Source organism: Heterocephalus glaber, unplaced genomic scaffold (genome assembly GCF_053883595.1).
Source record: "Heterocephalus glaber isolate CG9 unplaced genomic scaffold, H.glaber_assembly_v1.0 deba00001460, whole genome shotgun sequence".
NCBI classification, from domain to species: Eukaryota; Metazoa; Chordata; class Mammalia; order Rodentia; family Bathyergidae; genus Heterocephalus; species Heterocephalus glaber.
In genome coordinates, this window is record NW_028258307.1 from 426,835 (window position 1) to 498,923 (window position 72,089).

The 72,089-nt window shown below is 39.9% G+C and overlaps 1 protein-coding gene and 1 pseudogene across 1 annotated transcript; both read left to right on the forward strand.

Moving 5' to 3' along the window:
• Positions 1–11,949: 11,949 nt before the first annotated feature.
• On the forward strand, positions 11,950–13,028 carry LOC101711899 (uncharacterized). Its single transcript, XM_013073386.3, has one exon. It carries the CDS (start codon positions 12,012–12,014, stop codon positions 13,026–13,028), a length of 1,017 nt encoding a protein of 338 aa, XP_012928840.3. The 5' UTR covers positions 11,950–12,011.
• Positions 13,029–44,235: 31,207 nt separating this feature from the next.
• Positions 44,236–46,216, forward strand: LOC110349999 (hepatoma-derived growth factor pseudogene; annotated as a pseudogene).
• Positions 46,217–72,089: the final 25,873 nt, after the last annotated feature.

A 72,089-nucleotide genomic window follows, 5' to 3' on the forward strand; every position in this document is an offset into this window, starting at 1 on the left:
GAATTCACTGAATATACAGATCTCTTTTGTGACAAGATCATGAAAACAATATCAATTCTGTAAGCTCATGAACATGAGAGATGGCATTAGTCACTCTTCTTCTTCCAAAATATTTAAGGCCAACACTTCAGAGAAATAAAAGTTTTATTGTAATACACAATTTCTGAGGTTGCAGTTTATTATTGACCAACTCCAATGCAGAAAAGCATAAGAGAATGGCCTGAGAAGCTACACGGGTAGTGGAAGGTGGGGTTCAAAAGAGAAAAAGAGGTGAGAAGAGAGGGTCAGGTGGAGACGAGAGCTTTCCCAGTCATGTCCACATGACCTCCACATTCCAACCAGGTCCTGTCCCCAAACTCCTATTCAACAAAGAACGTGTCAATGACCTAATCTCATAATGTCTACTTTGATGCTGTTATCACTTTTTTCCATATTCAACTCTCTTTCCATATATGAATAGTAGGTGACTTTTCAATCTGAGATATATTAGAGTTCTTTCTATCTTATAATATCTTTTTCATCCCTATATCATGTTGCATAATTCTAAATGTAGAAATAACTTAATATTTGTTGGAACTTATATTTTGATAGTTTTTGGAAAATACTGTGTCAGAGAGAAAATCCCTGTGTTCACGACAGAACCAGATAAAAGTCTCTGAAAGTATTTCAGCAAAGCTTGACTTCTCCAGAGGGGGAAATAGCTAGCATAGACATTGCCAGGCAGCATGCCAGGCAGTCACTCCACATGGCTTTATTTCTGGACTCACTGTTGTCACTCTGACATGCTCTATTAGTAGAAACATGGTCTCACACGTTCACCTGATTCCATAGTTCTTAAGGAGTTGTAGTGCTGACCAGAACAGAAGCCGCGACCCAGAAGAATCATTGTTACAAAGTTTTACTTCAGGTGGACTAGCATATGGCCATATTGTCCCAAGTTATTCCTGTAAGAATTGGGAAAATAACTATGTGCACATTTTACAAAAAGAATTTTGGCATAATAAATTCTTATAGATGGAGTTATTAAAAATATCCCCCTTCATAAAAAAGTTTACTTTTTACACAAAATTTGCCCTTCTTTGTGACACACTGTTATACTTTTCTTCAAACTGAACAATCATTGACTTTTATCATCTTGGTCTGAGGTTTATAATACTAGTAGTTTGATTTTGTAGGCAAGTGAGGATGACTTAGTAAGGGCTGTCTCTATCAGGCTTTGCACATCCCTCTTACCCAGGGAATGATGCAGCATCCCACTAGAGCCACTGCCCCAAACTCAGTGATAACAGGACTCAGGATGGAGGTAGTTATTCCCTTCCATGATCTAAAGCATTGATCCATTCCATTAAAGAAAGTATCACCTATTCCTGGGTTTGCTACTAACTCATTAGTGAATCTTGTTACACCCTCCAGCACCTTGATAATATTACCATCTGGAGCAGTATTATTTGCAATGAAAGTACAGCATTGGCTGCCTGTCACTAAACAGGCTCCTCCTTCTTTTCCAAAATCATTTCTAAAGCCAGACTATTTTCCCAGGCCATTTTGCTGCTGGGGCCTAATTGTTCTGCTATTCCTTTAATAGAGTCTCTAATACAGTTTATAGACCTCAGTTAGTTATAGTATTTCTCATTTGGCCCATTGTGTTGATGGTGGACCAATAAGGGGTACTGAATCCAGTCCTGCTGCTATTTTATTTCTAACCTGAAATTCTTTGGGCACTCCCTTAAGGAATGCCCTGCAGTCAATGTCCATATGAGAATCAGATGATCCCCCTTGTGATAAGTTTTCTCCCTGGTGCAGAATAGATTTGGGGGTGGATTAGGGTTTCTAAGGGTAAGGGGGAAAGGGGTGACCAATTGCACCAAAGCACAAGTCCCACTCCAGGTGGCCACTAAGTTCTTGAGTAACAGAACCCTGAATATGACCAGAGCACTGCCTGAGCCACAGCCCATGCTGCCTGATTGCCCAGATCCTCAGAGGACCTAACATCAGTACACCTCCATGAACTATCCTGGAATTCTCACTGCTAACACCTTATACATGAGGGTAATTAGTTATCCAGGACTTGGGTCCTATGTTTATTATAGGCTTGTGTCTGTGATCTCTCCTCATTTTCAGCAGAAGTGACAAAATCTGGCAGGAATCATTGCCCCTGGCCACCTGGTCTTGAAAGATGGCTGTCATAGATTCCACCATGACTGAGGTCCCTCCTATGGGAAATCAGACTAACTGAGCCTCTGGCTGAACTGCTCTGCTTGTGTAACAATCCTTTTTATACTTGAGGTTGTGAAGAGGATAGTCAATCCATTACAGACAAACATATGTTTTGTTGAATAAAGTCTAAATTGCCAAAGGTGGTTGAAAGTCTTTAACTTCTACCACCGTGACATTAGCAGGGGCTGCACCATAGAGGTGCCATTAAGCTAGTCTGTAGGGAAATAGCCATGATCGAGGAAGGAGAGGGTGTGTTGGGAGTGTTTTTACCAGCTTGAAAGCAAAGGAACGGAGCAGGTCATATCCTGAGGTTTCAGTACTCAATGAATAAGTTCTCATAATTCCAGGTTCTTGATTCATGATTTCAGGATCATGAGGAACCAGGAGTAGGAGATTACACTCCAGGGGCTGGCAGTGGCAAGAAGAATTTCCTCCTATTATCTGTATTTTTAAAGGCTCGCCATGAATTTGAAGATGGTAGGTTATCAGTCCAAACATTATACTCAGTGGTCCACCACGTCATTCCTATCATTACAGAGACCTTTTAAAACACTATACTTATATCCTTTTTAATAGAAGATGTTTATCAGTTCCAGACCATTGCTTTTGATTGTGCAAGGCTCTACCGGAAGGGAAAAAACATGCATGAATTGTGCTATTCTGAGGAGAGGGAACCACAGTTACATTGATAGTGAAGATACCTTGGGAAACCTCAGCTAAATGTAAAAGCCCCATTATAATACTTTAAAGTATACCTTGGTATCTGTGGAATTCGGAATTGGCCTCCATTTTCCCTCAGTTTCAGATGAAAGTAACATTTAAACTGTAGTGTAATGAGTCCAAAATTTATCAGCCTGTGTACAGTGCTGTGAGTTGTAAGTTACAGCTGAGAGTATACTTCCCAAGTTGGTTGGAGGTTTTCTTCTCTCCACTTCTCAATCAGGGTATAATCAGTTGGCCAGTGGGATGTGCTACACAGGAAGTCAAGAGGTGAAGTCTGTACAAGCAAACCTTGTGTCTGAGAGAAAGCAGAGTAGGGAGGCTGAGTGCAGTTTCTATGGAATTGGTCTTTTCTTTCAAAGATGAGGCTGTCAGTACCCTGGCCTAGGAAGGGAGGCCATAGAGCATCTCACAGGGAGACAGACTAATATCAATTCTTGAAGCAGCTCTGATTCTGAAGAATGCAGTGGGAAGCCACTTTTCCAGGGTAGGCTAGTTTCTAGTATTACAGTAGCTAAATAACTTTTTAGGGATTGATTCATCCTGTGTTCTTTTGCAGAGCATGTAGGATGTCATGGTATATACAATTTTCAGAAGTTTTCAGGTCCCTCTGTGTACTCTAAGGATGTTAACAGTAAAATGGCTCCCATTGTCTGAATCTATATTTTCCATTTGCAGAAATAAGGGAATAATTTTAAAGTGAGAATAAGATGAGGTGGAATACAGGGGCTTCTGATTGGAGGGCTGACTGTTTTGCAATCTCATCTGCTAGCATGGTTCCCAGGCTCCCATTGAACTCCCCCTCTGGGGTCATGGTACCTGTACTACAGCTATGTCTTCAAGCAACATGAAACTTTCTTAAACCTGCATGATTAATTCTGTATAGGGGAGGTCTAGTCCTTTGCTATTAATCAGGCATCATTCAACCCTCATGTTTCAGATATGGAGCACACCAAAAGCACATTTGGAGTCAATATAAATAGTTGTTGCCCCTCTCTTTAAGAACTTTGTTTCCTGTTTATAACAGAGTACCTGTTATGTCTCTTTCTTTTGAGGAACCACATATGAAAAGCTTTATATAGTAGCAAATGAAGTTTCTCTAAGGTTGGTGAAACATTGTCTGATCATCTCTGAGATCCATACATCATGATCCACAGCACTTTGGATGTTATCCTTGAAGAAGAATTCAGCAGGCTTCAGGAAGCCAGGAGAGGAAAGGCTGATATCATCTCTCACCAAAAAGTGTCTTTATGCTTTAATATCTGGTAGTCAGTTAGCATTCTTCCCACATTATTGTGAAGAATTGCTCAGATTTGATATTCTTTGCTGACCATAAAGGCCCCATCAAAGTAAGTTTTCTGTTTTCTTAGTCAGCATGGTGACTGTGGAAATGGACTGGATACACTCTGACAAACCCCAGGTTAGTGAGTCCAGTAACTTGGACACGTAAGCCACTGGTTGCCTTTTACCTTCATGTTCCTGAGTTAGGATGCTGATGGTCCATCCCTTTTATGACAAGACAAATAGAGGGATGGATTTTTGATCAAGGGCAACACAAGGACTGTGTCACTGATGGGAGTTTACTTAAGGTTTTCTACCTGTTGGGTTTTCTTTGAATTCTGAAGATGAAGGCCAGGTTCCTACTGTAATAGAGTAAGATTTAAGCCTTTGATTTTTCAGGGCATATGAATTTATCCATAGAGAGAAATTCTCAGATAGTCCCTGAAACTCTATCTTATATTTTAGAGCAGGTTGGAGGCATGCTGATAATCACCTGCACTCACTCAGGATGTAGCTTCCATCTCCCCTCACTAATGAAGTGTCCCAGTCATTCAACTTCATTTTCAAGAATTTGTAATTTAGTTCTAGTTACTGTGACAGCCTGCCAGGCTAGGATATTAAGTAGGCTGATAGTGGCATCTGTCACTTCCCCTTTGAGAACCCTGGAAACCAATACGTCATCCACATATTGAATCAACTTAATCTGGGGAGGGAGAGTGAATTTTTCAAGAAATTGTCCTAAGGTTTTTCCAAACAAGGTAGATGTGTCAGAGAATCCCTGTGGGAAGACAGTATACTGATATTTTTATTTCTTCCCCTACAGGGATCCTGAAATTAAAAAGCCAATATGTCTCTACTATCTTCAGCCAAGGGGAAAACCCAAAAGGCATCTTTAATATCTCTAACACTGAGTCACTTGTGGTGATAGAGAATTTTGCTAAGGAGAGGACAGGGGTTTCAGCGCATAGAATGCCTGTTCTGGATCATCTAGTTTACTGTTCCCAAGTCCTGTGCTAGTTGATAAGAGCTGTCGTGTGTCTTTGTTGTTGTTTGTGCAGTGTTGGAGTTTTAAAAGATGACTTACAAGATTCCAGGAGCCTGTGTTTTATGCGTCCCTCTCTGATGGGGTTGAGTTGAAGACCCCCTTCTAGGGATATTGGGTTGTATTTTGTCCTGATTGATTCTCTCCTGTTCTTTAATTCAGTTGGCATCAGGGAATTGTTTAATCCACTTGGATTCCCATCTATATTCCAGACTTCAGGAAAATGTTGTATTCAGACTGGGGAATCAAGTGGTTAAGGGAGACATTGATGTTCTTTTTCATAATGTTTAGGCCTGTCTCTAACTTAGACATTAAATCTCTGCCTAGGATATTTGTTCCTGCCTCAGGGACAAAGAGGCATTTTCCATGAGCTGTTCAATTTTGAAATTTGACCTATATTGCTTCAAAATTAGAAGCCATAAATCCTTCTCATTTTATTCCTCATATTTAAGGGCTCTCTGATAACAGTGTGATCGAGGAGGTTGATCATAAAATGAGGTTTGGAGCACTCCAAAGTCTACTGAGAATCTAATAAATCTCCATTTTAGATACTACATCTGGATTTATCAGAGTCTCTTGGTAGGACCCATCAACATGAAAGATCCCCTGACCCCCCTGTTCTTTGTTATCATCATGTTTATCACTTCCCTTCCCTCTTCCATTCTGTGCAGTCTTTAAAAGCGACCCCTTTTCCCTCCTTTGCAAGAGTTGTTTCCCCTTTTCCTTTTGATGTCCTTGGCACTGGGCCCCTTCAGATGGTCTTACTTCACTTTTGACCTACTGGATTCACTGGGTCCATTTCCATCTGTTCTATGGTAGAAAACACTATCTTGGCATTTTTTTAAATCACATTTTACATGTATTTTTGTGCTTCTCCTTTAACTTCAATAGTTATTTATCTATCCAAGACTAAATATACTGGAGTTCTTTGAGATATCTGGCCAGATGTGTGTAACAAAATGGAGCTTTGCCTTGAGTTAGGGGGTCCTCAAGATTTAGTCCAGACCATTTTCTCCTTTTGTATTTTCCTCTGTTATGAAAGTTAGTTCCTCACTATTTTCCCAGGTGGATGTTAAAAACTCTAGTTATTGTTTAGGATCAGGGAACTGACTCCCTTATTCCTTTTGCAATCCAGATTCTGAGGTTTCTCATGTGCTCCCATTGGGTCACATTACTATCCCACCAGGGTTCCTGATTAGGAAAGTAAACATCTGCAGATAGGATGTCAGGGGAAGCCACAGGTTCTCAGTCCCAAAGGCCATCTCTACTCTCCTGACCATATTCTCTCACAAGGAAATAGAATTCCTAGTACAGAAAGTAGTTAATGCAGGTGTATGATTGTGGGTCCAATCACTGTTGTAATTGTTGAGCCACCATTGGGGATCTTCTGGTATGGGCTTTAGTTCCCTCCTAAAGTCCTTACTTTAGAACTGGATACAGCAGCAGTGAGGAATCTTACCCACACACCAGAGGAACCTCCATGAGGTGGAAAATAACTATGGTTTCTCTTCACCTAGAGAAGGAAAGGGCCAGTTTGAACATCCTTTTCTCCTTGCTCCAGCTTCTCTTTCAGTCCAGACACAGATGGGTAATGAGACAGGTGGGGGCTGAGGTTGCTGACAGTGGCTCAGATTGTGGTGCAGACAATGAGAGCTGAGTGGCTATGCCATCTTAGGGCTCACATGTGAAACAGGAGTGAATGAAGCTGCAAACAGTGACTTAGAACTTGGCAGATAGAATGATATGCTACCAGCTGTGTCATCCTTCGGGTGTGAATATGAAGAAGGGGAAGAAAGCAGCTGATGCTGTGGTGGCCTGCTATACCTCATTTAGAGCTTACTCCGTCCTGCTTGACTTGCCTGCTCTGGTGGGCTTGGCCCCTGGTTATAAGGCAGAATTAAGCAGGTGCAGGGGGATCACATTACTTACTCTTTTTCCTCTCCCTTTTCTCAGTTTTTGTGGGATACATGCTCACTGAGCCCCACATCCAACCTCAGACATAATCAACCTCTTTTCAGGACACACAGGTTTTATCATTAATGTGATCATTCTATCAAAAGTTGAGTGACCCAATCTACATTGGACCTTAACAAGAAGAGGTTGTGAGCAGGTTCTTGGGTCTATTTGAAACCAGAGCTTTTCATTTCTTGTTTATTTGTATTATTAGTTCTCTAACTGTTGTTCCAGTATGGGACCACTTCCCCCAAGGGACTACTTGGAGGAAATTTACTTTTAGTTCCTTTTTCTTTAAAGCTGTTTTAAGTTCATTATTGTACATCCTGCATTTTCTAAGTATAAGATGTTCCCTAGAAGATTAAGCTCCCCAAATCTGGAGATTTCATGCTCTCTAGCCCAAACACCTTGTCTGTCTCAAATGATTTTCTCGGGGAACTGCAGATGGATCAGGGTCCTCCATTAGTTTTGTGTGTGAGACATGTCTTACTCACACACAACCTGCCCTCAAAATGACTCAACTACCAAGAAATAATTTGTACCCATTCTTGAATTTTTACCTTGACCTGTGCACAGGGCAGCCTGTTCAGCTGCAGCAGTTTTTTTTCTGAGCCCATCCCTGCCTTTCTCAGAACTTTCCTACCCTGGGGGTGCTGGCAGAAATGAGGCACTGATCATCTAGGATCTTGAAATCCACTACAACTAGGCAGGGCACATCTCCTTCCAAGGGGAGGGTGCAGACCATTTCCAGGTACATTGAGGGCTCTATATTGGTTGCCAAGTTGTGAGACAAAAATTTTCCAATGTGGCTAATGGACTTTGAAACTATCTCAGTAAGGCTTTCCATGTTCAGAAGGGTGTGTTGCTAGGCTACACAAAGCCAGCCATGCACCAAGCAGTCAAGTACCCCAACTTTTATTTCTTCATTCACTGTCATCACTGTGGCATGCTCTAAAAGTGGGAGCATGACCGCTCCTTCTATCCCAATTGGCATGTTGTTAAGAAGTCATCATTGCTGGGCAGAACAGATCCTGTTACCAAGAAATATGTCTGTTACAGTATTTTATTGCAGGTATACTGGAGGATGCTGAGACCCCCAATCACCTGACCAAGGGTACAGTGGCAAGATTAAAGAAAGAAAAGACAATATATTAATCCATAAATGGGGGCCCAGGACAGTCAAAGCTCTTATCTGCCCAAGACAACTTTTCCTTGAGCTTCCCACTATTTATTGAAAACACAGCTTCCAGAAGGGATAAGGGGTGGTGCAGGGAACACTAAAGTGGAGACCACTGAAATGAGCAGGCTCCTGGCAACCAGGGAGCAAGATATTCTAGTAGGATCAGATCATTGATTCATGGGAATTTTGGGTTTTACCCTGGATTAATTTTGCCCCTGTAGGAGTTTTCTGTATGAGTCATGCTGCCCTCAGCTGCACTATTGTCTTGCCATCCAAGACATCAGTGTCCTGTATCATTGAGACCTTTGCCATAACCAGTGGTGTGGAGAGCTGTTCCTTTCCCACACACCAACTGCTGGCTCTTCAGGCAGCCACTGTGGTCTAATAGGCAGACTCACTTTGAATATGGAAAGCCAACGTATGAAGTTGCAGCTTGCTCAAGGTGGACTCCATCACAGATGGACTGGCCTGTGCCTCCTTTGTCTCAAGTTGCCCTTCTAAGGAATGAGGAAACAAACATGGTTATATTTTACTAAAATAGGATTTCTCAAAAATAGAGATTCATATAAAATGGATGTATGGTCAATATGCCCTTTGCAGAAAGGACTACCTTGCCCCACATTTTGTAAAGAATCATTACCTGGGCCAGGTGTGTTTGTACCCACCAGTGATTGCAGCACACTGGAGGCTGAGGAGGGCTGATTGGGAGGGTTCAGAGCCAGCTTGGGATGCATAGTGATTTGAATGACAGCCTCAGCTTCATAGTAAGATTGTGTCTTAAAAAAAATAATAATAATTTTCTGAATTATTTTTGGTTAATTTTTTGTGATGAGAAAAATTAAGATATTTTAATATTTGGATCTGTTGTTTTGTTTTGGTTTTGGTTTTGGTTTTGGTACCAGGGATCAAACTCAGCTCCTTGTGCTTGAAGGGCAGGTGGCAGAACCACTGAGTTAAATCCCCAGCCCCTGGATACTGTTGTTTTGATAAATTGGTTTTTCAATACAAAAGATTTCTGTTGTTGATTTTATGGTTCTCTAATGAAAGAATCAAAGCATTTTCACATATGAATAATCTGACATCATTTGATATTGGACATCTTACATTATTCCTATTTCTATTACTTTCAATTTCCTAATTAGTTGATAAATATTCCACTAAAATACTGAACAGCAGTTTTGGGGAAAAGCAAATTTTTTGCTACTGATTATAACATAAATGTTTTTTTGTTTTCCCGTTCAGTTTAATTTTCCGAGTTTACTGAATTTAACTGTTATTAATATAGACATTTGGTCTTCTTTATGTAGTTACTACATGTGTTTTGATCCTTAAAAGATATTTACTATTAGAAAGGCTTTTTGTGCATCAAATGACATCATTTTCAGATTTTCATTACTGAATCTGTTCATGTGGTGAATTATGAATTTTTATTTGTCACATGTTGCACCATTCTTGCATACTATGAATGATTGGGTGTCTATGGCATATCTGTGTTCTCGAATTTAGATTCTAAGAAAAATTTAAAATAATTTGACATGTATATTTGCAAAAATATTGCCCTATAATTTTCTATTCTTCAGTTCTTGTGTCCTCTGTTGTTAGTTTGATACTAGCTCTAGAAAATGAATGAAGAAGCCTTCCTTTCTTTCCCATTTTGGGCAAATCTTTAGCAACATTATTGTCCATAATTCTGGTGCAGTCTGCTATATTTCAGCAGGTAGTTCATGTTATTGGCCTTTGAGGAGAGACAATTGTCTAATACTTCAAGCTCATTGTTTGTCTTGGATTTGCTTGTATTTTCCATATCAGGTAGGTCCAGTTTTGGTAGATCATATGTGTTGAGACATGCATGAATTTTTATCAAGAATTACAGTGTTTTATGTCTGTTTTAAAAATATATCATTGTGATCCTTGGTGTTTCAAGGATTTCTGTTCTAACATTTACTTGTTCATCTAAGCTTGAATAAATCAAGCTCAAGAATTCTTTATGTATGTCATTGTTTCACAGTCTAACTTTTCTAAATAAATTACATTAAATGATTCTTTTATTGCTATTTGTATCTCTAATTAATTTCAGCTCACCAGCTTATTACATATTTTCTATTTGGGGGATCTGCCTTTTCTTTGTTTTTGTTATATCAAGGCATTGGACATATACAACTATATTGTTTGTTGAGATCTCTTGAATGTTTAATCCAGTCAGTTATATCTATGGATTTCTGCTTACAACTTCCTTCATGATGTCCTACATTTTGAAATTTTTTTATTTCATTCCATTTGATTCCAGGAATATTTAAATTTCCTCATTGATATCTTCTATAATCCAGTGATCAATCAATACATTATATTTCAATCTTCATAAGTTTTTGTAAGATTTTGGATTTGTCTCTTTGGTGAAATCTAACTTTATTACACTGAAATACCTGCCATTTCAAGAGTAACAGATATTGAGGCTTGGTGCATTTCATCATTTCCATTTTCCTAAAATACTATTAATTCTTTGTTATTTTAAACACCACAGAAAGAAACGGTGCTCAAAAAATACTAGACAGGATAAGGACTCAACTCATTGGAAGAAATGACACACCCACCATCAAGGTAATGGTAAGTTTATATACAATAACACTTATTATCTAAATGAAAGAAGTTTTATTGGGATAAATTAAAAATTGAGCTTAATTGCCTCACTGCAATTTAGATGAGATTAAGCCCCTCTGAGGTAGAGGCTCTGAGAATTTTGCACTTAGCTAAATTAAAATAGTTGAGAACCACTTTGTAAACTCAGAAAAAAGTAAAAATATTGTAGATACACTTGCAAATGTATCCAAGATCCAAAATGAAATGAAAATGTCATGGGATTTGATAGTACAAATAAAAAATAATTTACATAACTGATAGAAATGTCACATGCTTATGTAAGGAAAAATAAAAACCCATGTCTCTAGATTTCAGTATTTATTTGGGAATTCTCATATAGAGAAAATACCATAGAAATATACCTGGGTATATTATGAACAACAAGTGATTTTCTTCCTAAAGATAAGTTTTTGTCAAAAAGTCCTTTCAGGGCCATCTATTTACCTCAGTGGTCCCCTGCCTGCCTTGCAAGAGCAAGGTCTTGAGTTTTATCCCTGGTACAAAAAAATCCTCTCAATTGGTGTAAAGGAAGACTTTAAACACTTCTTGGCCCTGACTCCTCACTTCTTAATTCTCACTGCAAATAAACATTGCATAAATATAGTGTAAGAATAACCTCATAGTCAATACACATACGTGGACACAGAAAACAAAATTTGATCATAGCATATTCATATGAATATCTAATGAGAAAGACATTAAAAGCTGGTCACACCTTAGAAAGTGTAGTATGATTCACAGTGGAGAGTAGTGACATTATTTTTGTCTATTTGAGAAAGTATTTTCTCCAAGTTCTCGTCTTATGAATCATAAGTTATACACACTAGATAACAAATGTTCTTAGGAAGTTTATGTGGCAAAGACATTAATCAAACTTTAAAACTTATACTACAGGATTGGGAAAATATCCAGGAAAAAACCTGTGAAAATCATCTGTGTTGCAAAACCTACAACCATGAATCCCTGCATAGAAGAAACAAAATGACTGAATCTGGAATACATTCAAGCAAATGTCATCAAGGTGGTAAAAGCTTTACAGGTTATGCTGAGCTTAGAGGTCACACCAAAACTAACATAGTAGAGAAGCCATATGAAGGTTGCACGTGCAGAAAAACTTTCAGTCCATCTTCTAAGTTTAATCAGCAGGAGAGAACACAGACACATGTGAAACAGTATGAATGCCAGCAGTGTGGGAAAATTTTTAATAATTCATATAAACTCAGAAGACATAATCGAACACACACAGGAGAGAAACCATATGAGTGCCATCTATGTGAGAAAGCCTTCACTGATTCATATATCCTTAAAAATCATAAGCGAATACACACAGGAGAGAAACCATATAGATGTGATTTGTGTGAGAAAGCTTTCACACAGTCAAATCACTTGAGTCAACATAAGAAAACACACACAGGAGAGAAAACATTTGAATGTCATCTGTGTGGGAAAGACTTCACTCAATCATATATCCTTAAACGGCATAAAAGAACCCACACAGGAGAGAAACCATTTGAATGTCATCTGTGTGGGAAAGCCTTCACTTTATCATGTACCCTTAATCGGCATAAAAGAACCCATACAGGAGAGAAACCATATGAATGTCATCTGTGTGGGAAAGCCTTCACTCAATCATCTTCCCTTGCCCAGCATAAAAGATCACACACAGGAGAGAAACCATATGAATGCCATCTGTGTGGGAAAGCCTTCACTAGATCATCTTCCCTTACCAAGCATAAAAGAATACACACAGGAGAAAAACCATTTGAATGTCATCTGTGTGGGAAAGCCTTCTCTGATTCATCTACCCTTCTACAGCATAAAACAACACACACAGGAGAGAAACCATATGAATGCCTTCTGTGCAGGAAAGCCTTTACTCAGTCCAGTCACCTTAATGAACATGAGAGAATGCACACTGAAGAAAAACCATATAAATGTCAACTGTGTGAGAAAGCCTTCACTCAATCATCTAGCCTTAGAAACCATGAGAAATCATGAACATTCTATTTTTTTTTTTTTGGAAAACCTTCAGTAAGTTATGTTACTTAGTCTTCCAGAGAGAACTCACACAAGAGAGAGAATATGTGAGAATCATATGTGTGGGAAAAACTTCAATCAATTGTATAGACTTAATACTCATTAGAGAATACAGTAGACAAACCAATCATACATCTTCTAATTAGAAAAGTCTTCATGTATTCATCTAACCTTAGTGAGCATCAGAGAAATCTCACAGCACACAAACCATACTGAGAATATATGTCTGGGGAACAGTCATCTACTCATAACAATGATAAGACAGTTCACATACCAAAGAAAATACAAAAATGTCATCTGAGTGGAAAAGCCTTAGGCCAATCTTATACCTGATGGAAAAATCTTACAATGGAGATAAACTCACCATACACATAAGAATCTCACCTGCATGAAAAAAGATTCTACCATCATTCTGACCTTTGTTGTTGTGACAGACTGCTCACAAAGTACTACAATGAATGCCTGCAGCACACAGTCTCCCCTGTTGTGCAAAAATATAAATGAATAAGAAATCTATTTAAGTGTTACCTGAAAAATGTGAAACTGAACATACAACCTCAGTTAATGGTATGGAAAATTGTTCAGTGGATGTGCTCCTCCACCAACATAACTAAGCACTTGGGGAAAGTAATTATATATGTCATGCCATGATGCAACATCTCAGCTATTTGTCTGACAAGGCTTCAGATATTTCACTCTCGAATCTAACAGTTATAGAATACTTCAATCATATATATCAGCTTAAGGCACAGTAGAAAATATGACCGGAAAATTTCTATCTGTAATGAATGCTGCAAAGGTTCCATTCATAATTTCTCTTTAAACAATAAGGAAAAACTTCACTTGCAAGAACTTCTAGATCTCCAGTCTTCACTAAGGACCATTATTCTAAGTACAATGCTTAGTTGACACAAGAATATGTGTGAATAGATAACAACTTAATAGCTGATAGGTGGTTAAACATTTTTGAGGACTATCAAATCATTAACCTGAGGAAATGATTTCTTGCAAAATAATGATCATCTCTGTACTCAAACAGCAGCATGTATGGAAATGTGAGCATGCACACTGGACCAGATGCTCCATGTCATGTATAAAGCAAAGTTCAAAATGAACACATGCTCACAATCACATGAATGTCCTCGCCAAGAAAAGTTACCCACTTTATAAGCCATTGGAAGAAATATTAGAGAGCTTTTACTTAGAAACTCTATGAAAATATACATCCACTCTGAAATACAAAAAAACTACAAGGCAGATATTTCAGAACACTGACATTATTATTTATGAACAATGTTGCATATTAATATAGGATAGTGTGATTACCTACAAATATCAAATATGGATGTGTGGGAGAAAGCAATTAACTTTCCAAAGCACAAATTAAATACAACTTATGTGCAGAATAAAAAACTGTGATTTTAATTATTTAACTAATAAAACATTAGGAAGAAATCTGGGAGTTCCTTTGTAATATTTAATGCAGTTTTGAATGAATGGATTTAGGCCCAAAAACCTTGTCATGGCCATAGATATTAGGGTCACTTACTAGTCTTAATTTTTAGAGAATTTCTTCCACCCAGGTGGCTTCACCACTCCATGGCTTCCTACCAATTTCAGCAGGTCACATACATGGCACGGGATGATATGACAGAGAGCTTGACTTTCCTCTCCATTTTCCTCAGGTTACCAAGGCACAAGATCCAGGGGCAATTACTGAAACAACTGATTGGAGCATTTTGCTGTCCTGTGACCCTAGATTTTCCTATGAGTACACTGTGGGGATAGATGCAGGATCTCTCACTTGTTATCTAAAAATACCTGAAATTTCTCCCAAAAGGTACAGAGTTGAATTAGTTTGCTCAAAGTCACATGCACAACCATTTTAATCATATAAAATGAGCCAATTCTTTGATTATTGATATTCAATATCTCACAAGAGCAAGCTGAATATAAATAACTGACAAACCTTGTTAGAGTGAATATTCAGTATAATATTTTGAAAAAATGGAAAATAAGGTCTTTAATGAATCACTTTTGTGTTTTATAAAACTTCATGCTTAAGAGATTTCTGTAACCAATCTTATAACAAATAATTAATATGGAAGATTCTTTAAATGCATTGTGTGCCTCCTATATTTGAAGAATGCTTATTTTCATCACATTTGAATGTACAAATGGGAAAGACAGTTTTAAGCCGTCTGTGAATAAAAGAATTGAATTCTGTGAAGGGACATCTAGTTATGAAATTTTATAATACAGAGAAGCATTTAAAATATATATGGGTATATATTGGCCAGGATTCTGGTTGAGGCAACAAATAATACAAGAACAGTATGAGAGAATTTAAATTTTTTCTAATGATTTCAAATAATTCCCTTGAAGATCAACTGGGCTCAAGGAAGAAATTTCAAATGTGCTCACTTCATGGCAGTCGGGGACAGAAGTGGGGAATAACTCCAAGGATGAATTCTCTACTGAGCTGTGTCCATATTGCTCCACACACACAAGTATGAATCAGCAAATGCAATACAGTGTGCTGTGTGTTTAATTCAGTAACTCCTCTGATCTGGCACACTGAAACACTGCAGTTCTTGCTAAACTATTACAGGAGGCCAGAACGAAAACACAGTAAGTTAATCTAGACCCTGAAAAGTTATTTTATGCTGTATGGGAAAATCTTTCAGGAGAAGCTCAGCAAAGCCTCCACCTCAGTCCTCAGGACAGGAAGCAGAAGCAATTTCTAAGTATAAATGCTGTCCTAAGTCATCCATAGTTCAAGAGAAAGCCGCCTTCAGAGGGGTCTTGTAGAAATCACATTCCTGTTTTCCCTGGGTCACCATGGGCAATTTACTGGCCCAGCTCCAAGCTTGTGCATGAGAATGGTTAGAAAAGTCAAGTTCACCTGCCCCCTGCTGTCCGCCATGGGGAAGTGCAGGAGAGGGCTCCTGATGTGAGGGAGCTGAGGCTGCACAGTGACAGGTGAGAGGTCAGAGAAGAGAGGATAGAGTGGTCCATGTGTTCATAGAGTTGGGGATCTTGGTGTGAAATATTCAGCTGTATTCACCCTAAAATAAAGAGGTCCACTTCAGTGCATTCGTCTATGTGACTGTCTTGATCTTTGTCTATCTATTGATAGAGATAGCTATCACCTGTGATAGTAAAGTGTGCATACTAAGGTTAGTTTAATTCAGTTTAACTCAGTCTCCTGAGTGAGTAGCAGGGAAAACAGTCCCCCTTGGGATCTGTAGGGTGGGCCGTGCTGCATTGGCAACAGCAATATGGTACTGAATGCTCTTCTGATCCATATTGCCAATCACATTGGCCCTCCATCCCTCTTATGACATCAGTGGTGATGAATATGACACAGACCTGACATTCTCACACATTGTGGGAGGGAGGATTTTATCTTCTGTCCTAGAGGATGGTAAGTCCTAGGCAGGCCCATTCAACCCAATGCAGCTAAATGGCTTCATAGAAGGAGGGCAGAATAAAATCCTGATATTTTCCCCTTCAGATCAGGTACCTGCTTGCTCCATTGTTCCTCTTCTGTGAAATAAGAAATAAATGAATGGATGGAACAAACAATAACTTCAAAAACAAAAATCATATAAACATGGAGCGGCACTTCTCTAGACAACATGTAGTTCAGTGGTGGAAATTCTGTAAATGCTTCATGATCAGAGAGAAACTTAAAACCTGCCCTGTCTGTCCATCCCACCACAGACAATGCCCCCACCAGAGACTGTCCTGATTCTTCTGAGAGCCAGAATGGTCCCGGCCTGGCCAGGGGACCCTGTGTGGGGAGCATTGTGGTCTGCTGCTGTCCCTTTGTGTCTGTCCTGTGGAGCTCCATTCATGTTTCACCTGGCCCAGGGGCCCTAGGAAGGAAATTCTTAAGTCCTCTGCTGCCCAACTCGAACCTCGTCCCTGTCCCATATCTGCCCCAGCCATAGGATCTGAGGGGAAACAGCAGAGGACATTTTTTTATCCTTGGTTGTGTTTTAGTGTGTTGAAATTATTCATGTTTGGTATTTCTGGTAGATTGATATTAGACCCCATATTTTCTTTAACACATTTGTTATATCAAAAAGATTTCCTGTCCTTTCATTTACATTTGCTATGCAAATAAAATCCAGCTAGTAGCAAGTATTCAAATTTTATTTCCTACCACATGCAGTGCAGTCTTTATTCTTCCATCAGTGCCCACATTCTGTGTGTCACCTTATCAGAATGACAGGGACATGTGTGCCCTTCACTCAGTCTTCTGTGTATAGGCTCAGAGCAGTGATGGAGAAACATTTAGAGACCCAGTGCCCACACTGCAACCCGAAACCCACTTATGGATCACAAAGTGCCAACACTGCAATTGAACCTGAATCCTGAGGTTTAGTGTAGAAAAAGCAACTCACACATTAACATTTTTTCATAAAAGAAAGAGACACAACACACATTCCATAGTTTCTCCATATGGCTCTAGAATTTTCTCTTAAGGAATCTCTTATGGTACAAGAACATACAGTGGATTGCTCATGTGTATTTCTATTCATTTCAGATATTATGTAGGACTTGATGAATTAGTCAAACTTTACCTCTGGTAAGTTCATACTTTTGCCTATAAATTTAAAAAATAGCAGACCATGACAATATTATATATTTTACTCTTCAAATTTGCAATTCATTTGTTTAGGAACAACTTTATTCATAGGAAATGAATACCAGGAATCCAAAGGAGAGACTATGGAAATGATTTATGAGAAGAATGATGTGATTCCAGGTTTGTGTGATAGAATCCAGTTCTCCTCTGAGTTAGACACCTATCACCCTCCTGGACAAAACACGAGACACCCTCAGCCTCAGGGGAGAAACCTCACAGGAGAGAAGTTCTCATTGACTCAAGAGTTCTGAGGATGCAGCTCAGTGGACGCTGCCTTCCAGTCAGGAAGCCCACAGTGGTAGGGTTGGTGGACAGAGCTGATCCCTCCATGGGGGCAGCCTGGAAGCAGAGGACAGGGAAATTCTCCACACTCACTGCACAGCCCACAGACACACTTTCTCAGTTCACTCCTCAGTCTCTGTTCTGGGGTCATTGCTCAGCTCCCTTCTGAGAACTGGGGCTTTGCAGGCCTCCTCACTTTACTCCAGATCTTTCAGCTGGAGCTGAGCATCCCCTGCCTGGCTCTGCACCTCCATAGCTGGAGTGTTAGGGTGCGCTCTCTCTTCTCCTTTTGCCAGTGGTGCCCTCAGCCTGCTCAGCCCCTGAACTCTGCATCCAGAACCCACAACCTCCACCCCCTACACCAGCCTCACCTCTTCACTCCCAGGCTCCTGCCTGGCCTGCTTCAGCCCCAAACCCTCTCACTCTGCCTGGGACTGTAGCTTCTTGGACAAAACTGTTCTTCATGTCTGGACTCTGAACTGCCTGGGCTGGAATTCCTTTGCTTAGAATCCCTCTGTTCTGGCCCAATGTGGCACCCCCTGGACCACTGGGTCCAGCAGCCCTAGATAGTCTCCCCACAGTGGCCCTGCTGGGCTTCTGCAAACTCCCTCTTCTTTCCCTGCTCCAGTCACTCTGCCAATCTGGTCCCCAACTGCAACCCCAGCCTTGGGTCCCTCTGCATCTGCTCCTGTCCCTCTGAGCCCCACTTGTTCCCGCCTGTGCTCCTTGTTTCCCTTCCCCAGGCTTCAGTTCCCTTCATCTCTCCTTGCCTCCCTTCACCAGCCATGGGACACATCTGGTCCTCCTTGGCTTCTTGGTGTTTCCTGAAAGGCTCCTGTCTTCCTGCCTCCTCAGTTGTGTCTCCCTCTGATCGGGAGCCTCTAAGTCCCTACAATCTTATCCACCAGCTCGCAGGTCCCTTCATTCTCACTTCCTTTCCTCTGTTCACCTGGGAGTCCCCACACTCCGCTTGTTTCCCTCCATGGATCCTTAGATCCTTCCCTGCCTCTTTGTTTCCCTTCATGCCTCCCATGATCCACCTCTGTCTCCTGAATCCTTTCTGCACAGCCTCCTTTCCCTCCATTTCTCTTGGGCTCCTTCATCCATTGAAGTGTCCCCTATTAGCAGCAGTTCTCTCTGAACCTCTTTGTTCCCTTCTATGCTTCCTCTGGTCCCTCTGTGTCTCTCTGGGAGAATTTGTGGTACCTCAGGTCAATTCTTTGTTTCTCCTTGAGTCTCTTCATCCTACTGAGAGTCCTACCCTCCTACCTGGGGTCCCTATGCTCCCTGCTAGGTTCTCCAGGGCCTCTTCACATCCCTCTTGGCTGCCTCCTGTCCATCCAAGATTTCCTAATACCTTTGCACTGGGTCTCACATAGCTCCATGTCTTCATTGCACCTGGCATTTATCTGCTTGTCCTACACACCAGATGCAATTCTCTGACCACCTTTGCCTCCCTATGCACACATATGGGTCACTGTGTGACTCCTTGGGACCCCTGAACCTCAGTTTTCAATCCAGTTCCCTCCTCCAAGATCCCACCTTCAGGCCTAGGGACAGTGTACACAGCAGTACCTGGCTGCATGCATTCCCTCCTCGTACCGCTGGGCAAAGCTTGTTCCCATTTCCCTCTCAAATCTAGTCTTTGACACTGTGCTTTTCTCCACATTCTGAAGAGTATGAAAACTTATTAAAGAAAAGGAATCATTTCTTCTCTGAGAAATGAGAAAAGGAATTGGGGGTTTCAATTTAGATGTTTTCATTTATAGATGAAGAGAAAAATCACCCACGCATAAACAGCCCAGTCTCTTTTCTGTGTCTATATCTTCTCAGCATTTGCCCATTGCTGTTTATAATTTTGGTTTTCCTTCACACTGAAGAAGAATTCAGAGTATGAATAAGATGGTGTTATGCGGTGAGTGGCCCACATTTTCCTCAGTGTCTCTTGAATCTTTCCATCCCTGTATTTGTTCTGGGGTCATACATGTATTTTAAATGAAATCTAATGCTTTAAACATTTTTAGGCTAGCTGAAGTGACCTTCTTTCTTAGCAGATTTTGCCTTATTCTTTTTTCCAGAAAAAGTTCAAAAATGTCATCATGACATGAGCTTGAAATATCTCTAGGCATTTTCTTTGACACTCATGACAGGCACTGGTGTCACTGCAAACAGCAGAGCACATGGGATGTCACGTGACCCAGTTGCACAGGCCCTGGCCTCCTTCTCCCCACAGGAGTGCAGGGAGTGCAAAGGCAGGAATCCTCTCACACCCACCCAGAGCAGAGCTCCAGCACACCATGCAGCGCAGCTCATCACTGGACCTTTGGGTGAGTTCCATGTACTGTTTGTCCAGGAGAATCTCAATACACCTCTTCATCCTCCTGGCACTGGGAGTAAACCTAGTTCTTAACCGGAGTCACCTCTCCAAGATGAGTAGTATTTTCTAAAGTAATTTTTACTGTCCTGCTATGAAAAATGGCAGCAAGAGATGCATTTTCAGATCCTCATTTTCACCATTTCTGGTCTGTTTCACTTATGTGGTGAATCTTTCTGTACTGATGGAGAAGTTTTTAATTTTGTTCTCTTAATGCTAATTTCATATTCCATGTACAAAAGAATTCCACATCAATGATTTCCTTTTGTGAATCATGGTGAATCATTTCACAAGCAATGATTTGATAGTTTTGTCAGATCCTCTTTATTCATCTGATTGTGGTTGGAAATCTCCTTGTAGCTGACAGTTTCACTGTTGTTAAAGACAAGAAGATCTGCCCCTTGCTGGGTCATAACCATGGCTACACACAGTTGCCCAGATGGCTCCTTTTAATTTCACCCGTGCAGAGACAATGTAACTGTGTCGGTTTCTGTCAGCTGAGATGCTGGCTATAATGTAATTCAAACTGATAGGTCTCCCACCACCTCAGCAGCTATTATGTATAGTAGCTGCCCTCTTCCTATGGTGCCTTGCCCCCTCCCCTGTGTGACGTCACGCCAAGATGGTTGCTCCCACCAAAGAACAAACCCTTCTTCCCAGCATGACCCTGTTCCCGCCTAGAAAGTAACCTAATACTCGCTCACCTCCTACCACCTAGTGACATCATGGGCTCCTCCATTCCCCAGTCACTGCCTCACTCAACCCCACCTCTGCCCCTACAAACCCCACCCCAGTCTCTATAAAAGACTCTCCCTGCCCCAGCCATATTGCTTTGGCTCTCCTTTGTTCAGAGACAGCCCGGCAGATCTATTCCCCTAATAAAGGCTTGTTGTGGCCTGGTCTGGTCTTGGTCTTTGGCCCTTTTACCTGACACAAACATCTGGTTTTTTTAATATATTTCTCGTGGAACTGCAAATGTAGATAGTGGAGCATGAGTACTGGGCAAGTGCCATGCTGGAGATCACATATGTGAGCAAATGCCCAAAACTGTTACTGTGTTTTTTCTGATAAAACAATTTGACTTATTTTTGAAATCTGCACTAACACCACAACTGTATATCCATGTGGTTTGCTGGAAAACTCACAATCATAGGCTGCCTGGAATTTATTGGTCATAGCATTTTCAGAATTCTAAGACATAGATAATCCATGAATGAAGTATTTTACCAATATACTTGCATAGAAATTTTGAAAAGCATCCTTATCATCCATATATTTGAAAACAGTAGAAAACCTCATCAACTTGTCTTCTACTTCAGTCTCAGCCATTCTTGTACTGTCTTCTTTATGACATCATCAGAGTATTTAGCCTACAGCTTGGGTGCTCTGCAGACAGACATGGGCTCTCTGGATTTACCACTCACATAAAACCTTATGCAATGCCCTCACATAGTGTTGATCATCATTCAAAACAGTGTTCATAAGCTGAAAAAATTTGGCAGGCATTTCCCAAAGTGACTCCATAAACAGTGTTGGTTGATTTTCCTGAAGAATGTTACTGGTTACTCCAAACCCTTAATCATGGATATGAGTTTTCAGCTCCTGAATCATATGAGGTAACTGAGGAGACACAGCGTGCAGTAAGACATACATATCTGCCATGCCATGTTTTTCACTGGTCAAATGATATTATGGCAGCCTGAATGTAAAAACAGTAAGTGGTCTGCTGCCATTTGTTGCTGGCATTCAAGAATTACTCTAGTACATCAACTTGGATGGAAATATTCTTGACATTGAATGTACCCAACCCCTAGTCTCCTTAGAACCCTTTCCATGCACTGTGAGCAATTTGATTCTTGCAATAAATTTGAAGTTTTTTTATATAATTCTCTGTTATATGAATCAGAAAGGGAGACTCAAGAATTCCTTGACAAAACTTTAAAGGAAATTTTTTTTATACTGTTCAACATGGACAAAGAGTTAATAACTCCATTGAGTACCTTCTGGTTTGGGTCTTCTGCATCATGATCACTGGTGATTGCTCAGAGCAGCATTTGGATAAGGGTGTTCTGAAGGCGCTCAGCCATCAATTTCCTCTACAAATACAATGCTCTCCTATTTCCATGAATTGTGCATCCATATCTAAACTATCATAGCCATAGCAGAAGTCAGCTTCAGTCAATTTATTGTTTTCATAAAGTGTTCGATAGTTGTACAAGCTGTCTGTACAGTGTGTATTCTTGCTATATTCTTCTCAATGCCTGCAATACATAGGAAATACTTATTCTTCAGATGCTACAAATCTCTTGTGCAAATACTGATACAGAGGTGCTGTACAATAAAATTCCTTGACACTCAGGGTACCTCCCTGGGGCTCTACAAAAGTTCTTGGGGCCCAGAATGTAGCTCAGCAGCACAGAGCCTGCCTGGGAAGTGCAAGGTCCTGAGTTCCATCCCCTGTAACCAACAAACATAAAAGAGGCATGGGATCCACTGGTTTCTCCTTGGGACCCTTCATGCATGTGGAGCCCCACACACCAATCTCAGGTCCTTCTTACTCTCCTCATATCCATCCCCACCTCTACATGGCCTACGCCTTCTCTGTGTCTCCCCAGTACACTGCCCCAGGGATCCAGTCCTTTAGTTCTTTTTAGGTCACTCAATCCATGTGAGAGTACTGCACTCCAGGCTCGATTCCATCCACCCCTCTTTAGCAACTTTGCACAGGAAAGGAAGGAAAGCCGGGGGTCTGGGTCAAGGTTCTGAGGGAGAGGAGAAGGGCTGCCTGGGGCTGGGAAAGGCCTGAACTGAGGAGTGGACAGAATCAGACAGGATCCCAGAGCTTCAGGGCCTGCATCATGGCACAGTGGATGGGGTGGGAATCTACACTGTTCTCCAGTTCCAAGCAGGGATCCATGTGTCTTCTTAGCCCTGCCTGTTCTTCAGGCAAGAAGAGCAGCAGAGGAAGGCTCTCTCATGCAGGATTATCCCAAGAGGGCCCAAGAGGCAGTGCTAAACAACAGGATTTCATAGCCTCTGGTGTCTTTCCTGGGGGAGGCTTTTCCCTGCTTCACTGCTGCAGTTTTCTTCCAGGCTAACACTTGGCACATGCTGATCGCTACAGTGCTCTGATCAGGTCACTTCCCTCCTTGAGATGCTGACAAAGCAAAGTCACAGAATTTCTCCCTACAATTTCTCCAAACTGTGTCTAAATCCATAACTTGTGACGTGTGTCCATTTCTCAAGCCCCAGGCAAGAAGTCTACTGGAAACCCACAGCTCTGCCCGAGCCTATGACACAGAGAAAGGGGCAAGACTCAAACTCAGCTTCCAGGAGGCAGGAGGAGACCTGTGCTGGTCCCATCCTCACTTGGCTGAATCCCTGAAGAAGAGGAAGCTCAGCCACCTCCATGCATTTCAGGGGAGCACTGGGGACCTGAGGGGGGAAATTTCCAGACTCTGCAGGCTGCTCCAAGTAGAAGTGGAATTTTAACAAAGGTGTCACCCAAATGGCCCAGAATCTCCTGACCCCAGGTGGCTAGAATTGACCTCCAACATCCACACGAGAGGTCACACCTGGACTCAGTCCATTCCTCTGTGCTCTACATTTTCTCAGACTGCACTGTTTCATTTCTGATCCATTTTGGATTCAGCCCCAGATATATTCCATCATCTGCCCCTCATACAGCAACATCATGGTTTATTACATTCATTGCTGCTTACTTAATTACCTTTCATTCCTCTGAAATAATCATTTGAATTGTCATTTTTGCATTTCTCTTTCAATATTAACTCACCTTTACTACACACTACTCCAACTCTAGGTCCTTTCAAAAAGGAAATTACCTTAGACCAATGAAATGTAACAGAATTTAAAGGATGTACAAAAGAAAATTTGAGATTCAGGAAACCCTCATAACCGAAGAAGGTCAGAGAGATCCTAAAAGGATTGTAATCCTGCATCATGTATAAAATGGAGACATAGAATACAATTTGATTGGACAAATAGAAGTTAAAGAACCTATGAAGTGGGTGCAGCTGAATTAATTAATGCTTTCCACCTGCAGTTGCTCATTAGGTATTTGGGCTCCTGAAACTGATTACAACTCAGTCCCTGTGATCAACTCTATATTGACATGGACTGTGGAACTCAGCTCACATGCTCCAAATCCGTGCCCTCCCTCAAATTTCATTTACCTGTGCATGTGTTCCTGAAAGTATGATTCTCTACAACAACTTTGAAATGTACAATCTTTCCTGGAACATAGAAAACAATTGAGATTCTTGGTTAAAATATAGCAGGCAGATTGTGCCTTGCTAATGTAAGTTTCTACTGGTCTTTTCTCTTTGTTCTGCATCATGTGAGGTTATAGCTTTATATGTGTCTGGAGGATGCAGTCAAAGTGAGCCCCATGTGCCCAGAAAGGAAGCCCTGATGAGGTGCAGAGTGTGTGCAATCAGGGTGCATCCCCTGGCTTGTGGCCCTGATTGGGTTTGCTCAGTGGTCTCCTCTATATAAAGGGAACTCAGGCAGAGGAAGCAAAGCATTTTCCCAGGAAGGAGGAGCTGCAGTGCTCACCACTTTGGGAGAAGAGCAACTTGCTGCCTGCCTGTGAAAGCTTCTGAGAAGCTAGAGGGCTTCACTGTCTGCAATCTTGGCTCCTGGTGAGCTCACCAAACAATTAGATGTGAGCCCTGCTTAAAACAGGTCCTGCCCAATGTTAGATGAATTGCTATCTTCTGGTGCTTAAGTTTTATTGTAAATTTATTTTATCAGCAGTTCTTACCCATCCCATTCCCTATCTTTTTAAATTTTAAAAGTCTTTATGAGTCCATGTTTACAGATCATCATGTTTGGTTCCCTGTGTGGAGTTGGCCATGCATAGCACAGCTGGGTGCCTTTTTCATCCCCTACCCCTTCCTTCCCTTGCCCTTCCTCCTTCTCTGGAGAGTTTCTCTCTACTTCCCAGCTTCTCCTCTTTCTTTTGCTCTTTTTGTATAGTTACATCTTTAAGTTCATGTGTCTGAGTTATTTTCTTTAGCATAATGGTCTCAAGTTGCATCCATTTTCCTATAAAGGACTCTAATTTATTTTTGATGGTTTTGTCCCTCTTCTATCACTGTCTCAAATGTATATCAAGGATCTGCTTCCTCCATGATTGTGGATACATTTTCTCCCATAGAGTAATTAATGTTCATAAGGTTTCATAATACTTAAATTTTTATGACTAAATTTCAAGCTCTTAATTGGGATGTCCAATTTCAAGGTTTCCTTATGCACACATATCCGGAAGCTGCTGTACTAAATAGCACATCCAGAGCATATTTTCTTTATCATAAAATGTCCTGAGTTTCTGTGATCTACACCTTCTGTTACTTTTCTAATTTGCGCTTGCAATAATGTCTTTCCTTCTTTCCATTCATTATTTTTTATGTGTATTATTGTGGTTCTTAATTATTACTTTACCATTTTGGTATATGTGCTCCTATAACATATTTAGGGGATTTATTAAAATTAATATGATAAAGGGATATACTTTTCCTCAGAAGATTGTGTGAGTTTTACTTCATTAAAGTATTAATATATGTAATGCAAAGTGATATTTCTGTTTTGAAATTTATTTAAACATATTTTTCAGGTTATTTTTTTATAAAATATATTATTTGAAAGTTTTTGTCCTGTATCACAGAAATCATTTACTAGGGTTGTTTTATGATGTGTTTCTGTATTGCTTATCAACATTCTTATGAATATGAGTCTTTCCTCCCAACTTGTAACCACTTCTGTTATACAGAGGATAATTAAACATTGCAAAATGGATTTTTTTTCTAGGTAAGGGAATTTTACATATAAATTTCTGTAATGTAAGCATAGTATTGCTTTCACTCATCATGAGTTGCTTTGCATAATTTGGAATTGGAAATTCATCCCATGTTTGTGTTGACTTGTTATCTTTTTTTTTATCTCACTTTTCTTTTTTATTCTACCCCCCATTGTTTATTGGTACATTTTAGGTATAAAATACAGTTACATTCATCATTGGGATCTTGTACCATTACATGAGTATCTTGGTTCTTATTTTTCCCTTTCCCCTGACCTCCCTTCACCCCCTCCACCCTTCCCTATTTGCAATGACTTTGCTTCCATTTTTTTCCTTTTCTCATAGTTTTTCTTTTCCATTGTTTCCTTTCCCTCACCCCTCCCACTTCCCCTGCTCCTTTAGAGCATTTCTTCCTATTACACAATATCAATAATACATTTTAAAAATTATAATATCAACATCTAGGAGACAATACCACAGATTTTACAGAATTTAAAAGGATATTACAAAAATCTTTCTTGAAATAAATTTGACAACTTCTAAGAAGTACCTTGGAAGACAAATTAATGAAACTGTCTCTGGAGGAAATACAAAATTTGAATAGCACCTTTTAAAGAAAGTATATTCCTAGCTTGAAAGCCTACCTTATGCAAACAACAGGCTCATATACATTTTACTGAAAAATTATATCAAATATTTAAACCAGAAAAAAGGAACACTTCTCCCCACATTTTTGCAAATCAACATTGTGCTAATCCTAAAACTGGATAAAGATAATAGAAGAAAAATGTATGAACATAGATAGAATTTTTTTAAGAAAACAAACTATTTGAAGTCAGATCTGGTAGTATGTAGAAAGTGGTTTTATTATAGGGATGGCAGTGTTGGTTCAGCATTGGAATATCTACCCCCAATAGTCATTGTTTTAGCAGAGGAAAGGAAAAAGCCATATGATCCTATCAGTAGTTGGAGAAAAAGTATCGGACTAAATTCTACACCTGTTCATAGTAAAAGCTGTCAAGAAACTAGAAGTAGAAAATAACGTTCTCAACAGATCAAAGACATGTATTCCATACTTCCAGCAAAAATGCCTTATATGAATTGAGAAGATACAATGCTTTCTCCCTAAGGTGGGGAACAAGGGCAGATCTGCCTACTCTTCATCTGTCCATTAAATCTTGAAACATAGGCCTAAACCAAAACAGTCTGGCAATAAAATGACACAATTAGGATAGGATTGGCAAGGTAGAAGCAAAATTTTTATATGTAGATGAAATGATCATGTACAGAGAAAATACTAAGAAATCTCTAGGAGCTCCTAGAACTTGTATTTGAATTTAGCAGGATTAGAAAACCCAAGGTATATGTAAAACTTCAGTTCTATATGTACTTGCTATAAATGAAGAATTCAATATTGAAATTTAAAAGTTATGTAGAAAAGAAATTAAAGTTATGTAGGAGTATAAAGTCCTAGAAAAGTAAAAAGAAAAAGAAACGAAAAGTGTTGTAAGACATTTAGTACCTAATTTTAAGACTTCCTCTAAAGCTATAGTAATCAAGGCAGTGTTGGTGTAATGAAACACATATAGCTCATTGGAATAAAATAGAGAAGCTACAAATAGAACCACACATATATGGTCCAATGAGTTTTGAAAGATTATTAAACATTAACTTTTTATAGAATATAAACTCAATTCAAGAGCCGAGGAAAAAACAGTGTTTTCAGCAAATGACATTAGAACATCTGGTATCCATACATACAAAATTAACTTTAACCCTTTATTTCCATACATAAAAATAATTCAAAAGGATCTATGAACCTAAATATGAAAGACTGAAACTAGAAAACTTTAGGGAGAGATTATAAGGAATAATGTTTATGAATTTAGGGTAGGCACCAACTTCCTAGAATACAAAAAACATGATATATAAAAGAAAGAAATTGATAAATGAGATTCCATCAAAATTTAGAACTTTAGACATCATTAAAATGAAAAGTAGTCCCTAAACACACCATTTTTGCAATGCATATAACTTATGACCAGAATATTTAAAGGACTCTTACAACTCATTCATAGACAACCCAATTAAAAAGTAGATACAAGAAGATGATAAATAGCCAGTACACCACAAGGAAAGGTGTGTATGTTAGAATCAGAAAAATACTAATCAGTACAATAACAAGATTTAATTATACACTCATTAGGGAGATGCAGTTAAAAGTTTAAAATCTTTGTCATGAGTTTTTCTTTTTGTTGGATTCTCCCCTTTGCCTTTAATTTGTCACACTCAACAGATTCATTCTTCTGGGCTTAGTGGTGTTGGGATCCTCACTGTCTTTTCCTAGGATGTTGTCTAAAATTTTTGGAGTACTACTTTGGTATTCATAAAGTTCCTACGGTGCTCTTTATCCTGAAAGTATCTTATTTCTCCATCAATTTTGAAAGATAGTTTTGCAGGGTACATCAATCTGGGTTGGAGGCTGTTTTCCTTTAGGGCTTGAAATACATCACTCCGAGCTCTTCTTGCCTTGAGGGTTTGCATTGACAAGTCTGGTGTGATTCTGATGGGCTTTCCTTTGTATATGATTTGTTTCTTTTCTCTGACTGCTTGTAGAATTTTATTCTTCTGTTGGATTTCTGGAATCCTAACTATTATATGCCTAGGTGCAGATTGTTTTTGATCAAGGCTAGTTGGATTCCTATATGCCTCACTTATCTGTATGTTATGTTCTTTTCCCCTGCTTGAGAATTTTTCTGCCATTACTTCTGTGAACATTTTTAATGTCATCTGCACTCTCTCCTGTTTCTTCATTGATTCCAATCAATCTTATATTATTCTTCTTTGCATCATCTAGCAGCTGCTGGATTGCTTTCTCATGGTCCCTTACAATTTTGAAGTAATTTTTCTTTTCCTGGCCACTAATTGCAATCTTATCTTCTATATCTGAAATTCTGTCCTCACATTGGCTCATTCTTCTGTGTAAACTTTCAATGGAGTTTTTGATCTCCTGGAAATCTGTTTGTATCTGTTTTATGGATTCCATTTGTTTCCTATGTTGGGATTCCATCCTGTTCCTCAGCTCCTCTCTAGATTTATTAATCATGTCTTGCACTAGGAGCACAATCTCTGCTCTTATCTGAGAAATTATTTCTGATTTCATTTTTTCCAGATCCTCTTTTGTTGCCAGTTCATGGCGTCCAAGTAGTTCAGTATCAGAGTGTTCCATCTCTTTTCCCTTTAGGGTGGCTGCAGGGATCTGGAAGTTTGGTTTTGAGACTGTTTACAAGTCTTCTCATTTCAACTCTGGAGGGTGAGGGAGTGCTGTTGGCACCTGCATGGCTCACCTCCTCTGGGCTGGGAGCAAAGAGATGGATGGCAGCCCAGAAGCCCCTTCCTATGGGCTGGACATGGTGGGACAGATGGTGTCCTGGAAACCACTTCCTCTGGGCCCAGAGCATCGAGACAGATGGCATCCCAGAATCCCCTTCCTATGGGCTGGGAGCAGTGGGACACATAGCTGCTCAGAAGCCCCTTCCTCTGGGCTTGGATAATACTCCATTTTACTTTTTTAAAAACCTACATTTTTTTCCAGTCTCCAGCTGATGGGCACTTGGGCTAGTCCAAGTTTTAGCTATTAAAAATTGGACTTTAATTAACATAGGTGCACATATAGAACTGTGATATGATTCTTTTAATTTTGGGGGAAGATACCCAGCAATGGAATACCTGGGTCAAAAGGGCCATCCAATCCTAGCTCTCTGAGGTACCTCCATCCAGATTTCCACAGTGGTTGCACTAGTGTGCATTCCCAATAATGGAGAAGGGTTCTTTTCTCCACAGAACCCCACCAGCCTTTTTTATTGGTTGATTACTTGATAGAAGCTATACTTCCTGTGCTGTGGTGGAATCTCAGGGTTGTTTTGATTTGCATCTCTCAAATGACCAGTGATGTTGAACATTTTTTCATATGTTTTCATTTGCTGCTTTTACTTCTTTGTCTGAGAAATGTCTGTTCATTTCAGATGCTCTGTTTTTGGATTGGGTCTTAAAGTTTGGGTGGTCTGATTATTTTAAGTTCTTTATATACTCTAAATAGTAGATCTTTGTGTGCAGAACTACTGGTAAAAATTTTCCCTCCTTGTGCATTGACTCTTCCTAGTGTGCTGGATCCTTTGTTGTTCAGAAGCTTTTTAATAAGAAGAGATCCCACTTGTTGATTGTATGTGCTAGCTACAGCAATTGGACAAGAGAAAGAGAAAGAAATAAAAAGAATAAAAAGAGGACATGAAGAAGTTAAATTGTCATTATTTGCAGATGACATGATGCTCTATATAGAAGAACCCAAGAATTCCAGCAAAAGTATTCTAGACTTAATAACCAAATTTAGTGCAGGAGCTGGACACAAGGTCAACACACAGGAATCAATAGCTTTCCTATACACAAACAACAGACTCACTGAAAGAGAAATGAGGCAAACAATTCCTTTCACAATAGCATCCTAAACACTGAAATACATAGGAATCAACCTAAGAAAAGAAATCAAAGACCTCTACTCTGAAAAATATAGCACTATGAAAAAAGAGATTGAAGATGATATCAGAAAATGGAAGGAAATAGATTTTGTTCTGTTGAATTATTTTTAATTTTTTAAATATTGATTTCTATTTTGTAACCATTTTCATATGCTATTTCATAGTTTTATTAACTTTATTCATTTTAAAATTTGGAAATGGAATTTTAGAAATTTGATTCAGAGTAATGGCTTTCTAATCAATCTTCTAAACATTTCACAACTTCACATTTTTGACTTCAGCTTCTCAATAGTTATGACTGTGTTTTTCTTTATGCTCATTTAGTTGACTTCTCTTGAGCCAATGGATCATTTGAAGACAAAATTCATGTATTTGTCATGTGATAAAAGAGGTCTTCCTGGCTCAGTAACAACTATAAAAGTCGAAGAGGTGCAGGTTTTGGAAGCCATGTTTGGGTATTCCTAGGAAGGAGAAATCCTGCTGGGCTGCCTCGCATTCACTCTGAGGAATACTTTGAATTTTAAATTTGCCAATCATGGTTGTGGCAGTACTTTATATAGGTATTTCTACAGCTTTCAGGAGTAGAACCTTCCTTTCTACTCACCATCTTCTGTGTCACATATATGTAAGGATTCTCAGATTCCAAATAGCCTTATACATGTCCCCAGTAGCGGACTCTCACATCACTGTTCATCTTCCAATTTTTGCTACATGAAGTATGATAAGTTAACTTTTAATTGTAAAGTGAAAATCAAGAAAGTTAGGTGGTATCAATTCCAAGGCATTTCACCTTTAAAACAGAAGAGAATTCATGAGCTTCAATGATTAGAGCATTGAATTTTGAGAGATGGAAAGTCCTGGTAAAGAATCCATTGTCCCTAATAAATATAAAAGAATTCCTTAGTCTCTGGACAAGGGAGACTGTGGAATGACTATAGATCAATTGCAGAGAAGTAACCCATGGGAATCAAGGCAGAGATATTTCAAGACGCTGTATTAAACTGAGTTACTTCATCACTTAAAAAATTTGTTTCTAATCATTTGGGTGACAATGACTATGCTCTTAAATTTCATATTTGAAATACATGAATAACCACCCCTGTACCCAAAAGGTGTTCATAGGATTGACTTTGGGTTGACTTCTTTGAATAGGTAAAGTGGAATGGAGTCATTAACATGGTGCTAGTCCAGTGTCCTTTTGAGAAAAGGAGAGGAGAGCACTCCCATGTGCTCAGGGAAGGCCACATAGAAACAGAAGGAGAAACCAGCATGCAGGAGCCAGTCAGCCAGTTTATAGACAAACAAGGCCTATAGAACTTTTCATCTCAGAATTGTAAAAAATAGTTTTCATTTCTATCCACTCACTCAAACACTTTGACAGGACAGTCCTGCTGGCATTTGAATAATTGTATATTAGAACAATATTGTTAAAACTATATCCAATTATCTTTGGTAGCACAAAAGAAAATTGTATGAGTTTTAAAAGACAAGTTTAAACTTTGTAATATTTATGGAAAAAGGAAGAAATCTCATAGAAAAAGACATAATGAAATTGCTCAACACATGGACAGGATCTATCACTAGCAATCATGTAGTTTGACAAAGATCAGGATCATGATCCTGTGCTAGCAGATGTGGGCACCAAGACAAGGGTTCCTTGGAGGATCCTCCATTGCTGATGTTTAGGAAAATATGTAAAAAATTTCCAAGAAAATACAAAAATGCAAATCTCTATGAGTGTTTGAATTGGTTATCGTGTATTCAAATGGCCAGTAAAATGAGGAGAGAAGGTTTCATGCTTAGGAAATGGGGAGAATATCCAGTTATTTGCCAAGTGGTACAAATTTCATGTGCTTAATAATATCTTTTTTCCATTAAATTTATTGGTGCTTTTTAGGTACAAAATACAGTTGCATTCATCATTGGGATCTTGTACCTGTACATGATGTATCTTGGTCCTTATTTTTCCCCATTTCCTGTCCCCCCTTTACCCGTTCCACCCTTCCCTATTTACAAAGACTTTTTCCATTTTTTTCCTTTTCTCATAATATTTCCATTCCCTTCTATCATTTCCCCAACCCCTCCCAATTCCCGTAACCTCTTTGGACCATTTCTCCCTATTTCTCATTATCAATTAATCATTTTAATCATTATTTATACTTTGAGTTTCTCACACTACAGAAACTATTTGGTAATTACACATGTTTGTCCTATTTATTTCATTTAGGAGTCTGTCCTCAATATGCATTGATTTAGCTATAAATATCTCTAGTTTCTCATTCTTTATGGCCAAGCAGTACTTCTTTTTATAAAAATATCACATCTTCTTTATCCAATTTCCAGTTAATTGGCACTTGGGCTGTTTCCAAGCTTTCGTTATTACAAACTGTGCTGCTATAAACATAGGTGCTATAACCATATATCACTGTGGTATGATTCTTTCAATTCTTTGGGGAAGATTCCCAGCAGAGGAATAGCTTGGTCAAATGGGACCTATAGTCCTAGATTTTTGAGGTATCTCCATACTGAATTCCACAGTGGTTGCACCAGTCTGCACTCCCACCAACAATGGAGAAGGGTTCCTATCTCCCCACAACCCTGTCAGCATTTGTTATTGGTTGATTTCTTGATAGCAGCCACACTTTCTGGGGTGAAGTGGAATCTCAGTTTTGTTTTCAAATGCATCTGTCGAATGATGAGTGATGTTGAACATTTTCTCATACGTTTAATTGTTGCTTTTACCTCTTTATTTTGCTGCTTTTACTTCTTTGTCTGAAAAGTGTCTCTTCATTTCAGATGCCCATTTTTGAATTGGGTCTTCAAATTATGGTTTTTTAAACCACATTATATATTTAGATAGTATTACTTTGCCTGAGGTACAGCTGCTAAAGAAATTTTTCCCACATTGTAGGTTGTCTCTTAGCTCTGTTGGTGGTTTCTCTTACAACACAGAAGCTTTTTAATAAGATGAGATTCTAGTTGTTGATTGTTTGTGTTAGTTCCCATGCTACTGAGGTTTTTTTCATAGACTTTTCCTATACCAATGTCTTCAAGAGTTCTACTTAACTTATGTTCCAGCAAGTTTAGTGTGTCTCTTTTAATATTTACATCTTTAATCCCCTTTGATCTTAGTTTAGTGCATGGTGATAGATAATGGTCAAGTTTTAATCTTTGGCAGGTTGAAATCCAGTTTTTCCAACACCATTTATTAAATAGGCTATCTTTCCTCAAATGATGGTGGTTGGCTCCTTTGTCAAAGATGAAGTGGCTGAGTAGGACTGGAGTTGTTTCTGCATCTTCTCACCTATTCCACTGATTCTCGGGTCTGTTTCTTTGTCAGCACCATGCTGTTTTTATCACAATAGCTTTGTAGTATGGTTTCAAGTTGGGGATTGTGATACGCCCTGCTATATCTCTGTTGCCTAGAATTGCTTTTGCTATTTTAGGTCTCTTCTGGTTCCAAATGAGTTTTTGGATTGTTTTCTCTACTTCTGTGAAATATATTGTTGGAATTTTAAAAGGGATTGCATTGAATCTGCATAACAATGTTGAAAGTATGGCCATTTTCACTACATTCATTCTTCCTACCCAGGAACAAGGGATATCTTTCCTTTCTCTTATATCCTCTTTGATCTCTTTTTTCAGAGTGCTGTAGTTTTCACTGTAGAGTTCTTCTGCTTTCGTTAGACTGATTACAAGATATTTCTTTTTTTTTTTTGCATGCTCTTGTGAAAGGAATTATTTCCCTAATTTCTCTCTCAGTGAGTCTGTTATTTGTGTACAAGAAGGCTATTGTTTTTTGAATGTTGACCTTCATCCAGGTACTCTCCTCAAGCTGTCTCAAATTCTTTTGGCAGTTTTTTGGCTCTTCTGTGTAGAGTATCACATCATCAGCAAATAATGACTGACTTCTTTCTTTCCTATGTTTATTGTTTTTATTTCTTTCTCTTGTGTAATTGCTGTGGTTAATGTTTCCGGAACAATATTGAATAGGAATGGTAATAGTGGACATTCTTGTCTTGTTCCTGATATTAGTGTGAATGTTTTCAGTTTTTGACCATTTACTATGTTTTTGGCTGTTGGTTTTTCATATATATCCTTAATCAGGGTGACATAAAGACTTTCTATTCCAATTTTTGGTAGGGTTATTATCATAAATGGGGATTGGATTTTGATGAATGCTTTTTCTCCATCTATTGAGATGATCATATGGTTTTTCCTTGACTCTCTTAATATCATGTATTACATTTATTGATTTATGTATGTTGAACCATCCTTGTTTCCCTGGGAAAAATCTGGCTTGGTCAGGTTGTAGGATCTACTTGATGACCCTCTGTATTCCATTTGCCAGTGTCTTGCTGAGGATTTTTGCATCTATGTTCAGTAGGGAGATTGGCCTGTAGTTCTCTTTTTGGGCTGGGTCTTTCCCTCGTTTTGGAATCAAAGTAACACTTGCTTCCAGGAATGAATATGGAAGTATTGCTTTCCTTTCAATGTCCTTGAAGAGTTTAAAGAGTAATGGTGTTAGTTCTTCTCCACATGTCTTGTAGAATTCAGCACTGAAACCATCAGGACATGGGCTTTTCTTTGTTGGTAAATTTTTAATTAAATTTTCAATTTCAATGATTGTAATTGGAGTGTTTAGAATTTTTATATCTTCTTCATTTAACTTTGGCCATTTAACTACTGCTCCTGGTCGAGAGGAAAGGGTTTCCTGGCCACCATCCCTCCCGCTGCCCTCAACCCAAGAACAGGGCTTTTGGGCGGCCTTGTGTCCAGCTGCTCCCCGTCCAGAGGAAGGGGATTCTGAGCCACCATCCCTACTGCCACTCCTGGCCCCTGTCCCATCTCTCCCAGCTCAGAGGAGGTGATCCTCATGGGTGCCACAGCATGAACCCACCCCCGCCAGTTGAAATGAGAAAACACATAAATAACTCTCAGAGCCGGAATTCCAGATCACCTACAGAAACCCCAAGAGGAAATGAGATGGAGCACTCTGAAACTCAACCACCTGGAGCCACTGAACTGGCAACAAAAGGGGATCTGGAAAAAATGAAATCAGAAATAATTTCTCAGATAACAAGAGAGATTGTGCTCCTAGTGCAAGACATGATTAATAAATCTAGAGAAGAGCACAGGAATATGATGGAATCCCAACATAGGAAACAAATGGAATCCATAAAACAGATGCAAATAGATTTCCAGGACATAAAAAACTCCATTGAAAGCCTACACAGCAGAATGACCCAATGTGAGGACAGAATTTCAGATATAAAAATAAGATTGCAATTAGTGACCAGGAAAAGAAAAATTGCTTCAAAATTATAAGGGAACATGAGAAATCAATCCAGCAGCTGCTAGACAATGCAAGGAAGAATAACATAAGACTGATTGGAGTCAGTGAAGAAACAGGAGAGAGTGCAGATGACATAAAAAAAAACTCTTCACAGAAGTAATGGCAGAAAACTTCCCAATCAGGGGAAAAGAACTTGACACACAGATAAGTGAGGCATATAGCACTCCAAATAGCCTTGATCAAAAAAATCTACACATAGGCATATAATTGTTAAGATTCCAGAAACTCAACAGAAGAACAAAGTTCTACAAGCAGTTAGACAAAAGAAACAAATCACATACAAAGGCAAGCCCATAAAAATCACAGCAGACTTCTCAACACAAACCATCAAGGCAAGAAGAGCTTGGAGTGACATATTCCAAGCTCTAGAAGAAAACAGCCTCCAACCCAGATTGATGTACCCTGCAAAACTATCTTTCAAAATGCAAGGAGAAATAAGATACTTTCATGACAAAGAGCACCTTAGGAACTTCGTGAATACCAAACCAGCACTCCAAAAGATTTTGCATAATATCATAGGAGCAGACATTGAGGATCACAACCCCACGAAGGAAAGCAGAATGAACTCATCTGGCATGACAAGAAATTAAATGTAAAGGGGGAGAACCCAACAAAAGGAAAAGGTCATGACAATTATAACTCAATACATTTCAGTTATAACCATCAACGTTAATGGTCTCAATCCACCAAGCAAAAGAAATAGACTGGCAGAATGGGTCAAGAAGCAAAATCCAACAATATGCTGCATACAAGAAACACATGTAATTCAAAATCAAACTTATAGACTGAAAGTTAAAGGGTGGAAAACAATACTCCATGTGATGGGAAACCAAAAAAAAGCAGGAGTAGCTATCTTCTTTGCAGATCAAGTAGATTTCAAACCAACACTGTTGAAGAGAGATGAAGAACGACACTACATCCTTGTAAAGGGAACAATCCAACAGGAAGAGATGACAATCATAAATATCTATGCACCAAACAGTAGTGTACCCAACTATATAAAACAACTACTAACAGACATGAAAAGTCATATATACGCTAATAAAATTGTAGTGGGTGATCTCAACACCCCACTGTCACAAATAGATAGATCAACTAGACAAAAAAATAAGTAATGAAATACTAGAACTCAATCAAACTCTGTGGAACAGATTAGAAGATGCAGAAACAATTCCAGACACACACAGCCATCTCATCTTCGAGAAAGGAGCCAAACACCCTCACTGGAGGAAAGATAGCCTCTTTAATAAATGGTGCTGAATAAATTGGGTTGCAACTTGCAAAAAACTAAAACTACACCTATATCTCTCACCATGCACAAAACCAAAATCAAAATGGATTAAAGATCTAAATATTAAAATAGAAACTCTGAACCACTTGGAAGAGAGGTTAAGTAGAACTCTTGAAGACATCAGTCTAGGAAAAGATTTTATGAACAAAACCTCATGTGTCCATGAACTAGCATAAGGAATCAACAAGTGGGATCTCTTCTTATTAAAAAGCTTCTGCACAGCAAGAAAAACCACCAGCAATGTGAAGAGACAACCCACAATGTGGAAAAAAATTTTCACCTTCTTTTCCTCAGACAAAGGTCTACTATCTTGAAACTATAAAGAAATGAAAAAGATCAGACCTCCCAAATTTAAAGACCCAATCCAAAAATGGGCATCTGAAATGAGCAGATATTTCTCAGACAAAGAAGTAGAAATAGCAGATAAATATATGAAAAAATGTTCAACATCACTGGTCATTCGAGAGATGCAAATGAAAACAACCCTGAGATTCCACTTCACTCCAGAAAGAATGGCTGCTATCATGAAATCAACCAATAACAAATGCTGGCAGGGCTGTGGGGAAAGAGAAACCCTTCTACACTGCTGGTGGAAGTGTAGACTGGTGCAACCACTGTGGAAATCAGCATGGAGATACCTCAAAGAACTAAGACTGGAAATCCCATTTGACCCCACTATTCCACTGCTGGGGATCTTCCCCAAAGAATTAAAAGAATCATACCACAGTGATATATGTGTGCCCATGTTCATAGCAGCACAGGCAGTGATAGCTAAAACTTGGAAACAGCCCAAATGCCCATCAACTGGAGACTGGATAAAGAAAATGTGGGGTTTTTTATAAAATGGAGTACTACTCAGCCATAAAAAATGAGAAATTAGAGACATAGCTAAGTGGATGCACATTGAGGCGATACTCTTAAGTGAAATAAATAGGACACATGTGTATAAATACTGAATAGCTTCTCTGGTGTGAGAAACTAAAAGTGTAAGTAAGGACTAAAATGTATGGTAGGTAATGTGAAATAGGAAGAAAAGGGGCAAAGGGGAAGGAAGTGGGAGGGCTACGGGAAAGGATAGAAGGGAATGGGGTTAATATGAGAAAATGGAAAAATAGGAACAAAATCTTTGTAAATAGGAAGGACTGGAGGGGTTGAAGGGAGGGCTGGGCAAGGGTGAAACATAAGAACCAAGAGAGATTATGTAAGGGTGCAAATTTCCAATGATGAATGTCATTATATTGTATACCTACAATGAACCAATGATTAGAATGAATAATTGATAATGCAAAATAGGAAGAAAAGGTCCAAAGGGGTGGGGTAGTGGGAAGGGCATGGGAAAGGAAAGAAGGGAAAGGGAAAATGCTGAGAAATGGAAAAAATGGAAATAAAGTCTTTGTAAATAAGGAAGGGTGGAGGGGGTGAAGGGAGGGCTAGGAATGGGGAAAAATTAAGAACCAAGATGAATTATGTAAAGGTACAGTTCCCAATGAGAAATGTAATTGTGTTGCATACCTAAAATGTACCAATAAAAGAATTTAACAAAAAAAAAATAAAGCTTGGTTCAGTTCTAGAATTTCATTGTTGATTTTTTTGTCTTCATGATCTATTTCTGACACTAGTGTATTGAGTTCCCCCACTGCAATTGTATTAGGGGTTATTTGGTTTTTCATATCCCTTAATATTTGTTTTATATAAATGGAGACATTAGTATTTAGTGCATATATATTTATGATTGTTGTCTCTTCCTCTTGAATTGTTCCCTTTACAAGGATGTAGTGACCATTTTTGTCACTTTTAATTAATTTTGGTTTGAAATTTACTTTGTCTGTGGTAAGATAGACCTCTGCTTTTTTCCAGGTTCCTATTCCATGGAGAACTGTTTTCCATCATTTTACTTTCAGTCTATGAGTTTCTTCTTGAACTAGGTGCTTTTCTTATATACAGCATATTTGGATTTTGCTTCTTAAACCATTCCACCAGTCTGTTTCTTTTGATTGGTGAAGTGAGGCCACCAACATTGATGGTTATAACTGATATGTATTGACTTATCATTGTCGTGTTATTTTCCTGTTGTTGGTTCTTTTTTATTTTCCCCCTCACCCTTTGATTTCCTGCCTTGCCTGATGGATTTGCTCTGTTGGGCCTCATGGAGCTGTGACCTTCATTGTCTTTTTCTAGGATATTTTTTAGAATTGTTTGGAGTGCTGGTTTGCTATTCATGAATTTTCTCAGGTATCTTTGTCATGGAACTATCTTATGCTTCCATCAAATTTGAAAGATAGTTTTGCCGGATACGTCAGTCTTGGTTGGAGGTTGTTTACTTTTAGGGCTTGGAATACCTCACTCCAGGCTCTCCTTGATTTGGGGGTTTGTTTTGAAAAGTGTGTTGTGATTCTACTGGGCTTTCCTTTGCATGTGATTTGTTTCTTTGCTTAATTGTTCGTACTATTTAGTTCTTCTGTTGGGTTTCTGGGATCTTGATCATTCTGTGTCTATGTGTAGGGGTTTTTTATCATGGTTAGTTGGAATCCTCTATGCCTCACTTATTTGTATGTCAAGTTGTTTTGCTCATTTTGGGAAGTTTTCTGTCATTAATTCTGTAAACAATATTTTTTATGTAATTTGTACTTTCTCCTGCTTTTTCCTGGAATTCTATTAGTTTTATATTATTCTTCATTGCATCATCCAGGAACTGTTGGATTGATTTCTCAGGGTCCCTTACTGTTTTTAAGAGATCTGCCTTTTCATGGTCACTGACCACCATGCTGTCTTCTATATCTGATATTCTGTTTTCAGATTGGCTCAGTCTGCTGTGTATACTTTCAATAGAGTTTTTAATCTCCTGGATATTTGTTTGAATCTGTTTCATGGATTCCATTTCTTTCCTATGTTGGGCATTCATGGTTTCCATTTCTTTTGTGTTCTGGGTATTCATGGCTTCCATCATGGTTCTGAACTCATCTATTTTTTATCTCTTTCTATTCTAGAGTCTCTGGTCATGCCTTTCACTCTGCTCACCATCTCTGTATTTATCTGGGAAATTATTTCTGTTTTGAATTTTTCTAGAGCCTCCTTCATCTGTTTCATTACTTCCTGTGCTATCAATTCAAGATGAATAGGTGGTTGATTATCAGACTTTTTCACCTCACTTCCCCCCAGAATTTGCCTTTGCTGAGCTGGAAGTGTGGGTTTGTGCCTTGCTTAAATATCTTGTCACTCTTAATTTTGTTGTTGAACTGTCCTTGTTTTAATTCCTGAGTTGATATTTCAATATTGCTTATTGTAAGTACCTTTGTTGCTTATATTTAGAACCCTTATGGCATGATTGTTTCTCAAAGATGTCTTCCAGATATAGCCAGTTGTTAGGTTTTGAGTCTCTAATAACTCTGAGTCAATCATATTTTCATTATACCAGAAAGGAAAAATGATTAGATCAATCACAACACCTTAGCCCAAGTGATACAGTTAGCAACAAGAGAGCATCAAGCACAGGCTAGAAAATGACAATGTGTGGTAGTTATTAATCTACCACCTTTAACCACATGAGTCAAATCAAAATTGAGGACCAGGCCAAAATATATTTATAGTGAATAAACTCTTCAATATTCCAAATTTACCCTTAGAAAGAGTTGGGGAGAAAGGGATAAATGGGTAGAAGTATAGGGAAATATTAGCAGTGAGGCCAGAGAACACAGGAAGATCATGCAAACTCTAGGAAACTGTTGAAGACAAGAGGAAAAGACAGAATGAAAGAACAAAGACAAGAACAGAACAACTGAACCAATAGGAAGGCTAGAAACTGTATTCACTTTCCTTTCAAACTAATGATAATTGAGAGAAGGAAAAAGAGAAAAGATATATCTGAATTAGGGCAGGAACAAAAGGGAAGATGAAGAACAATGTGGGAGAATGAGAGAGTGAGACAGAGAGAAAAAGAAGAGAGAAACAAAAAAGAAAAGTTTGGAAAGAGTAGAAAAAAATAAAAATTAAATATAAGAAACAAAAGTAATTTAACAAATAAAAAATAAAAATGAAGGGCTTTCTTCAGGGTATGTATCTGCTGTCACAATAGATGGCATGGGCAGCAGTAGGCAGGTCTAAATCAATTAGGCTCAGGAAGCCAGCAGCAGACCCCTGAGTTTCAGGCTGATTTCTGGCTGTGTGTCCCAAGTTGAGCTCCCTGACCTCCTTCAGGGTTGAATTCTCCAAGGTTCTACTGCAGGTTTCAGCTGCCCTTTCCCTGAAAATAGTCCAGGTTTTGATGGGAGATGGTGATCCCTCTGACTTACTAACTAAAATGGTCTGGAGTGCCTTCATTGCAGAGATTCCCTTCACTTTTCTAGTAGGCTTTAATTTTTATTAAGGAGCTTGAGAGAGTCCCTCTTCCCCTTTTTCACTTCTGCTCTGTCTTCTGGAGCTCAGGACAATGGCCTTTAAGACTCCCTGTCCCTCTGTGGTGTTGGTCCAGGTACCAGGATTGCCAGGAGGCCAAAGTGTAGCAGGTTAGGTGTTGGGGATGGTGCTGCAGGCTACTTACTCAGAGGCCATTGTAGGGGTGGGGTGGCAGCCCAGCTCCACACAGCTCAGCTCCTCACGCATCCACTCTGTGCTCGGAGGCTGGGCTAGTAATTTCTTGATAAAGCAAAAACTAGAAGACATTGTACATGCAATGTTTGTTTCAATTATTAACATTAGAACCATCATTCTGAGTTTGAATCATGTGTATATTTTATAAAATATGAATCAAAACCCAGGCAGAACATGTAACTATCTTAATATCAAGGTGCAGTACTTGGTTGTATTAAATTTTTGCCTACTTATATTGGTTATGGGATAAATCAGTTAAAGGTCTAAAAGATCAGATATTTTGTAAAGATTAAACTGATAAAACTTTATGTCTGTATATTTGGAAACACAGTTTCATATATTATAATGTCTTATTTTATTCAAATACCCATATAAACAAGTCAATTGATTATACTTTTATTCACAACAAATATTATTTATAAATGAAATACAGTTGCCAGTACACTTATTATTGAGGGTTTTGGAGAGACATTACAATTCCTAAAGTCTTTCTCTCATACGAGCAAAGGTCTGCATATAAATGCAAGGTAGGTATGTTATGGAAGTGATGAGTAACACAAAACTGAACTGCATGGGCTACAGCGAAACCTTAAATGAAATGTCCCATTGAGCCAGGAGTTTTAGGGATGATCCTCATAATTTACATGTGCACTACTTCTGAGCAGTACTGTCTTAAGTAATTGTGGGAGTAAGTGCCAGCAGACTGAAAAATGTGTAGTTCTGTTACTTTCTGAAGCAGAAGATTTTAAGGGTCACCTATGTAGGTTGGGTGTCAGTGAATGAGCCCCCAGGTGAATGAGTGTCTGTGTCAATTCCTCCCTTTTATACAACATCTTACCAAGATTGGCATCCATTCCTGGAGAGAAAGGTTCAACTTCATGGCTGAGAATGCAGAGAGACATCTGGGAAATATGGTGGAGGTCGGAGGATCATTGCTACCAAATGATGCAAATCTAGTGTAGTTTGAAAAATTCTACCATATTTATCTAAAGATGGAAACTAAGTCCCACATGGGGATGGCTCATAGCTATCTCTGCTTTGCAATGAGGGAAGGAATTCCTTACATTTAAAGTAAAAGGCTGAATAGGCTAATGAACAATAGACCCAATGCTTTTCATGTTCCTATGAGATGACTGCATTTGTACCTTATTTTTTAACCAGAACTACACACTCAAATTTTACTTCAGAAAAGTTGAGACCCATGTTCTTTTGTCCAAGTGCACTGCATTTTCTGCTGCTTGGCAGTAGCCTCACATTTCCATGAATATCTGTGACTTCCTAACAGAAGAGTTTAAATCCTCAGCACAGACTGCTGTCTTAATAACTTTTATCTCTATCCACAGATTCAATGCTTAGTTTTTAGCCTGTATCATAATCTGTACTGGAAGGCATCTGACAACTCTGTGAATGGCATTGAATGAGCAGGTGAGTAAGAATGTGTTTTTCTACTGGTACTGCAAGCTCATTGAGAGCAGATAGTAAGTCCTAAGTCCAAGTAGGTGGGATTAAGGCATCTATATTTCAGGCACGATTTTCTTCCCACTGAGGTAATTTTAATGGTTGTAAACTTATAGTGTCTTATTTACTATATAATATGCATACAATGCTATAATATGAACATATTTGCCTATGGGTTTCAGTATCTTTGTGTATGTGAATCTACACTATGGCTTTGTACTTACAGAAGAAAGGTAAGATATTTTCTCCCTCATTGAGTTCCTTGTTCTTTTCATAGAAATATTGACCTCCTTGCCTGTGCTGCTAACTCTAGTGCTGTTAGAATTGTGCTGGATGCAGGGCATAGCTATCTGTGAGAAGTAGGGCACTGCAGCCCATGGCAGTGAGGGAGTTAAATATTTCACCAGGTGAATTCAATCAACAGGGAGGCAAACATTTTGATATCAAGTCTGTAAGCTCTGGAAGAATAATGAAAGATGTTTAGGAAGAATAGCAATTGCCAATCATTTAAGTAATTTCACACTTAATAAATTGAATAAATTGCCAATCCCTTAAGTAATTTTACGCTTAATAAATTGAATAGGAGGAAGAGGCCTCGCGCGGAGGAGGGAGCAATTGAATTTCAAAACACAAACAACTGCAGGAGTGCGCACCGCTGTGCCCAGCGTCGCGTCGTCGGACTCGTGCCCACCCCGTCCGAGAGGCGCGCAGGTGGAGAGCTCGGGCCGGGGGTCCCCATCGAGGCCCGGGCCAAGCGCGGGCCGGAGCGGAGCAGCGCCGCCACCGCTACCGCAGCGCGCGCAAACTTGGGCTCACGCTTCCCGGCCTGGCGCGGAGCCCGGGGAGCCCGGAGCCTGGCCATGTCTCGATCCAACTGGCAGAAGGAGTACAAATGTGGGGACCTGGTGTTCGCCAAGATGAAGGGCTACCGGCACTGGCCGGCCCGGATTGATGAGATGCCCGAGGCTACCGTGAAATCCACAGCCAACAAGTACCGAGTCTTTTTCTTTGGGACCCACGAGACGGCATTCCTGGGCCCCAAACACCTCTTCCCTTACGAGGAGTCCAAGGAGAAGTTTGGCAAGCCTAACAAGCGGAAAGGGTTCAGCGAGGGGCTGAGGGAGATCCAGAACAACCCCACTGTCAACGCCTCTGGCTACCAGCCCTCCCAGAAAAAGAGCTGCTTGGAAGAGCCAGAGCCAGAGCCCGAAGCCACAGAGGGTGACCCTGACAAGAAGGGGAAGGCAGAGGGTAGCAGCGCTGAGGAGGGGAAGCTGGTCATCCATGAGCCGGCCAAGGAGAAGAACGAGAAGGGGTCCCTGAAGAGGAGAGCAGGCGACCTGCTGGAGGCTTCCCCTAAACGTCCCGAGGAGGCAGAAGACCCGCAAGGAGAGGAGAGGGAGGCAGCCACCCTGGAGGGTGAGAGGCCCGTCTCCACAGAGCGGGAGAAGAACAGCGCCCCCTCGGAGCCCACCTCTGGCCGAGGCCTTCCTCCCAAGGACGAGGAGGAGGGAGGCGGCAGAGAAGGATGCTGAGGCCCTGGGCGTCCGAGATCATGAGAGCCTGTAGCCACCAGTGTTTCAAGAGGAGCTCTGCCCCGCTCCTGCTGCTGTCTGGGTCCTGCTGGGGAAACTGGCCACGGCCTCAAACTGGGAACCCTCTCCCGTCCCACCCCACCGGCTCTCCCCCTCCGCTTGTTCCCCACTGTGAGCCCGGCCCCTGGAGCTTGATCTGGCCCTCACCTCCGGGTCCGAGAGGACCCCAGTCTGCTGTGTCTTCAGCTCCCTGGGGGACACGAGGCTGTTGTGCTCCATGCTGCTTGAAGCTGTTTCCCAGGGCTCCTGTTCCGCCTGACCCCCTCCTCCTCTCCCATAGACATTCTGGTGGCTTTGGGTAGGCGTGGAAGGGGTGGAGCATAAACAGCAGGGTGGGCTTCGGGCTGGGGGTGTTGGGGGCCAGAGGGCAGCGTCCTGCGCTTCTGTCCCCAGTCCCACACGTCTTGCCCAGCTGCCGAGATTCAGGGAAAGTGGGACAGCCTGGGGGGGAGGGGCTCCGTCCCGTAAGTCCTCCGAGATTGACCTCACCCAGTCTTCCCCTGATGATCCGAGGGTTCTGGGGGTTTGGTTATCATCAAAAGATTTTGGGGCTTCCTGAGATCTGAAGGGTCGGCTTCCCCCGTGTGGGTAGGAGTGTCCAGCGACTGCCTCCTTTAGAGCGCTGGGGCCGGAGATGGGGTGCCCTGGGGAAACTCCCAGCTGCCCTGTCCCCTTTCCCACAGTACTCAAGGCCAGCCTACAGTTACATACACCACCCAGACGTAAAGGAAGAGACAAATTTTTTAGGAAATGTTTTTAATAAAAGAAAACTACAAAAAAAATTTGAAGGCCCCCTAACCCTTTGTGTGCTCCCTGTCCTGCTCCTTCCTTCCCCGTGCTGCCCCCATTTCTGAGGTGCACTGGGAGGCTCCCCTTCTGTGTGGGGCTGGATGACTCTTTGTAGCTGGGGCTTTGGTGTTCCTTCTGGAGTCATTTCCTACCCACATACCCTTACCTGGTCCGTTGGTATTTTCACCAGATCTGGTTTGTAAACTCACTGAGAGAACAGAGTGAGTACCCACTCCCAGCCTCTTCCTAGTGGTTTCCTGCCGCTCTGTCTTCTGTCTGTTATCCCTGACCCTCTCCCTTGGGCTCTGATGAAAAATTGCTGACTGTAGCTTTGGAACTTTAGCTCTGAGAACTATAGACAAATTCAGTTCTAGGAAAATAAAACCTGTTGATTATTAATAAATAAATAAGTAAATTGAATAGTACCTACTTCAGTGTGGAAAAGTCTTCAAAGTATAACCTAAAATAATTTATTGTTCTGCACCAAAGTCATAGTACTTTCATGTCAATAATTCAGAATTTTTTATATTTGATGGATCCATGTTATTATTAGATATTGTTATTAACTTAATTGGTAGCAATCTTAATTCAAGAGTCTAGTAAGGGAATTAATAGAATGAAAATAGAAGGCTCTGGAAATTTTTTGAAGAACTGAACATGTGGTACCTCATCTAAAGCTTCTTGAACATGTGAATATAGTGACAACATTCATAAAGAAGACCTTCAAGGATAATATTGGGAGTTTTCAGAGAAGTGTGAGCATCCTCATAGCTCAGGAAAGTTCATCTAGAACAAAGGACAATACCCCAATCAGAAAGATTTCTGATGAGTCCTGCTTGGCATTTGTTCTGAGCCTCACTCTGCAAATTTGATTCCATTCCAGTACAGACAGAACACAGCCACAGATGGTGACAGTCATGCAATTCAGCCAGTGATCAGGGATGGTGGTTAATCCTTTCACTGTCCTTGACCTTCTTATGAATAATACAAACAACAATTATAATAAATGTCTTTGAGATAGGAAAATCATTCTTTGGATTGTTCCACATTCACATCAGTATAAAATTGGTTAAACAGATGAGGGATGTGAGGTATATGAATGAAAATGAAACAACCATAGTCATTCTAACGAATGGGAACCAAAACGGTGATAACAATAATTCAATTCTTTATGTAAGAATGTTAATCAAAATGATCAGGGCAGATATTTTTACATAAAATTTTGAAACTGAATGTTTCATAACAACCTTCATAAAAGTTATAACTACCATTCTATTGACAAATGTCAAAGGTTTTCAATACCACATATGTAAAATTTCTCATAATGTAATTATCCTTCATAATAATGAATTTATGATTTCAGAGTGTGTTTGTAAAGAGAAGCAATAGTGTTGCCCTAAACTATTCAATCTCTCTGTATCCAGGCTTTCCTCTGCCTCTGGGCTATAATCTGAGTTTTCATGCAAAGAACTTTGTTGCTATTCCACTATCTAAAGTGTAGTGTCTATGATCTTCTAGAACTTACTGACCACTGAAGATGTGACCATAAAATTCACCCCAGAGGAATGGGTCCTACTGGACACACCTCAGAGAGAGCTGTACAGAAATGTGATGGTAGAGAACATTAATCATCTCTTATCCCTTGGTGAGTCCACCATTGTCTCTATCTATATTCAGTCATGCAGTTATTCTAGCATTAGTTTTCTAGAATGTGTGACGCATACCCAAATCAATCTCTGTCTGAATTTGTTTATAAACGTTACACCTTCATGAAAGAAAGTTTTCAATCACATTTATTTACAAGATGTTTTTAACAACCTTGAATGTTGACTTGATCAATATTTCATGTCTTTATTGCAAGCAAATCTGCAAAACCCAGATCAAAAAAGTGTATTGAATGAATGTTTTCAAAATTATAAATTCACTAAATTATTGGAAAAGTATTATTTTAAACTCAGCATGTTGAGTTTTGACCCAGACATGAAAATAAATGTAATGTGAGTATTCTTGAAATGTTTGTGTCAGATTCTATTTAAATAGTATTCATTTTAACCATGGACATATGTATTTTATTATTTTTGAAATATTGATAATTCTGCATTTTATTGAAAAACAGGAATGAATATAAGAATCCTGACAGAGAATCCTTTTTTGGTACACATTCTAGATTTCCATTTAATATTCACAAATTCACTCAGTGATGTTTTCTGAACATATTTCCTAGGTCTAACCTCTAGTTCCTTACTTCTTCTCGATTGCATCCCTTGTACTTGATCAAAATATTTTTGTTGCCACAAAAATAAAAACGTGCTTGCTTACTTTTCCCTGAACAGGATACCAGCTCTGTGAATCAGATCTAAATTTTCTTTCAGTGGACAAAGAAATGCTGTGGAGGGTGGAAGGAAGAGCTATTCCTCAACTTCAGAGTCCAGGTAGGGACCACTGAGTGGTGCTTCAGTACACATGGGAGCGTGGTCAGTATGCAAAGTGAAGGCTTTTAAAGTGAGTGATGCTGTGTACAATATGGGAGAGGACATGGGCGATTTTTGCAAGTTTCCTCAGTATTTCTTTTACATGACCATCTCCAGCATGTGTATTTATCTTTGCTTTTGCTGCAGTTGGATAGAAGATTTATGTATACACTGGAGTTACCATTTCATATAGGGGCTATTGTCCTCAGAGATTCCATTAAAGATTTTTCTCTCTATAACTGAACAGGATCTTGTCACCATTTTAATTTTCCATAATTTAATCTTTACAAACTTCTATAATATCCCATGCTCTATATTTGTACAACTTCTCATTGGACCTCTGTTAACATATGTACGCGGTTTAAGTGACAGTCTTTGTTATCACTTGTTTCTTTCTAATTGATTTGTATTACTCATACAGAAAGTAATGTTTCATTTAACCCAATTTGTAAATGCATATATCACACATTGGTCCTTCTCATGCCCCTCATTTCCTCCTTAACATCTCCTCTCTCCTTCCCCTCATCCTCCTCTTCTCCAATATTCTCCCAAATCCCTTTCATGGCATCTCCATTGCCATGGGTGATAGGATGAGAAAGTTTTGCCCAAATTTGCAGTCCAGGTGAGAACCACAGACTCGTGCTTCAATACAGATGGGAGCCTGGCCAGGGCATGTGTGAGATGTGGCTTTGGTGAAGGGAATGATGTTTCCTAAAATGTAGCCGAGGACCCTGTGGAAAACGTCACAAGTGTTATCATTTAATTTAGTGAAACATCGCAAGTCATGTGTTTTCTTATCATTGTTTCAGATTTGGGAGACAACAATATGTACTCATTGAAATTAATTTTGTTTATATCTGTTTTCTTCATAGGACTCACTAAAGATTTTCTCTGTGTACCAGCACAGAGTTTTGTTTCCATTTTAATTTGTGTGATGAATTTTTACCAAATTCTACAATATCAAATGTCCACAACCTATAATTGGACAAATACCTGCAATCTATAATTTGACAAATACCTACAACATGTAATTTGACACTTGCCATTTTTACTCAATTTGAGTGACAATCTTTGGTGTTTTCTGTTAGTTGTATGGTAATTTGAGGGACTAATACATTTCATTTTATAAAACCTGCACATGCACACAACATACTTTGATTCTTTTCTCTTTCCCCTTAGATATTTGCCTTTTCCTCTCTCCTTCCTCTCATCCTCTACTTCTCTAATGATTTTCCCTTTACTAACATGCCAATCCGATCTCAGATTTTCTTCCACATTCTGTTTATGAGACAAAACATGGTATTTTACCTTACTAATCTGACTCATTTTATGCAACATGATCTCAGGTTTAATCATAGCATATTTGGTTTTGTTTAGTTTGTGTGTCGAACAAATACTTCATTATGCATAAATACACATTCCCTGCCTTCCTCCATTTTCCTTTGTGCACCTAAGAAGTTTTCATAGCTAGGAAGATATGTATTTTTCTGGAATAAAGATATTTAAAGAGTAGGAATACTTTAGGAATTCTTTAGGAAATGTATCAACTTTTTAAGAAGTAGGATAAAATGGTAGGTCATAATTTAGTCTTTTCAGGAATCTTCACAGTGATTTCAATAATGACTTTAATCATTTACAAGAGAAATTTATATCTAGTTTTACTTCAAATACTCAAGAGAATTTATTATTGCTTTTATATGATCCTCATTCTCATTGGTGAGATGAAATCTCAAGGGAGTTTAGATTTGTAATTCAAAGATAAGTAATGATGTGGAAATTATTTTCACTTAATTTCTTCTCTTTTCATTTCTTCTTTGGAGAAATGACTATGTACATCATTTTCTTTTCTATTGATGCATATGTATTTTATTTTAATTTTGCTTATGTATTCATATGTATATAGATATATGATTGTACTGCTCTGTACTAAGGATTGTTCTCAAAGAGTTTTTTCTGTTGTATAGTTCATGTCTTCATTTGGCATTGTTTTTATTGCAGTGCAATAGCTTTTTGTTTGATATTACCCCATTTGTTGATTATTTATCCTGTTTATTTTCTAATGGAGTCCTTTTCAGGAAACTTTTACATTTGCTTGCAGAGTAAACCAATTCCTTCTCCTATCTTCTTGTTCAAATAAATGTGGCAATATACTTGGGTATTTGATATACTTTCAGTGGACATTTTTTACATTGTGAAAGTTTGGAATCCACTTCTAATTATCTATTTATGAAGGTCCAGTTTTCTGAAAATATTTATCACACTAGTTTTTATTCAATACATATGCTTGTCTTCTTTTCAGGAAAATGATAGCTGTTAGTATGTAATTTTCTTTCAGTGTCCTCCAGTCTATTGCTTCTGTCTCTGTTTATGGCAATATTCTGTCAGTATTTGTACTTTCATTTTAATACAAGGATATTTAATATTGCACTGATTTTTAGCTTTCCTCAACTTTCTGATGATTGTTTTGCTTAGGCTTGCATCTGGGTGTGTGTGTGCATGTGTGTCTTTTGCTGATGAATTGTAAGATTAGTTTTCTCATCTTTCAAAGAACTGTATTTAATATCATCATTGGAATTCACTGAATATACAGATCTCTTTCATAACAAAATCATGAAAATGGTATCAATTCTGTAAGCTCATGAACATGAGAGATGGCATTAGTCACTGTTCCTCTTCCAAATATTTAAGGCCAACACTTTAGAGAAAGAAAATTTTTGCTGTAATACACAATTTCTGAGGTTGCAGTTTATTATTGGCCAACTCCAATGCAGAAAAGCATAAGAGAATGGCCTGATAAGCTACACGGGTAGTGGAAGGTGGGGTTCAAAAGAGAAAAAGAGGTGAGAAGAGAGGGTCAGGTGGAGACGAGAGCTTTCCCAGTCATGTCCACATGGCCTCCACATTCCAACCAGGTCCTGTCCCAAACTCCTATTGAGCAAAGAATGTGTCAATGACCTAATCTCATAATGTCTACTTTGATGCTGTTATCACTTCTCTTTTCCATATTCAACTCCCTTTCCATATGTGAATAGTAGGTGACATTTCAATCTGGGATATATTAGAGTTCTTTCTATCTTATAATATCTTTTTCAAGCCCTATTTCATGTTGCATAATTCTAAATGTAGAAATAACTTAATAATTGTTGGAACTTATATTTTGATAGTTTTTGGAAAATACTGTGCCAGAGAGAAAATCCCTGGGTTCACGACAGAACCAGACAAAAGTCTTTGAAAGTATTTCAGCAAAGCTTGACTTCTCCAGAGGGGGGAATAGCTAGGATAGACACAGCCAGGCAGCACACCAGGCAGTCACTCCACATGGCTTTCATTTCTGGACTCACTGTTGTCACTGTGACATGCTCTATTACTGGAAACATGGCCTCACACGTTCACCTGATTCCATAGTTCATAAGGAGTTGTAGTGCTGAGCACAACAGATGCTGTGAACCAGAACAACCTTTGTTACAAAGTTTTACTTCAGGTGGACTAGCTTATGGCCATATTGTCCCAAGTTATTCTTCGAAGGATTGGGAAAATAACCATGTGCACATTTTACAAAAACAGAATTTTGGCATAATAAATTATTATAAATGGAATTATTCAAAATATCCCCCTTCGACATGCTACCGAGGTCCCTAGTCCTGCGGAACACTCCGAATCAGCCCGCTGCAGACAGTCAGGTCTGAGCAGGCCCTGCCAAGGTCCAGTCACTCGGAAGACACTGAATCACCCCACTGCAGAAAGGCAGCAATCTGATTCCACATTACAAAGGCGCAGAGGACACCAGACCACCAGACCAAGGTACTGAGTCCCACTGTTGCCGGCCCAGAGGTAGGGGCTTCTGAGCTGTTGTCCCACTGCTCCTGGTCCAGAGGAAGGGGCTTCCTGGTCACCATCCCTCCCGCTGCTCCCATCCCACAGGAAGGGGATTTTTGGCCACCTACTGTCCCACTGCTCCTGGCCCAGAGGAAGGGGCTTCTGGGCCACCATCCCTCCCACCACTTCCGACCCAGAGGGAGGGGCAACTGAGCCACCATCCCACTGCTTCTGGTCCAGAGGAAGGGGTTTCCCGGCCACCATCCCTCTGGCTGTTCCCAGCCCACAGGAAAGGGCTTTTAGGTCATCATCCCGACCGCTGCTGCCAGCCACTGTCCCACCTCACCCACCTCAGAGGAGGTAATCCGTGCAAGCGCTAACAGGACCCTGCCCCAGTTGAAATGAGAAAAAACGTAAATAAGTCTCAAAACCAGACTTCCAGATCACCTACAGCAACCCCAAAGGGAAATGAGATGGAACACTCTGATACTCAACCACCTGGACCCACAGAATTGGCAACAAAAGGGGATCTGGAAAAAATGAAATCAGAAATAATTTCTCAAATAACAGGAGAAACTGTGCCCCTAGTGCAAGACATGATTAATAAATCTAGAGGGGAGCTGAGGAACATGATGGAATCCCAACATAAGTAACAAATGGAATCCATAAAACAGATGCAAATAGATTTCCAGGGCATGAAAAACTCCATTGAAAGTCTACACAGCAGAATGAGCCAATGTGAGGACAGAATTTCAGATATAGAAGATAAGATTGCAATTAGTGACCAGGAAAAGAAAAATTGCTTCAAAATTGTAAGGGAACATGAGAAATCAATCCAGCAGCTGTTGGATGATGCAAAGAAGAATAACATAAGACTGATTGGGCTCAATGAAGAAACAGGAGAGAGTGCAGATGACATAAAAAAATCTCTTCACAGAAATAATGGCAGAAAACTGCCCAAGCAGGCGAAAAGAGCTTGACATACAGATAAGTGAGGCATATAGGACTCCAAATAGCCTTGATCAAAAAAAATCTACACATAGGCATATAATTAAGATTCTAGAAACACAACAGAAGAACAAAGTTCTCCAAGCAGTCAGAGAAAAGAAACAAATCACATACAAAGGAAAGCCCATCAGAATCACAGCAGACTTCTCAACACAAACCATCAAGGCAAGAAGAGCTTGGAGTGACATATTCCAAGCCCTAAAAGAAAACAGCCTCCAACCCAGATTGATGTACCCTGCAAAACTATCTTTCAAAATTGATGGAGAAATAAGATACATTCATGACAAAGAGCACCTTAGGAACTTTGTGAATACCAAACCAGCACTCCAAAGAATTTTACACAATAGCCTAGGAACAGACACTGAGGATCACAACCCCAGGAAGCAAAGCAGAATGAACCCATCTGACATGACAAGAAATTAAATGTAAAGGGGGAGAACCCAACAAAAAGAAAAAGTCAGGGCAATGACAAGTCAATACATTTCAGTTATAACCATCAATGTTAATGGTCTCAATTCACCAATCAAAAGAAATAGACTGACAGAATGGGTCAAGGAGCAAAATCCAACAATATGCTGCATACAAGAAACACACTTAACTCAAAAGGAAACTCATAGACTGAAAGTTAAGGGTGGAAAACAATACTGCATGTGACAGGAACCTGAAAAAAAAGCAGGAGTAGCTATCCTCTTTGCAGATCAAGTAGATTTCAAACCAACGCTGATTAAGAGAGACAAGGACACTACATCCTTGTAAAGGGGAGAATCCAAGAGGAAAAAACGACAATCATAAATATCTATGCACCAAACACTACTGCACCCAACTATATAAAACAAATACTAACGGAGAGGAAAAGTCATATATGCACTAATAGAGTTGTAGTGGGGGACCTCAACACCCCACTGTCACAAATAGATAGATCAACTAGACTAAAAATAAGTAATGAAATACTAGAACTCAATCGAACTCTTGAACAAATGAACTTAACAGATATTTACAGAGTCTTCCACCCCACAAAATCAGAATACACATTCTTCTCAGCTGCACATGGGTCATTCTCCAAAATAGACCACATACTCACACATAGAACATGTTTAAGTAAGTGCAAAGGAATTGAAGTTATCCCCTGTATATTATCAGACCATAGTGTGATGAAATTGGAGATCCATAGCAAAAGAAACTCAAAAAATTTCATAAACACGTGGAAATTGAACTATACACTTCTGAATAACCAATGGGTCACAGAGGAAATGAAAGAAGAAATCAGACAGTTCCTACAATTAAGTGACCATGACAATACAACATATCAGAATCTATGGGACACAATGAAAGCAGTCTTATGAGGGAAATTCATAGCAGTGAATAGGCATACTAGGAAAACAGAATGAGCCCAATTAAACAACCTGAAGGTGAACCTCAAGCTTCTAGAAAAATAAGAGCAGCACAGCCCCAAAGCTCATACAAGGGAGGAAATTATAAAGATCAGAGGAGAAATCAATGCAATGGAGACTAAGAGAATGATACAAACAATCAATGAAGCCAAGAGTTGGTTCTTTGAAAGAATCAACAAAATTGACAAACCTTTAGTCAACCTTGTCAGAAAAAGGAAAGAAAAGGCCCAAATCCATGCAATTAGGAATGAAAAGGGTGAAATGACCACAGACCCAGCAGAAATCCAGAGGATCATCGATACCTACTTCCACAACCTATACGCCAATAAGATGGACAACACAGAAGAAATGGACAGATTCCTAGATACATGTGAATTACCAAAGTTGAACGAAGAAGACCTAAAAATTCTGAACAACCCAATATCAACCAATGAAATTGAAAATGTAATTAAAAACTTATCAACTAAGAAAAGCCCGGGCCCTGATGGCTTCACTGCTGAATTCTACAAGACATTTAGAGAGGAACTGCTGCCACTACTGTTTAAACTCTTCAATGAATTTGAAAGGGAAGCAATACTCCCAAATTCATTCCTGGAAGCAACCATCACCTTGATCCCCAAAGCAGAGAAAGACCCAACTGAAAAAGAAAACTATAGGCCAATTTCACTAATGAACATAGATGCAAAAATCCTTAATAAGATAATGGCAAACAGAATGCAGAAGATCATCAAGAAGATCATACACCCTGATCAAGTGGGATTCATCCCAGGGATGCAGGGATGGTTCAATATACAAAAATCAATTAATGTAATACACTGCATCAATAGAGCCAAGGACAAAAACCATATGATTATCTCCATAGATGCAGAAAAAGCATTTGACAAAATCCAACATCCATTTATGATAAAAACCTTACAAAAAATTGGAAAAGATGGTCTCTACCTCAAACTGATAGAAGCCATCTATGAAAAGCCAACAGCCAATATCATACTAAATGGTCAAAAACTGAAATCCTTCAACCTAAAATCAGGAACAAGACAAGGATGCCCACTATCACCACTCTTGTTCAATATAGTTCTGGAAACATTAGCCACGGCAATTAGACAGGAGAAAGAAAAAAAAGGAATAAAGATAGGAAATGAAGAAGTCAAATTGTCATTATTTGAAGATGACATGACACTCTATATAGAAGACCCCAAGAACTCCACCAAAAGTCTTCTAGACTTAATAACCAAATTCAGTCAAGTAGCTGGTTACAAGGTCAACACACAAAAATCAATAGCTTTCCTCTACACCAATGACAGACTCACTGAGAGAGAAATAGGGCAAATAATTCCTTTCACAATAGCATCCAAAAAACTGAAATACCTAGGAATCAACCTAATGAAAGAAATCAAAGACCTCTTCTCTGAAAACTATGGCACTCTGAAAAGAGAGATTGAAGATGATATCAGAAAATGGACAGACATGCCCTGCTCCTGGGTAGGAAGGATTAATATAGTGAAAATGGCCATACATCCAAAACTGCTATATAGATTTAATGCAATTCCAATTGAGATCCCAGCAGCATACTTCATAGACCTTGAGGAAAAATATCCAAAAATTCATTTGGAACAAGAAGAGACCCAGAATAGCAAAAGCAATTCTAGGTAACAGAGACATGGCAGGGGGTATCACAATCCCCAACCTGCAACTATACTACAAAGCCACTGTGATAAAAACAGCATGGTACTGGCAAAGAAACAGACTTGAGGACCAGTGGAACAGATTAGAAGATGCAGAAACAATGTCAGACACACTCAGCCATCTCATCAACAGAGCCAAACACCCTCACTGGAGGAAAGATAGCCTCTTTAATAAATGGCGCTGGAAAAATTGGGCTTCAACTTGCCAAAGATTAAAACTAGACCTATATGTCTCACCATGCACTAAATTAAAATCAAAATGGATTAAAGATCTAAATATTGAAATAGAAACTCTGAACCAGTTGGAACAGAGGTTAGGTAGAACCCTTGAAGACATCGGTGTAGGAAAAGATGTTATGAACAAAACCTCAGTTGCTGGTGAACTAGCACAAACAATCAACAAGTGGGATCTCTTCTTATTAAAAGCTTCTGCACAGCAAGAGAAACCACCAGCAGTGTGAAGAGACAACCCACAATGTGGGAAAAAATCTTCACCTGCTCTTCCTCAGACAAAGGTCTACCATCTCGAATCTATAAAGAACTTAAAAAGATCAGACCTCCCAAATTTAAAGACCCAATCCAAAAATGGGCATCTGAAATGAAGAGACATTTCTCAGACAAAGAAGTAGAAATAGCAAATAAATACATGAAAAAATGTTCAACATCACTGGTCATTCAAGAGATGTCAATGAAAACAACCCTGAGATTCCACTTCATTCCAGAAAGAATGGCTGCTATCATGAAATCAACCAATAACAAATGCTGGCAGGGCTGTGGGGAAAGAGGAACCCTGCTCCACTGCTGGTGGGAGTGTAGACTGGTGCAAGCACTGTGGAAATCAGTATGAAGATACCTCAAAGAACTAGGACTGGAAGTCCCATTTGACCCCGCTATTCCACTGCTGGGGATCTTCCCCAAAGAATTAAAAGAATCATACCACAGTGATATATGTGCACCCATGTTCATAGCAGCGCAGTTTGTAAGAGCTAAAATTTGGAAACAGCCCAAATGCCCATCAACTGGAGACTGGATAAAGAAAATGTGGTTTTTTTATAAAATGGAGTACTACTCAGCCATAAAAAATGAGAAATTAGAGACATTTATAGCTAAGTGGATGCACATTGAAGCAATACTCTTAAGTGAAATAAATAGGACACACATGTGTAAATACCAAATAGTTTCTCTGGTGTGAGAAACTGAAAGTGTAAATAAGGACTAAATGTATAATAGGTAATGTGAAATAGGAAGAAAAGGGGCAAAGGGGAAGGGAGTGGGAGAGTTAGGGGAAAGGATAGACAGGAATGGGATTAATATGAGAAAATGGAAAAATAGGAACAAAATCTTTGTAAATAGGGAGGACTGGAGGGGTTGAAGGGAGGGCTGGGCAAGGGTGAAAAATAAGAAGCAAGAGAGTCTATGTAAAGGTGCAAATTTCCAATGATGTATGTCATTATATTGTATGCCTAAAATGTACCAATTATTAGAATGAATAATCGACAATGTAAAATAGGAATAAAAGGTCCAAAAGGGTAGGGGTAGTGGGAGGCACAGGGGAAAGGAAAGAAGGGAAAGAAAAAAATGATGAGAAAAGGAAAAAATGATGAGAAATGGAAAAAATGGAAATAAAGTCTTTGTAAATAGGGAAGGGTGGAGGGCGTGAAGGGAGGGCTAGGAATGGGGAAAAAATAAGAATCAAGATGCATTATGTAAAGGTACAATTCCCAATGAGAAATATAATTGTGTTGTATAGCTACAATGTACCAATAAAAGAATTTAATACAAAAAAAATCCCCCTTCATAAAACAGTTTACTTTTTACTCATAATTTGCCCTTCTTTGTGACACACTGTTATACTTTTCTTCAAACTGAACAATCATTGACATTTGTCATCTCAGTCTGAGGTTTATAATACTAGTAGTTTGATTTTGTAGGCAAGCAAGGATGGCTTAGTAAGGGCTGTCTCTATCAGGCTTTGCACATCCCTCTTACCCAGGGAATGATGCAGCATCCCACTAGAGCCACTTCCCCAAAAACAGTGATAACAGGACTCAGGATGGAGATAGTTATTCCCTTCCATGATCTAAAGCATTGATCCAGTCCATTAAAGAAAGGGTCATCTATTCCTGGGTTTGCTACTAACTCATTAGCAAGTGTTGTTACACCCTCCAGCACCTTGATAATAATACCATCTGGAGCTGTATTCTTTAGAATGAAAGTACAACATTGGCTGCCTGTCACTAAACAGGCTCCTCCTTTTTTTCCAAAATCATGTCTAAAGCCAGACTATTTTCCCAGGCCATTTTGCTGCTGGGGCCTAATTGTTCTGCTATTCCTTTAATAGATTCTCTAATACACTTTAAAGACCTCAGTTAGTTATAGTATTTCTCATTTGGTCCATTTTGTTGATGGTGGCCAACAAAGGGTACTGAATCCAGTCCTGCTGCTATTTTATTTCTAGCCTGAAATTCTTTGGGTACCCCCTTAGGGACTGATCTGGGGTCAATGTAAACATGAGAATAAGATGATCCCCCTTGTGATAAGTTTTCTCTCTGGAGCAGAGTAGATCTGGGAGTGGATTAGGCTAAGTGTAAGGGGGAAAGGAGTGGCCAATTGCACCAAAGCACAAGTCCCACTCCAGGTGGCCACTAAGTTCTTGAGTAACGGAGCCCTGAATAGGACCAGAGCACTGCCTGAGCCACAGACCATGCTGCCTGATTGCCCAGATCCTCACAGGGCCTAACTTCAGTACATCTCCATCCACTACCCTGAAATTCTCACTGCCCCCACTTTACACATGAGGTGTACTTAGTTACCCAGGACTTGGGTCTTCTGTTCTCTATAGGCTTATGTCTATGATCTCTCATCATTTTCAGCAGAAGTGACAAAATCTGGCAGGACTCATTGCCCCTGGACACCTGGTCTTGAAAGATGGCTGTCATAGAGTCCACCATGACTGAGGTCCCTCCTATGGAAAATCAGACTACCTGAGCCTCTGGCTGACCTGCTCTCCTTGCATAGCAATCCTTTTTCATACTTGACATTGTGAAGAGAATAGTTAATCAATTTCAGGCAAACATATGTTTTCTTGAATAAAGTCTAAATTGCCAAAGGTGGTTGAAAGTCTTTAACTTCTACCACTGTGACATTAGCAGGGTAATTGCTAGACCATAGTGCTTCCATTAAGCTAGTCTGGAGGGTGACAGCCATGATGGTGGAAGGAGAGGGGGTGTTGGGGGTGTTTTTGACAAGCTTGAAAGCAAAGGAACTGAGCAGGTCATATCCTGAGCTTTTGGTACCCAATCCATAAATTCTCATAATTCCAGCTTCTTGATTCATGGTTTGAGGATCATCAGTAATGAGGAGTAGGAGATTACACTCCAGGGGCTGCCAGTGGCAAGAAGAATTTCCTCCTATTATCTGTATTTTTAAAGGCTTGCCATGAATTTGAAGATGGTAGGTTATCAGTCCAAACATTATACTCAGTGGTCCACCACGTCATTCCTGTCATTACAGAGACCTTTTAAAACACTATACTTATATCCTTTTTGCTAGAAAAGCAGAGATATTTATCAGCTCCATACTGCTGCTTTTGGTTGTGCAAGGTTCTACAGGAAGGGACAATGTGGGGGGCCTTGCCCCCCCCCGCTGGAATTCTTGAGTGCCTATTATGGACATGCCCGGGCTTGTTGCAGATCTACCCAGCAACAAGGAAGTAGCCCCAGTACACTCCTCTTGCTCCTCCCCTCTCGCCCTACGGTATATATGTTGTAGCAGCTTCCGCAATAAACGAGACTTGATCAGAAACCTGTCTTGTCTCCATCTCTCGTGTCCCCTGTCCCCTCTCATCCTCGCTCCCCCTCTAGGGTCTCCGTTGACTTACCCGCGGGCCGGGACAAGTGGCTCCCAACGTGGGGCCCGAGAACGGGGGATCCAGTGAAGGACGCTGCTCAGGGGCCCTAAGATTAAGATTGAGGAACAAAGAGCACACTCGACACAGGAGAGGCTTGCAATTGACGTAGACCTGCCGTCTTTTCGCACCTCGGTAAGTTGAACAGCGATTATGGGACAGGGCATTAGTCAGCACGAATTGTTCGTGCAAGGTCTCTAGGAGACATTACAGGCACGAGGGGTAAAGGTTACAGTCAAACAATTGCTGAAATTTTTTGATTATATTAAGGATCTCTGTCCCTGGTTCCCTGCCGAGGGAACCATTGACGAAAAGAGATGGAAAAGGGTAGGGGAAGCTCTTCAGGATTATTATGCCCCTTGCGGACCCGGAAAGGTCCCGATTGCGGCGTTCTCTTATTGGAATTTGATCAATGATATTATTTCCCAAAAAACGAGGGACCCACTGGTGGCTCAAGCTATCCAGGTTGGAGAGATAGCCCTCCGCACTGGTGAAAATCCAACGCCTCCAGGCGGCTCCGACACAGTCTCCCAGGATGCCAATATGGCGCCGGGACCCAGGCCCGTCAAGGCCACGACTTCCTCGCCAGACGAGAAAGAGGACTTGATGTCCTTTGACAGTGACGATGATCCCGCCCCCGATGGACGTAACGCTCCCTCGGACCAATCCCAGACGGCCACGATCCCTGCAAAGCCCTATAAGGCAAAGCTTCGCCGGACCCCCGCTTCCTCTCCCTCCGCCCCTGCTTCCGAAGCGGCCCCACCCCTGCAGGAGGTTCCGCCCCTATATCCCTCCCTTCAAGCCTATCGCTGCCCGCCTCCACCCCCAGATCCGCCCCAAAATGGCTCCGGGACTGACGAGTCTGCGGGGGGGCACTGCGGGGCGGCTCTGGGTGCCCCCCTCCTTACATTCCTCCGGGCCCCAACACTCCCGCTCTGGCATATCCTGTTGTTGATCCCCAAAAGGAACTCCGGGACAAAATAGATTTCCTCAAAGAACAGATAAGGTTAGAAAAGGAACATCAAGAACTTATTACCCAGCTTGAAGGTTTAAGAACAGGCAAGGCCCATGAAAATGTCCCTAGAGAAGACACCCTTAAGCCACGACCCCCCATTAGAGGGGCGACCCCCAGGGTGCCATCTGGATCAAGGGTACCCCTAGAACTTGAACCTGTGGAAGCCTTCCCTGTAACTGAGACTGCTGTCTTTTGGCAAACCGCTCCCCTTTTGTGGGTTCATCTCCCAGTTTCCCCTAAGCGGGTCTTTTATCCCTATTATGTTGCAGTTGCAGACCTGGTTATTTTAGGCAGAGACCATGGAAAGATGTACTTTGGAAAAGAACCTGATGTCATTATCCAACCCTACCCTAAAGATCAGATCGATTGGCTTATGCAGACTACCAATTCCTGGCCAATTGCTCTCGCTTCTTATTCAGGGTTACTGGACAATCACTATCCTCCCAACAAACTCATTGACTTTGCCAACAGACATGACTTCATTTTCCCGAAAGTCACTTCTTGTTCTCCTCTGCCAGAAGCCCTATCCGTTTTTACAGATGGTTCTTCCACCGGGATGGCTGCCTATGTGTGGGACGATAACATTGTCCAGTTCCAAACCGCCCACTCTTCGGCCCAATTAACTGAGCTACAGGCAGTCATAGCGGTCTTTTCTGCATTCCCTGCCCGAGCTTTTAATCTCTTTACTGACAGTGCTTACATTGCTCAATCTGTCCCCTTATTAGAGACATGCGGACTGATCAAACTTGCTTCTCAGACTGGTGGTCTTTTCCTCCAATTACAAGATCTAATCAGGAAAAGATCCAAATCCTTTTTCATTGGGCACCTTCATGCCCACTCTAACCTACCTGGCCCACTCGCAGAGGGCAACCGCTTAGCAGACCTAGCCACAAGACCGCAGCTTTTGCCTGTTCAATAAATGCTGATGCCCCCATTCTGATTGACCAGGCATGGAAGGCACACCAATTACATCATCTTAATGCTCACACGCTTCGCCTTATGTATAAGCTTACCAGAGAACAAGCTAGACAAATTGTTAAGGCCTGCCCTACGTGCACTCTTCATCTTCCTACACCTCATCTGGGAGTTAATCCTCGTGGCTTAATTCCAAATGCCCTATGGCAAATGGACGTCACACACTACCCTGAATTTGGCATTCTTAAGTATATACATGTCAACATTGATACCTGTAGTGGATTCATATTTGCCACCCTGCAGTCTGGGGAAGCTACTAAACATGTCATCGCTCATCTCCTCATTGCCTTCTCAGTACTTGGATGTCCACAACAAATTAAAACAGACAATGGTCCAGGCTATACCAGCTCTGGCTTCTCAAAGTTTTGCAAACAATTTGAAATAACACACATAACGGGAATCCCATATAATCCTCAGGGACAAGGCATTATAGAAAGGGCTAATCTCACACTCAAAATTACTTTAGACAAAATAAAAAAGGGGGAATGATACCCTACCAAGGGGTCTCCTAGAAACCTGATATCACATGCACTATTTATTCTTAACTTCTTAAATTTGGATGCCAAAGGTTTATCTGCAGCCAATCGTTTCTGGCAACCAGAGACGCAATGACAATTTGCCTCAGTGATGTGGAAAGACCCCCTGGACCACTCATGGCACGGGCCCGATCCTGTACTTATCTGGGGCCGAGGATTGGTGTGTATTTACTCCAAGGAAATGAAGTCAGCCAGGTGGCTCCCAGAACGCCTAGTAAAACAAGTTGATAGGCGTGCTGATGATGCCGATGACCTGACGTTGTCCAATCTTAACCAGTTAACAATGGCGCCTACAATTACAATCTAATAATCATCAAGAGTATAGTATAATTCAATTTGGCTAGTTGTGTTTGGGTTCACCCTAGTTTTATACGCTGTCTTATATGTTTGTCTATTGTCTGTTGTTTGTGTTCGTACAGTTGAGCTCAATATGTTCCTTCCTCTTCAAAGGATATTTGCCTATTGTTAAATTGACTTATAGATAATATTATTAAACTAACGACATGCTTTTCTTCCCAGGTTGTTAATTGATCAAAGTACCACTGAAATTTATTTTATGAAAGTGACGTGCATTGTCACCCACACGCAACAATCAAATTGCAATTAACAGTTATAAAATAAAAAGATATATATTCTTAATTGTTTGTCAAAACGATTATAGATGGGAACTCCCTTTGATGAATATAGAAGTGGCCACCCAGAAAATGATTATTCTGGTCTTAATTCATTAAAGGGACCCCCTAGTAAATTTTATATTATATAATCTTATGGGAGACATATCACAATGAATATTATCTAAATATGTTATAAATTGATTGTATTGGTTGTCCTTGATATTTAAGCACTGAATATGTTGTTACAAAACGTTCATATTGGTTAAGTTCTGAATATGTTATTGTAGCATGTCCACATTGGTTATCTTCAAAAGCTTAATCAGGGTAGCTTAACTCTCTTATTCACAGTCTAGCCTTAAATGAACATTGCTGTTTTTATGCCAACAAATCTGGGATCGTCAGGGGAAAAATTCGCGAACTTCAAGAAGATTTGAACAGAAGACAACAAGAACTCATACAAAATCCCCTTTGGACTGGCCTCAATGGTTTTCTCCCCTATCTCCTCCCTTTGTTGGGGCCTCTATTGGGTCTACTCTTGCTCATTTCTTTAGGGCCCATACTTTATAACAAAATCGTGGCCTTCCTAAAAGCCCAAATTGAGGCAATAAAAACAGCGCCCATACAGGTCCATTATAATCGGTTAGCCATGGCTGATCAGGATGAGTACCTGCTGAGAGGGCTGGCAAGCCAATGACGGGCAACTGAGCAAGCGTGCCATGCTATGAAAAAGGCCCTCGTGCGCCGCCTAAGACAGGTGCCAGAGCTTTAATTCTCTGGTTAACCGAGGACGGGTAAGGTGCACGGTGCAGACACGTTTGTTGCTCTGACCCAAGACAGGCTCAGCCCCCACAGGCTTGGCTCTCCTGACTCCTTTCTTCTAATTATAATTTTAAAGGGAGGACCTGTGGGGGGCCTTGCCCCCCCCCCGCTGGAATTCTTGAGTGCCTATTATGGACATGCCCGGGCTTGTTGCAGATCTACCCAGCAACAAGGAAGTAGCCCCAGTACACTCCTCTTGCTCCTCCCCTCTCGCCCTATGGTATATATGTTGTAGCAGCTTCCGCAATAAACGAGACTTGATCAGAAACCTGTCTTGTCTCCATCTCTCGTGTCCCCTGTCCCCTCTCATCCTAGCTCCCCCTCTAGGGTCTCCGTTGACTTACCCGCGGGCCGGGACAGGACAAAACATGCATGAATTGTGCTATTCTGAGGATAGGGAACCACAGTTACATTGATAGTGAAGATACCTTGGGAAACCTCAACTAAATGTAAAAGCCCCATTATAATACTTTAAAGTGTACCTTGGTATCTGTGGAATTCGGAATTGGCCTCCATTTTCCCTCAGTTTCAGATGAAAGTAACATTTAAACTGTAGTGTAATGAGTCCAAAATTTATCAGCCTGTGTACAGTGCTGTGAGTTGTAAGTTACAGCTGAGAGTATACTTCCCAAGTTGGTTGGAGGTTTTCTTCTCTCCACATCTTGATCAGGGTATAATCAGTTGAGCAGTGGGATGTGCTACACAGGAAGTCAAGAGGTGAAGTCTGTATAAGCAAATCTTGTGTTTGAGAGAAAGCAGAGTAGGGAGGCTGAGTGCAGTTTCTATGGAATTGGTCTTTTCTTTCAAAGATGAGGCTGTCAGTACCCTGGCCTAGGAAGGGAGGCCATAGAGCATCTCACAGGGGGACAGACTAATATCAATTCTTGAAGCAGCTCTGATTCTGAAGAATGCAGTGGGAAGCCACTTTTCCAGGGTAGGCTAGTTTCTAGTATTACAGTAGCTAAATAACTTTTTAGGGATTGATTCATCCTGTGCCCTTTTCCAGAGCATGTAGGATGTCATGGTATATACAATTTTCAGAAGTTTTTAGGTCCCTCTGTGTACTCTAAGGATATTAACAGTAAAATGGCTCCCATTGTCTGAATCTATATTTTCCATTTGCAGAAATAAGGGAATAATGGTGAAGTGAGAAAGGAGATGAGGTGGAATACAGGGGCTTCTGATTGGAGGGCTGACTGTTTTGCAGTCTCATCTGCTAGCATGGTTCCCAGGCTCCCACTGAACTCCCTCCCCCTCTGGGGTCCTGGTACCTGTACTACAGCTATGTCTTCAAGCAACACGAAACTTTCTTAAATCTGCATGATTAATTCTGTATAGGGGAGGTCCAGTTCTTTGCTATTAATCAGGCATCATTCAACCCTGATGTTTCAAAGAATGGAGCACACCAAAAGCACATTTGGAGTCAGTATAAATAGTTGTTGCCCTTCTCTTTAAGAACTTTGTTCCCTGTTTATAACAGAGTACCTGTTATGTCTCTTTCTTTTGAGGAACCACATAAGAAAAGCTTTATATAGTAGCAAATGGAGTTTCTCTAAGGTTGGTGAAACATTGTCTGATCATCTCTGAGATCCATACATCATGACCCACAGCACTTTGGGTGTTATCCTTGAAGAAGAATTCAGCAGGCTTCAGGAAGCCAGGAGAGGAAAGGCTGATATCATCTTTCACCAAAAAGGTGTCTTTATGCTTTAATATCTGGTAGTCAGTTAGAATTCTTTAACCATTATTGTGAAGAATTGCCCAGACTTGATGTTCTTTGCTGACCATAAAGGCCCCATCAAAGTAAGTTTTCTGTTTTCTTAGTCAGCATGGTGACTGTGGCAAAGGACTGGATATACTCTGGCTAACCCCAGGTTAGTGAGTCCAGTAACTTGGACAAATAAGGTACTGGCTGCCTTTTACCTTCATGTTCCTGAGTTAGGATGCTGAGGATCCTTCCCTTTTATGACATGACAAATAGAGGGATGGATTTTTGATCAAGGGCAACATGAGGACTGGGTCAGTGATGAGAGGTTATTTAAGGTTTTCTACCTGTTTGGTTTTCTTTGAATTCTGAAGATGAGGGCCAGGTTCCTACTGTAATAGAGTAAGATTTAAGCCTTTGGTTTTTCAGGGCATATGAATTTATCCATAGAGAGAAATTCTCAGATAGTCCCTGAAACTCTGTTATATTATAGAGCAGGGTAGAGGCATGTTAGTAATGCCCTCCATTCACTCAGGACATAGCTTCCATCTCCCCTCACTAATGAACTGTTCCAGTCATTTAACTTCATTTTCAAGAACTTGTAATTTCCATCTGTTCTATGGTAGAAAACACTATCTTGGCATTTTTTTAAATCACACTTTACATATATTTTTGTGCTTCACTTTTAACTTCACTAGTTATTTATCTTTCCAATCCTGAATATACTGGAGTTCTTTGAGATATCTGGCCAGATGTGTGTAATAAAGTGGAGCTTTGCCTTGAGTTAGGGGTTCCTCAAGATTTACTCCAGACCATTTTCTCCTTTGCTATTTTACTCTGTTATGAAAGTTAGTTGCTTGCTATATTCCCAGGTGGATGTTAAAAACTCTAGTTATTGTTTAGGATCAGGGAACTGACTCCCTTATTCCTTTTGCAATCCAGATTCTGAGGTTTCTCATGTGCTCCCATTGGGTCACATTACTATCCCACCAGGGTTCCTGATTAGGAAAGTAAACATCTACAGCCAGAGGTTCTCAGTCCCAAAGGCCTTCTCCACTCTCCTGACCATATTCTCTCACAAGGGAATAGAATTCCTAGTACAGAAAGTAGTTAATTCAGATGTACAATTGTGGGTCCAATCACTGGTGTAATTGTTGACACACCATTGGGGATCTTCTGGTATGGGCTTTAGTTCCCTCTTAAAGTCCTTACTTTAGAACTGGATACAGCAGCAGTGAGGAATCTTACCCACACACATCAGAGAAACCTCCATGAAGTGGAAAATAACTATGGTTTCTCTTCACCTAGAGAAGGAAAGGGTCAGTTTGAACATCCTTTTCTCCTTGCTCCAGCTTCTCTTTCAGCCCTGACACAGATGGGTAATGAGACAGGTGGGGGCTGAGGTTGCTAACAGTGGCTCAGATTGTGGTGCAGACAATGAGAGCTGAGTGACTATGTCATCTAAGGGCTCAAACATGAAAGGGGAGTGAATGAAGCTGCAAACAGTGACTTAGAACTTGGCAGACAGAATGATATGTTACCAGCTGTGTCATCCTTTGGTGTGAATATGAAGAGGGGGAAGAAAGCAGCTGCTGCTGTGGTGGCCTGCTATACCTCATTTAGAGCTTACTCTGTCCTGCTTGACTTGCCTGCTCTGGTGGGCTTGGCCCCTGGTTAAAAGGCAGAATAGCAGGTGCTGGGGGATCACAGTACTCACTCTTTTCCCTCTCCCTTTTCTCAGTTTTTATGGGATACATGCTCACTGAGCCCCACATCCAACCTCAGACATAATCAGCCTCTTTTCAGGACACACAGGCTTTATCATTAATGTGATCATTCTATCAAAAGTTGAGTGACCCAATCTACATCGGACCTTAACAAGAAGAGGTTGTGAGCAGGTTCTTGGATCTATTTGAAACCAGAGCTTTTCATTTCTTGTTTATTTGTATTATTAGTTCTCTCACTGTTGTTCCAGTATGGGACCACTTCCCCCAAGGGACGACTTGGAGGAAAATTACTTTTAGTTTCTTTGTCTTTAAAGCTGTTTTAATTAGATAATTATACATCCTGAATTTTCTAAGTTTAAGATGTTCCCTAGAAGATTAAGCTCCCCAAATCTGGAGATTTTATGCTCTCTAGCCCAAACACCTTGCCTGTCTCTAACTGACTTTCTTGGGGTAACTGTAGATGGATCCGGGTCCTCCATTAGTTTTGTGTGTTGGACATGTCTTACACACAACCAGCCCTCAGAATGACTCAACCACCAAGAAATAAGTTGTCACTGTTCTTGAATTTTTTACCTTGACCTATGCACAGGGCTGCCTGCTCAGCTGCAGCAGTTTTTTTCTGAGCCCTCCCCTGCATTGCTGAGAAATTTCTTACCCTGGGGGTGCTTGCAAAAATGAGGCACTGACCATTTAGGATCTTGGAATCCACTATAACTAGGCAGAACACATCTCCTTCCAAGGGGAAGGTGCAGGCCCTCTCCAAGTGCATTGAGGGTTCTATGTTGATTGCTAAGTTGAGAAACAAAAATTTTCCAATGTGGCTAATGGACTTTGAAACTATCTCAGTAAGGCTTTCCATGTTCAGAAGGGCATGTTGCTAGGCTACACACAGCCAGCCACACACCAACAGTCAAGTAGCCCAACTTTTATTTCTTGATACACTGTCATCACTGTGCCATGCTCTAAAAGTGGGGTCATGACCTCACCCTCTATACCAATTGACAAGTTGTTAAGAAGTCATTGTTGCTGGGCAGAACAGATCCTGTTACCAAGAAATATGTCTGTTACAGTGTTTTATTGCAGGTATACTGGAGGATGCTGAGACCCCCGATCACCTGACCAAGGGTACAGAGGCAGGATTAAAGAAAGAAAAGACAATATATTAACGCATAAATGGGGGCCCAGGACAGTCAAAGCTCTTATCTGCCCAAGACAACTTTTCCTTGAGCTTCCCACTATTTATTGAAAACACAGCTTCCAGAAGGGATAAGGGGTGGTGCAGGGAACACTAAAGTGGAGACCACTGAAATGAGCAGGCTCCTGGCAACCAGGGAGCAAGATATTCTAGTAGGATCAGATCATTGATTCATGGGAATTTTGGGTTTTACCCTGGATTAATTTTGCCCCTGTAGGAGTTTTCTGTATGAGTCATGCTGCCCTCAGCTGCACTATTGTCTTGCCATCCAAGACATCAGTGTCCTGTATCATTGAGACCTTTGCCATAACCAGTGGTGTGGAGAGCTGTTCCTTTCCCACACACCAACTGCTGGCTCTTCAGGCAGCCACTGTGGTCTAATAGGCAGACTCACTTTGAATATGGAAAGCCAACGTATGAAGTTGCAGCTTGCTCAAGGTGGACTCCATCACAGATGGACTGGCCTGTGCCTCCTTTGTCTCAAGTTGCCCTTCTAAGGAATGAGGAAACAAACATGGTTATATTTTACTAAAATAGGATTTCTCAAAAATAGAGATTCATATAAAATGGATGTATGGTCAATATGCCCTTTGCAGAAAGGACTACCTTGCCCCACATTTTGTAAAGAATCATTACCTGGGCCAGGTGTGTTTGTACCCACCAGTGATTGCAGCACACTGGAGGCTGAGGAGGGCTGATTGGGAGGGTTCAGAGCCAGCTTGGGATGCATAGTGATTTGAATGACAGCCTCAGCTTCATAGTAAGATTGTGTCTTAAAAAAAATAATAATAATTTTCTGAATTATTTTTGGTTAATTTTTTGTGATGAGAAAAATTAAGATATTTTAATATTTGGATCTGTTGTTTTGTTTTGGTTTTGGTTTTGGTTTTGGTACCAGGGATCAAACTCAGCTCCTTGTGCTTGAAGGGCAGGTGGCAGAACCACTGAGTTAAATCCCCAGCCCCTGGATACTGTTGTTTTGATAAATTGGTTTTTCAATACAAAAGATTTCTGTTGTTGATTTTATGGTTCTCTAATGAAAGAATCAAAGCATTTTCACATATGAATAATCTGACATCATTTGATATTGGACATCTTACATTATTCCTATTTCTATTACTTTCAATTTCCTAATTAGTTGATAAATATTCCACTAAAATACTGAACAGCAGTTTTGGGGAAAAGCAAATTTTTTGCTACTGATTATAACATAAATGTTTTTTTGTTTTCCCATTCAGTTTAATTTTCTGAGTTTACTGAATTTAACTGTTATTAATATAGACATTTGGTCTTCTTTATGTAGTTACTACATGTGTTTTGATCATTAAAAGATATTTACTATTGGAAAGGCTTTCTGTTCATCAAATGACATCATTTTCAGATTTTCATTATTGAATCTGTTCATGTGGTGAATTATGAATTTTTATTTGTCACATGTTGCACCATTCTTGCATACTATGAATGATTGGGTGTCTATGGCATATCTGTGTTCTCGAATTTAGATTCTAAGAAAAATTTAAAATAATTTGACATGTATATTTGCAAAAATATTGCCCTATAATTTTCTATTCTTCAGTTGCTATGTCCTCTGTTGTTAGTTTGATACTAACTCTAGAAAATGAATGAAGAAGCATTCCTTTCTTTCCCATTTTGTGCAAATCTTTAGCAACATTCTTGTCCATAATTCTGGTGCAGTCTGTTATATTTCAGCAGATATTTCATGTTATTGGCCTTTGAGGAGAGACAATTGTCTAATACTTCAAGCTCATTGTTTGTCTTGGATTTGCTTATATTTTCCATATCAGGTAGATCCAGTTTTGGTAGATCATATGTGTTGAGACGTGTATGAATTTTTATCAAGAATTGCAGTTTTTTATGTCTGTTTTAAAAATATATCATTGTGATCCTTGGTGTTTCAAGGATTTCAGTTCTAACATTTACTTTTTCATCTAAGCTTGAATAAATCAGGCTTGAGAATTCTTTATGTATGTCATTGTTTCATAGTCTAACTTTTCTAAATAAATTACATTAAATGATTCTTTTATTACTATTTGTATCTCTAATTAATTTCAGTTCACCAGCTTATTATGTATTTTCTATTTGGGGGATCTACCTTTTCTTTGTTTTTGTTATTTCAAGGCATTGGATATATACAACTACAGTGTTTGTTGAGATCTCTTGAATGTTTAATCCAGTCAGTTATGTCTACAGATTTCTGTTTACAACCTCCTTCAAGATGTCCTGCATTTTGAAATTTTTTTGTTTCAGTTCCCATTTGATTCCAGGAATATTTAAATTTCCTCATTGATATCTTCTATAATCCAGTGATCAATCAATACCTTATATTTCAATCTTCATAAGTTTTTGTAAGATTTTGGATTTGTCTCTTTGGTGAAATCTAACTTTATTACACTGAAATACCTGCCATTTCAAGAGCAACAGATTTTGAGCCTTGGTGCATTTCATCATTTCTATTTTCCCAAAATACTATTAATTCTTTGTTATTTTAAACACCACAGAAAGAAACGGTGCTCAAAAAATACTAGACAGGATAAGGACTCAGCTCACTGGAAGAAATGACACACCCACCATCAAGGTAATGGTAAGTTTATATACAATAACACTTATTATCTAAATGAAAGAAGTTTTATTGGGATAAATTAAAAATTGAGCTTAATTGCCTCACTGCAATTTAGATGAGATTAAGCCCCTCTGAGGTAGAGGCTCTGAGAATTTTGCACTTAGCTAAATTAAAATAGTTGAGAACCACTTTGTAAGCTCAGAAAAAAGTAAAAATATTGTAGATACACTTGCAAATGTATCCAAGATCCAAAATGAAATAAAAATGTCATGGGATTTGATAGTACAAATAAAAAATAATTTACATAACTGATAGAAATGTTACATGCTTATGTAAGGAAAAATAAAAACCCATGTCTCTAGATTTCAGTATTTATTTGGGAATTCTCATATAGAGAAAATACCATAGAAATATACCTGGGTATATTATGAACAACAAGTGATTTTCTTCAAAAAGCTAAGTTTTTCTCAAAAAGTCCTTTCAGGGCCAGGGGTTTAGCTCAGTGGTGCCCAGCCTGCCTTGTAAGAGCAAGGTCCTGAGTTTGATCTCTGGTACAAAAAAATCCTCTCAATTGGTGTAAAGGAAGACTTTAATCACTGCTTGGCCTTGACTCCTCACTTCTTAATTCTCACTGCAAATAAACTTGGCATAAACATACTGTAAGAATAACCTCATAGTCAGTACTCATACATGGACACACAAAACAAAATTTGATCATGGCATATTCATATGAATATCTAATGAGAAAGATATTAAAAGCTGGTCACACCTTACAATGTTTGGTATGATTCACAGTGGAGAGTAGTGATATGATTTTTATCTATTTGAGAAA

Excerpts from the sequence above, each read along its gene's own strand:
- LOC101711899 (XM_013073386.3), top strand. The coding sequence starts at position 12,012 with ATGACTGAATCTGGAATACATTCAAGCAAATGTCATCAAGGTGGTAAA.